General features: G+C 37.8%; 2 protein-coding genes across 2 annotated transcripts; one reads left to right on the top strand and one right to left on the bottom strand.

Annotated features, from left to right (window-relative positions):
* The first annotated feature begins 4303 nt into the window (after positions 1-4303).
* Positions 4304-28821, top strand: GLIPR1 (GLI pathogenesis related 1). Its single transcript, XM_003259563.3, has 6 exons — positions 4304-4678; positions 5449-5694; positions 13760-13872; positions 25399-25484; positions 28501-28527; positions 28631-28821. The coding sequence occupies exons 1-6, from the start codon at positions 4505-4507 to the stop codon at positions 28783-28785; spliced, it is 801 nt and encodes a 266-aa protein (XP_003259611.1). The 5' UTR covers positions 4304-4504; the 3' UTR covers positions 28786-28821.
* Positions 28822-28823: 2 nt separating this feature from the next.
* KRR1 (KRR1 small subunit processome component homolog) lies at positions 28824-41481 on the bottom strand. Its single transcript, XM_003259562.4, has 10 exons — positions 41355-41481; positions 37933-38105; positions 36440-36574; positions 36135-36260; positions 35968-36051; positions 34831-34887; positions 33545-33715; positions 31571-31648; positions 31368-31461; positions 28824-29751 (listed from the first exon to the last, which is right to left on the bottom strand). The coding sequence occupies exons 1-10, from the start codon at positions 41437-41439 to the stop codon at positions 29609-29611; spliced, it is 1146 nt and encodes a 381-aa protein (XP_003259610.1). The 5' UTR covers positions 41440-41481; the 3' UTR covers positions 28824-29608.
* Between the last annotated feature and the right edge of the window lie 19467 nt (positions 41482-60948).

The following is a 60948-nucleotide window of genomic DNA, read 5'->3' as shown; positions in this document are numbered from 1 at the left end:
ACTAAAGGACAGAAAGACAAAATGCCCATTCATACACCTAGTACAGAGTATTTGATTTGAACCCAGACAGTCTACTGAACTTGTGCTCTTAACAACTACAGACAAGATTTGTAATGAGACCTTAAGTTAACATCTTACTAGTGTCATTCCTCTGGTCCAGTTATTTATCCTCTTTATGTCCCAATATTTTCATCTGTAAATAGGAATAATTATGTGTATACATACATATATATATACACACATATATATGTCACAAGATTATTATGACAGCATAGTGAGATAATGAATTTAAAAAGGCTTGGTGCTTGTCATCACTGCTGCCAACTGACCTAAGCTAACATGGCCTCAAATGTCAGGTTCTTTTGATAAATATTGAAGCCTCTTGCGGTTAGAGCTGAGTTATGCAAAGGCTGTGTTCCCCTCCCTTACAAACCCAATACCTGATAGTATGCTATTATGAAAGTAAGTCTTGGACAAATTTTGCTAAATGTCTTAACATTCATTAGCAAACAATTACAAAAACATTCCTGCTGTCCTTTTTTTTTTTTTTTTTTTTTTTTTTGAGACAGCGTCTCGCTCTGCCACCCAGGCTGGAGTGCAGTGGCGCGATCTCGTCTCACTGCAAGCTCCGCCTCCCGGGTTCACGCCATTCTCCTGCCTCAGCCTCCCGAGTAGCTGGGACTACAGGCGCCCGCCACCACGCCCAGCTAATTTTTTGTGTTTTTAGTAGAGACGGGGTTTCACCGTGGTCTCGATCTCCTGACCTCGTGATCCGCCCACCTCGGCCTCCCAAAGTGCTGGGATTACAAGCGTGAGCCACCGCGCCCGGCTACATTCCTGCTCTCTACTCTTAGATGCTCCAATGGTAAGCTCACTAAACAGACATTCTAAAGTTAAGACTAGCAGCCTTGAAGTCAAGGCAGAAAATGGGGACCTCTTGTGAGGTGGCAATTCCCTTGAACACTACACCAGCAGTAATAGAGATCTGAGGATGTCTGCTTCTTTATACTGCATTCATGCAATAGCAGGAGGCTGTGTTCAATCTCCCTACAAGCCATTCACCATGAAAATTACTCATTTTGCCAGAGAACATGATTCTCTAACATGCCCTGTTCTAATTAACAAACTCTCAGGTATCAATTTCCATAACCATATCTGAAGTGTTACCATCACCTTTGGAGTGTGGATACCTGGTTAGAGTACTTCAGCACTAATTAACTGCTTCTAGAATATGGACTATAGTTAACTTGTACATTGTCACATATGTAAAACTAATTTATACCAAATTAAAGTATCATCACACAACAATATAACAGTGATGTGTTTGCTTGATAAATATAGCTCCTCCCTCTTTCTGAATCCTTTCTCTTTGTCCATCCCCACACCCAACACATAGGCCCAGTAGAATAGGTGGCTAGAGGTTTTGGAGCCTAAATGTTTATGGAATCTAATCAGAAAGTGTGGGATTATAGAAAATTCTGTATCATTTCTCCCCAAGAAATAAAAAAGCTCATCATGTATATAAATGGATATATTCAGAACAGTATAGCAAGGTTGAGAATGATTATCTCTAGCTACACAAACTGTTGCTTTTTATAAGACACTTGAGTAAAACTTGCTGGGATAGAGAGACATAGTCCATTATGCAGTATTACCCACAATACTGAAATTGTGGATATTCCTTTAGTCTTTTATCTATGCATGGGTTTATCAGGCAATGTATATGTGTGAATTTGTGCATGATTTTAAAGATCCCATGACTCTCCAAAATAATTGCGGTTTATTTTATTACTGTGAAAGACAGCATGTTCTTGCTGTAAAAAATTAAATGATACAGAGAAGAATTAAAAAGAAAGTTAAAAATCTTTTAAAATGCTACCACGAGTGATGAGCACTGAAAACCAATCTCTCTGTCTTAACACACATGCATAATTATCAAAGAGATCATGGTGAAGACTTGGGTTAAGAAGTAGAAAAAGTCATAGCAAAGTTCAAAGCCTTCTAAGAAGTGCAGGCTTACATTTGCTTCCACGTAAATGTTCCTGTTCTGTGGCAAACCACTTCTCTGGACTTTTGGTGCAAACATGTAGTGTGAATTGAAAAGTTTTAGAGTTGTAGCTCTAAGGAGCTAACCTGGTCTGCACAGTAACACAAAAATTATCTCTGTGACAGCAGACTTTCCCTTTTGCTGATTATTTTCAGGAAATTAGAGAAAAAATATTAAATCGTTTCAAGACCAAGATAACATTGCTCATTCTTGGGAGTTGTATGTGTATAACAGGGATTACGCAAGCAACCACAAAACACCACTGATTTTGCTTGAGAAGCAGGCCTTAGACATGGTTACCACTTCAAACTGGAGAAAGGTCTCTTTGTTTATTGTCACTACATTGATCAAAAAGTTGCCTATGAGACCTGGATAAGACACTGCTTATCTCAGATTCCTATAATGTAAAGACATGCTAGTAGAAATTAGGCAGCCTGGACAAAATTTGAATTTATATATGAGTATTTTTAAGGTTATTTGTGTGTGTGTGTGGCAACAGTAATTCTGCCCTATGGTTCTGTAATGGTTTTTGTTTGTTTGATTGGTCGGTTGGGCTTTTTTGAGATGGAGTTTCACTCTTGTTGCCTAGGCTGGAGCGCAATGACACAATCTCAGCTCACTGCAACCTCTGCCTCCCAGGTTCAAGCAATTCTCCTGCCTCAGCCTCGCAAGTAACTGGGATTACAGGCATGCACCACCATGCCTGGCTAATTTTGGTATTTCTAGTAGAGACAGGGTTTCACCATGTTGGTCAGGCTGGCCTTGCACTCCTGACCTCAGGTGATCCGCCCTCCTGGACCTCCCAAAGTGCTGGGATTACAGGCATGAGCCACAGTGCCTGGCCTGTATGTTTGTTTTTAATGATGGGGTCCCACTCTGTCACCCAGGCTGGATTGCAGTGACCTGACTATAGCCCTTCACAGCCTCAAATTGTGGGGATCAAGCTATCCTCCCACCTCAACTTTCTGAGTAGCTGGGGCTACAGGTATGCCTAAATGTTTCTTTACTTTTTGTTTGCATTAGAAATATTTCCCCACCTCATTCCATTTTCCATATCTCTTAATTTTCTAAAATACAGGTGTTTTCTAAAACCAGGTCTAAACCCCACCTACAGCTAAAATCCTCCAATAACTTCCCATCACTTTGGTGATAAAATAAAAAATCGTTAGCAGAATTGAGAAATCCTTCCTGATCTGACTCTTAACTTCTCTCCCCCAAGTGGCATGAAAGCATTATTTGGATTCTGAATTCCATGACACCAGGTATCAAGTTTCCTACCAGTCAGAATCAGTACTTATTTACGGACCACATTTACAGAGGAAGACAACATGGAGAGGTTCTTGCTCTATTCTTGCCATAACACTGTGTCTTCAACTTCACAACTAGATATATAGTTCCTATCCCTCTAATTCCCTTCTCCTCTCTAGCCCTTTTTCACTTGATCAACACCTAGCTGATTCTAGCCTCAGCAAAGGCCTCACCTGCTGTATGTAGGAGGCCAGCTCTGCCCTTTCCAGAATGGGTTAAGTATACTGTCTTGTGTGTCCATATCTTTCTGTGCTTTCCTATATCCAGATCTCCAACAGCCCCTGTTGTAACCATCCTTGTCGTCACCATCTCACAGCTCTTACCACTGTGAGCTCCTTGGGGCCAGTGACTGTGTTTTTATTTCTGTATTACTAAGGTGAATATACAAGGCAGGAATTTAATATTAGCTAGTTCATTTGATCCTGCCAAACCTCTACAATTAAGGAAGCAGAAAAGGTCCCATAGCCATTCAATAGGTGGCTGAGGTTTAGAGAGTTTGGTATCCTGTCCAAGGTCTTACAGCTAGTTAGAAACAGAAACTAAATTCTCAACTTGAGTCCTGTATTCTTTCTACTATTCTCTCTCTCAATCGCTCTCTCTTTCTCTCTCACACACACACAGACACACCCTTACATGTTTCTACCATCGTGAATGAATTCTAGGTCACGTTTATGATGTTAACCAGATATTCCAACCACTATGTATTGATATGACTCTAAAACGAAAAAGATTTCTGAAAGCATTTTGCAAGGCGTTTATAGAAGTAAGAGATGTGTTTTCATTTTATCACCACAACCTCCATTAAAAATTGGAGACTATTATTCCTGGAGACTTCAGAATTTTCTTTGGAAATATCCCCCAATTCAAAAGGAAGTCTGACACAGCCTCATAAAAATCTATGTCGTAATAGGTGCTGTGTCACTGAAAACCACTGAAAAGACAGGGTTAAGAACACAAAGTGAGCTGCACACCATATATGGAGAAACCCGTTTCTTAAAACTAGTGATGAACTCATGCTCTGTTCTGTTTTCTCAAAGCTGAAGTCGGCTAGGTTTGCAAAGCTGCGGGCTGAGCACTCAGGCAATCACACTCTCAGAAACTGCGGCGGCTCTGGACTGCAGCCTCCCAAGGCTCCATGCCAGACAAAGCATGCGTGTCACACTTGCTACAATAGCCTGGATGGTTTCTTTTGTCTCCAGTTATTCACACACAGCAAATCTTTTGCCAGATATCGAAAATGAAGATTTCATCAAAGACTGCGTTAGAATCCATAACAAGTTCCGATCAGAGGTGAAACCAACAGCCAGTGATATGCTATACATGGTAAGGAAAATATCATTAATTGTGGCGTAAGTCAGTCAGAAACAACTAATGTGTTTAACTTTGGTGTTAATACCTTCATAATCCTGAATGATTTTTTTCATTGTGATTAATGTATGCAGTAAATTCACAGTCTGTGATCAAAACACATCCAGTTTAGCTCTGTCTACTCAACTGTTGTTATAAGCAACTGCCACAGCACATTTTACTTCTCTTTTTGGACACTTCCTGTTTTCTGGTTTTCAGTGGATTTTATTTCTCTTTTTGTTATTTTCTTCCCTGTTTATGTTTGTGATTTGGTTTTCTTTTGGTTTTTGCCTCTAAATTTACTTTTTTTGTTGCTGACAAAGTACTGAGTTGCTCAGGTAGGCAGAATGGCATCTGGGGAAAGGATGGGATTTTGATTCAGTAAGGCTTGGGATTGAATTTCAGATCCGTGGCTTTAAGCTGGTTTTTAACCTTTCTGAACTTCTTAGGATATGGGCTGTTGCGGTTATGGAATAATGTTGTGAAACACGGCACACACTATTTTGCCCATAATTAGCCTTCAGTGAAATGTCAGTTTTCCTCACTTAGATTCTAAATTCCATGAAACTAAATAATCACGTTTCCTACCAGCCCTACTCAGTGCTTGAAGACCATATTTATAGAGGACTCATATGCAGTGGTATCTTCTCTCCTTATCTCACCTCGTTTTCCATTCAAATTCCCACTGTACTCGCCCCAGTTACATTTTAGATGAACCCCCTATTGTTTAATACTTATTTTTGCAGACTTGGGACCCAGCACTAGCCCAAATTGCAAAAGCATGGGCCAGCAATTGCCGGTTTTCACATAATACACGGCTGAAGCCACCCCACAAACTGCACCCAAACTTCACTTCCCTGGGAGAGAACATCTGGACTGGGTCTGTGCCCATCTTTTCTGTGTCTTCCGCCATCACAAACTGGTATGACGAAATCCAGGACTATGACTTCGAGACTCGGATATGCAAAAAAGTCTGTGGCCACTACACTCAGGTAAGGATCTGCCCTATATTTTCTTGAAACTGTCTTTTCAAGTGTGAGGAGAAAATTGTACTATGAGGTTAAGAAAATGTATAGTATGCTAGTATACCTGTAAATATAAGGGAGTTACAGACTTACTTTAAAAATAATAAATAGAACAGACTCCAATAACAGAGAAAATAGTGCTTGAAAAGTTTAGTTGTGTGAACTAAGCACATAATAGGTAATATGTGAGGCCCACCAACATGGACAGGCTTTGAACAATTTCCGTAACAGCTATTCTCCCATAGGACTTTATTTCATTTGTGAGAAATCAAAGAACCTTATGAGTGAAAGGATTTTCAGGCTCCAGCTGGCATAAGTTTTAAATGAAATTTGAGGCAATTGTTTTGGGACTATAAAATTGGAAGAAACAAGCCTCTCAGACAGAAACATCGATAAGAACTGATGCTTCCACAACCTCTCATTCTCTCAGATATCGACTGAAAACCTACTATGTGCCATGCACTATGCACCACGCACGGTGCTACACAAGGAGGGAGAAAAAGTCAGTCCCAGGCCAGCAGAGAGGCCAATGTGTAAACTTATATGAACCATTCTGAGGGTATTCTGCCCCCAGAATCCATATTATTAGTCCCAGTAGCCACATTCAGAGCCACCCATTGAGTTTTTTTTTAAATTTTTACTCAAGCTGATTCTGGCTCCCTAACCCTACCTCACATTTGCAGCGTGACAGAAACAACTCCCTAGGAAGCATCTGTCATAATCGCTGTCTTCCTCTCCTGGTCACATTTTGTTTATTTACTGTCACTTCCTGGCCATCCTTGTCAAACCAATAACTTACGGTACTTAACCTATAATTGACTGTTTGGGGGCACAAAAAATCAGTTGAAATGGGGTATGAAGGCAAAAACGTTTCTACCAAGGCAGTTACATTGAAATATTAGGTGGTTTTAAGGAGCAACATGATGTTAGAAAAACTCCCTCACTCCAGCTCAGCCTTTACAAAGCCTGTGATCTCATTCGTGGTGTTACAGATGAACCAAGTTTAGTGCAGTTACAAAAAATTAGTATTATAAGAGTAAAATGAATTTCTCCTAAATTTACCTCATAAACTAACAATTTTGGTTTACATTTACAAATAAATTTAACCAGGAAATAAGTTTCCTTGGATTCCAGCAAGACCTAGGGGAGAAGACAGCTAAATCTAGATAGCCTACAAGTGGTACTTGTACTATTATGCACTGCAGTATTTAAATACTCAGAAATAATTGTCAGTTGGAGGGCGCCTACTTTCATTTATTTATTAGTGTTTAAGCTTTTACCCTATAACAGGCACTAGTGATATGTTTTAGTCCAGATTCTTGGAAAACAGAGCCTGAGACAATAGTTTATGAGCTAACATTTTATTGGGATACAATTTTGGAGAAGTGGAAGTGAGGAGAAATAGGGAATGAGCCAGGGAAGGAGGAGAAATACAGCTGGGAATGGTCCCTGACTCTCAGGAACTGACCTTTTGGGAGAGACTTATGTGTAAATGGATTATGACAGTGTTTGGCTAGTACAATTTAGAGAAGCTGACAAAGTGCCATGTGAGCAAGGAGGACAGAGTGAGCAACTTATCCAGCCAAAAGGAAGTGTAAAGCTTCACACTGCAGGAGACATGTGAATTGGTACTTGAAAACTGAGTGGGAGTTTTTCAGATGAAAAGGAAAGGGAAGAGAATTCTCAGCAAGGTGTGGAAAGTATACAATGTGTATGAATGGGCCTGGTACTTTAGATCAATGGCAGAAGCTCAGCATGCCAAATATATAGAGGTCAAAAGACTGTAAAATTGACAACAGACTCCTAAACCATGGTCAATACACAAGACACTCCATGTTCACCATTCCAGGAAATCGAAAGAAGAGAAAATTTGAATTTATGTCATAAATGCCTGAGATTTCACAGATGGCCCTCCCAAAATTAACTGAGCTTACTTGTAAAATTTCCCCTTACATCTAAGGGAAAAAAGGAGGGCTAATATTTTGGTCACGAGAAAATTCATTTTCTCAAACCCAGTCCCATACATACAGATATTAAAACCCAAGCTCAGTGATCCTAACATGAGTGGTCCTCTTTAAGAGACCACTACATTCTACCCCCACTTCAGAAGAGGGACACTCATCATGGGGAGAATGTCCAAGAACCCCCTGGGCTGAGAAGATAGAGCAGCAGCAATCACGTTTTAAATGGGCATAGTGTTTAGCTCTCTACACTGAAGACCTCATTCAATTATTACCACAGATCTATTAAGGAGATGTTAATGGTATTACCCACAGGTGAATAAACAGAGAGGTTAATAAGTTGCTCCCCTGATGTCATTTGGCTGGTAAGATGAAGAGTTGAGGTTCAGATATTAGATATGTTGGAAGGCTTAAATAATAATTTCACTCACGTCTGTGTGAAGAGACCACCAAACAGTCTTTGTGTGAGCAATAAAGATTTTAATCACTCGGGTGCAGGCGGGCGGAGTCCGAAAAGAGAGTCAACGAAGGGAGATGGGGTGGGGCCGTTTTATAGGATTTGGGTAATGGAAAATTACAGTCAAAGGGGGTTGTTCTCCGGCTGGCAGGGGCGGGGGTCACAAGGTGCTCAGTGGGGGAGCTTTTGAGCCAGGAGAAGGAATTTCACAAGGTAATGTCATCAGTTAAGGCAGGAACAGGCCATTTTCACTTCTTTTGTGATTCTTCAGTTACTTCAGGCCATCTGGATGTATATGTGCAGGTCACAGGAGATATGATGGCTTAGCTTGGGCTCAGAGGCCTGACAAATATGTATAAATTATCTAATAAAATACTAGTATTTAGTGGGCACTGAACAAAGGGTAGATCCCTTACATGAGCTGGTTTTCCAACAATTATAATGGAAGAAGGATCTGACAGCTAGGTGAAAAACTCTCTGTTTTCATCATGACAAGAAATCTTCCTGGGGGACTCAAAACTACTCAATTGCTGTGTTAAATTCATGCTGGACAGTTACTTTAAGTGGATATTACGGCCTCCTACTTATCCTCTTCTTCTCTTCAACAATCAAGCTATTTGCAGATTTTGGCTGATGATGGGAGGTTGTACAGAATAAAGAAAATAGATTCAGACCCATTATCTCCTCACAAAATGTATGATATTTCTTGATGTATTCATTCAACACTTTAGCTTTGTCTTCACTGGAAATAGACTGGCATTGAGGAAAAATGTTGGTGTATAAAATGTACGATGATTCAAATTTGACATTCTGTTGCTGACAGTTCAGCTTTATAAAGTTTAGAAATAGTTTGATTAAAGTATCTGGGCAGGGTAGCAGATTACTTGGGTTTGATAGTCCTAGGATTTCCCACTAGATGGCGCTACTGATCTTATTTTAGTTTTACTCTTCCTGCCTCCTCCCACCCTCTTGATATCTTTATTTTTATACTCTCGTAGAACCATGGAAATGTGACGTTTCACAATTTCTGTAGTAGGTTTCATATATGTTACAATGTTACCATACTCCTGATAATGAACCAGAAGAGCTCATACAGAGAATTGAAAGGGAAAGATGGTGGGAAGCGGTTGTGGGCCTATAAGCGAGACATCTTCCTCCCCTCTGGGTTCCCCAGGTGCAGTGCTTTTGTAAGAAAGGTATAAAGAGTGGTTCCTGGTTCTGAAGAGCTTGCTAAAAGAGAAAACACTAAAACATCTTGCTGAGGGCATGGACTGTCCTCACAGTACTTCATGGCCAGGCAGAATTAGGTTCCAATCTTTTACCTACAAAAGTAAGAGCAATAACACTTATTTATTGAGTTGTTATAAGGATTAAACATGATGTCACATGTAAAATGCTTAATGGTACACCTAAGTTCTCAAAAATGAGTAGTTCTTATAATTATGGTTTTTTGTTTACTATAGTAAGTAAACATACAACAGAAACCTGCCTGATAAAAAAAAATTAAAGTGTTAAGAATTTTTAAGCATAAGAAACTTAGTGGTAAGGGAATGAAACAAGAATATTTGCTGAGTGCTGGCTATGTTCCAGAAGCTCGTTTAAAACTTCAAAATAGGCCTATGGACTTGGTATTGTTATTATCCTCATTTAATAGATAAGGAACCTAAGACCAAGGTCACACTGTAAGTGGCAAAGCTTGAATATGAATTCAAGCCTTGTGGCTCCAAAGCCCACAAGTTTAACCAAAAACCAGAGTGACCATGAAGCTTTTAAAAAGAGACTGACTTGGAAAGATAGATAAACTGTGCTACATCCATGTAATAAATATTACTCAGCAATAAAAAGCGGTGACTACAAATGAATACAACAAATGCTTATACTAAGTGAAAGAAGCCAGAGTCAAAAAGCTATATTTAGACTGATTCCATTAGTATAATATTCTGGAAAAGGCAAAACTACAGAAACAGATTAATGACTGCTGGGGTCTAGGGGTGGGGGTTCACCACAAAGGGGCTCAAGGGAACTTCCTGGGGCGATAAAAATATTCTATATCTTGAATGTGGTAGTGGCTACACAACTGTATTCTTTTGTCAAAATTCGTAGAAATGTACACCTAAGAATCATAAATGTTATTGTATCTTTATTATACCCTAATAAACCTGACTTCTAAAAAAAGAGGCCAACTAAAACACACAAAATGGTAACTAACATTTGCACACTTCTGAGGAAAAAGTATTAAAATGCGGAAGGGATCTAAAGATTAAGAATACTTTGATATAACAATGCTACAGAAGAAAGTGCTCGAAGACCAAAGGATAAAAATGTAAAATGAGCCAAGGTGACAATAAAGGAATAAAGACAGCACTGAACACAGCATGCATAGGAATTACCTGAGGAACTTGTTAAAATGCAGACTCCAAAAGCAACTCCAGTGACTGGCATTCAGTAGGTTTGAGACAGGCTCAAGATCATTTTAAACAAAAGACCCCATGTAAAATCACTTTGAGATATATGAATAAAACTAAGAAATTTTAAAAATAAAACTGATCAGAAAGTAGAAGTTTAACGATCAAACCTGAGGATTAACAACCCTTATAAAGCTGGGCTTTCGCAGTGAGACAGAGGCCTAAGCTGATTCATTGCCTGTTCAGGCTGGAGTTCCCTGCAGGGGGTTCCTGGGGATAAAGAAATGTTTCTAGGGAGCACTCCTTTTAGATCATGGAGTAGGGAAGTACACTCTCCCTTGCCAAAGGAGGGTACCCTCTCCAGTTGCCAAACCAAGGAGAAGGCAGCCCACATTCTGCCCACCATCTCCCTAGTCACGTCCCCACCTCTAGCACACCTTTAAATCTTGGAGAAGCTGAGATCCAACCTCAGCTCCCCTCTTGCCTCACTTCCTATTCTCCCTCCAGGTGTTACAGGAAAGGGGTCAGGATCCAAACCCCAAGAGAGGGTTCTTGAATCTCGCATGAGAAAATTCAGGGTGAGTCCGTAAAATGAAGGCAAGTTTATTAAGAAAGAAAAGGAATAAAAGAATGGCTACTCTATAGACAGAGCAGCCCTAAGGGCTGCTGGTTGCCCATTTTTATGGTTATTTCTTGATGATATGCTAAACAAGGGGTGGATTATTCATGCCCTCCCTTTTTAGACGATATAGGGTAATTTCCTGATGTTGCCACAGCATTTGTAAACTGTCATGATGGGAGTGTAGCAGTGAGGACACCAGAGTCACACTCATCGCCATCTTGGTTTTGGTGGCTTTCAGCTGGCTTCCTTACTGCAACCTGTTTTATCAACAAGGTCTTTGACCTGTATCTTGTGCCGACCTCCTATCTCCCCTGTGACTTAGAATGCCTAACCGTCTGGGAATGCAGCCCAGTAGGTCTCATCCTCAGCCCCTATTCAAGATGGAGTTGTTAGGGCCGGGCATGGTGGCTCACGCCTGTAATCCTAGCACTTTGGGAGGCCGAGGCAGGCAGATCACCTGAGGTCAGGAGTTTGAGACCAGCCTGACCAACATAGTAAAACCCCACCTCTACTAAAAATACAAAATGAGCTGGGCATGGTGGCACATGCCTGTAATTCCAGCTACTTGGGAGCCTAAGGCAGGAGAATCGCTTGAACCTGGGAGGCGGAGGTTGCAATAAGCAGAGATCGCACCATTGCACTCCAGCCTGGTCAACAAGAGCAAAACTCCGTCTCAAAAACAAACAAAACAACAAAATGACAAAAAAAACACACCACCAAGATGGAGTTCCTCTAGTTCAAACACCTGATACAGGGAGCGAACTTCATTTATTTTTAAAGTAACTTCTTTGTTTTCTGCAGCCACACTGGCTTTTCTTTCAGTTCTGTGAATGGGTGAATCCCACCCTGGGATCACACAGGATGTTGCCCTCTGCTGGAAGACTCCAGACCAGCTCATCCCAGCTCCAGCTCCACCTCATTTCTTCAGAGAAAGGCACCATCCCATACATGCCCTTAGCATCTTCCACTTCCTATTCACAGTGGTCAAACTCTCACCTGATGAGTTTCATGACTGCTTTTTTTCTAAGTTTTGTGAATGTACCCACTGGTTCTAGCTCATTCATTTTTGTGTCCCCTGTATTTAGCACAGTTCTTATGACAAAATTGCTCAAAAACTTATGAGTAAAAAATAATTTAAATTGTAATTTGGTACTGCTGTAAAAAGGAGTACATTTAATTGCTGGCTGTATCCACCTTTAAATACTTTCTTCTTTAGGCTTTTGTGACATCAAACACTCTTGGTCAAGATGGGCTATATAATTGAATTTGTGGAGCCCATTGCAAAATGAAAATGTGGAATCTTTTGTTCAGAAAGCAAGAGAAAAGCACCACTAAAGGTGCTAAAATATGTGACAGCACTGATCTAAACCAAGCATGGGGCTCTTTTGAGTGCTGGATCCCATGTAACAGCGCAGGTCTCTCTGTTCTTGGCTTCCCTCCTACATCACTGACCCCTCCTTCAGTCTGTTTTGCAGGCTGGTTTTGTGTTTGTTTTCATTATCCCAGACTCTCATTTACTTGATCTATTATATTTGCCTGTGTGATCTAATCTTGCCCCCATGTCTTCCAGATTTACATCTCTAGCCTTACCCTGTCCTCTGGACTGCAGCCACCAAGTCAAACTTCACTTGATGTCTAATAGGCATCTCAAAATCAACATGTTCTGAACAAAACCCCTGCCCATGCTCCCACCTACCCTCCTCCTTCCCTAGTTTTCTCCATCTCAGTAAATGTTTCTCAAGCCCCAAACCAAAACTTTTATCTCTTCCCCTCTTATCCTACACTCAAAACAAATTTCCTTTAGCTTTACCTCTAAGCTGAGCCATGAACCTGATTCATTCTTGGGAGCTCCACTGGCATCACCCACCTGTGAGTCACTATCTTTTCATTCTTGTACCATTGAAACAGCCTCCAAAATTACCTGCTTCCTGTTTCCCTTGCTGTTCTCAGTCCGTTCACTTCATAACCACCAACGTGATCTAAGACATGAAAAAGAACATAGCACTCACAAGAATCTCCGTGATCGGTTTCTCTGCCTTTGACCTCATTGCTTATAACTCTCCCCAACTCATCAGATCTTGGCTTCACTTGCTTTCTTCCTGCCATTCTATAATGTCAAGCAAATTCCATCTCAGGGCCTTTCTCCCTGGTGTTCCCTCTGCTTGGAATGCTCTTCCTCCATTGTTTGTTTCCTGAATGTTTGTCCTGAGTGTTGCATCCTCGTTGTCCAAGTCTCGGTTCAAATGCTTCCTCTTCAGAGATGTCTTCCCTGAACACCCAAGTTAAATCAGCATCACCTCGCCAGCAATCACTCACTATTGCATTACCCTGTTTTATTTCTTCATTGTACTGTCAAAAATTATCTTATCGTTTATTTCATACACACACACACACACACACACACACACACACACCCCACAATAATGGTAACTACAGGTCTATCCAGCTGATTTCTGAGCATCTAAACCTTCCTGGGTTTTAAGCACTCTAACTAGAGTGGTATACTTCATCATGTTTATGAAGACCTAATCATACCCAATGTTTATCTTATGGTTTCTCTCTGTTAAAAATCCTTATTTCCTTTCAGGTTGTTTGGGCAGATAGTTACAAAGTTGGCTGCGCAGTTCAATTTTGCCCTAAAGTTTCTGGCTTTGATGCTCTTTCCAATGGAGCACATTTCATATGCAACTACGGACCAGGGTAAGTGCCTGAATCAACCGGTTTATAGGAAACATCCCCAAATAACAACAACAAAAAATCATTTTAGCAGTATTCCTCTCCATTATAGAAAATCTGGATAGTAAAGTATAAATAAAAAATTAACATAACCTTTAATTCTTCTGCCCAGAGATATACTTCATTAACATTCTGGTACATTTTTCTTGGAGAGAGAGAGAGGGTGTGTGTGTGTTTGTGTACATCCTTTATATATACTACCTAAATACATACGCACATATTTTTAAGAGTGGTAAGACTAAAATGTTCGTCAGGGACATAAATTGTATACGGTAATAATACCACAAAGTGGAAGAACTGATGTTATATTTATTGGTTTATTAAAAACTTGGCAATTTTACACAATTTTCAAAGCAAAACAAATTCCTCAACTTATATAACCTATTTCATTTACTTTTGACAGTTGTTTTTAAAACAGATATAGTTCCCACTTTGGGAAACAGGGAACACACCTTCCTCCTACTTTCTTTAAACTTACATATGTGTGCTTGTGTCATACACATATTTAGAAAACTGATCATACTGAAAATACACATTTTCTATTTTTCATTTAAAATTATGCTGTGAAAAATTTTCCCCTTATCAAAATTGTAAGTGATTTTAATCATAAAAATGATAGATTGTTTATATAATGCTTACAATGCTCTCAGCACTGTTAAAGTGCTTCACATATATTAACTTAATCTTCACTAAAAGTTTATGAGATGGCTATTACTACCCCTGTTTGGCAAATAAGAACAGCAAGGCACACACGGGGTCAGCAACCTGCCCAAAGTCCTACAGTTAGTGACTATCACTGATGGAATTTGATTTGGCTGTCTAGCTCCAGAGTCCATGCTCTTGATGGTACCACCATCCTGTTGAAGAATTTAGATTGTTCACTATATTTTCATTTAATATATGATGAACAACCTCGTATATATATCTTCAGTCACTTCCATTCCCCTATAATTCCTTCAGATACTAGCACATAAAGACTGTGACCATTTTTGTTTTAAGTACATATTGCCAAATTACATTCCACCATTATATCAATTTGTATTTCACCATCAGTACTAGGTATTATAATTTCTTAGTATTTTCTAATTTGATGGAAATGGCATTTGTTTTTTGTTTTTTTTTTTTTTTTGCTTTTTTTTTTTTAATTATACTTTAGGTTTTAGGGTACATGTGCACAATGTGCAGGTTTGTTACATATGTATCCATGTGCCATGTTGATTTCCTGCACCCATTAACTCGTCATTTAGCATTAGGTATATCTCCTAATGCTGTCCCTCCCCCCTCCCCCCACCCCACAACAGTCCCTGGAATGTGATGTTCCCCTTCCTGTGTCCATGAGTTCTCATTGCTCAATTCCCACCTATGAGTGAGAACATGCGGTGTTTGGTTTTTTGTCCTTGTGATAGTTTACTGAGAATGATGTTTTCCAGTTTCATCCATGTCCCTACAAAGGACACGAACTCATCATTTTTTATGGCTGCATAGTATTCCATGGTGTATATGTGCCACATTTTCTTAATCCAGTCTATCATTGTTGGACATTTGGGTTGGTTCCAACTCTTTGCTATTGTGAATAGTGCCGCAATAAACATACATGTGCATGTGTCTTTATAGCAGCATGATTTATAGTCCTTTGGGTATATACCCAGTAATGGGATGGCTGGGTCAAATGGTATTTCTAGTTCTAGATCCCTGAGGAATCACCACACTGACTTCCACAATGGTTGAACTAGTTTACAGTCCCACCAACAGAGTAAAAATGTTCCTATTTCTCCACATCCTCTCCAGCACCTGTTGTTTCCTGTTTTTTTAATGATGGCCATTCTAACTGGTGTGAGATGGTATCTCACTGTGGTTTTGATATGCATTTCTCTGATGGCCAGTGATGATGAGCATTTCTTCATGTGTTTTTTGGCTGCATAAATGTCTTCTTTTGAGAAGGGTCTGTTTATGTCCTTTGCCCACCTTTTGATGGGGTTGTTTGTTTTTTTCTTGTAAATTTGTTTGAGTTCATTGTAGATTCTGGATATTAGCCCTTTGTCAGATGAGTAGGTTGCAAAAATTTTCTCCCATTCTGTAGGTTGCCTGTTCACTCTGATGGTAGTTTCTTTTGCTGTGCAGAAGCTCTTTAGTTTAATTAGATCCCATTTGTCAATTTTGGCTTTTGTTACCATTGCTTTTGGTGTTTTAGACATGAAGTCCTTGCCCATGCCTATGTCCTGAATGGTATTGCCTAGGTTTTCTTCTAGGGTTTTTATGGTTTTAGGTCTAACATGTAAGTCTTTAATCCATCTTGAATTAATTTTTGTATAAGGTGTAAGGAAGGGATCCAGTTTCAGCTTTCTACATATGGCTAGCCAGTTTTCCCAGCACCATTTATTAAATAGGGAATCCTTTCCCCATTTCTTGTTTTTGTCAGGTTTGTCAAAGATCAGATAGTTGTAGATATGTGGCATCATTTCTGAGGGCTCTGTTCTGTTCCATTGATCTATATCTCTGTTGTGGTACCAGTACCATGCTGTTTTGGTTACTGTAGCCTTGTAGTATAGTTTGAAGTCAGGTAGCGTGATGCCTCCAGCTTTGTTCTTTTGGCTTAGGATTGACTTGGCGATGCGGGCTCTTTTTTGGTTCCATATGAACTTTAAAGTAGTTTTTTCCAATTCTGTGAAGAAAGTCATTGGTAGCTTGATGGGGATGGCATTGAATCTATAAATTACTTTGGGCAGTATGGCCATTTTCACGATATTGATTCTTCCAACCCATGAGCATGGAATGTTCTTCCATTTGTTTGTATCCTCTTTTATTTCATTGAGCAGTGGTTTGTAGTTCTCCTTGAAGAGGTCCTTCACATCCCTTGTAAGTTGGATTCCTAGGTATTTTATTCTCTTTGAAGCAATTGTGAATGGGAGTTCACTCATGATTTGGCTCTCTGTCTGTGATTGGTGTACAAGAATGCTTGTGATTTTTGTACATTGATTTTGTATCCTGAGACTTTGCTGAAGTTGCTAATCAGCTTAAGGAGATTTTGGGCTGAGACAATGGGATTTTCTAGATATACAATCATGTCATCTGCAAACAGGGACAGTTTGACTTCCTCTTTTCCTAATTGAATACCCTTTATTTCCTTCTCCTGCCTGATTGCTCTGGCCAGAACTTCCAGCACTATGTTGAATAGGAGCGGTGAGAGAGGGCATCCCTGTCTTGTGCCAGTTTTCAGAGGGAATGCTTCCAGTTTTTGCCCATTCAGTATGATATTGGCTGTGGGTTTGTCGTATATAGCTCTTATTATTTTGAGATACGTCCCATCAATACCTAATTTATTGAGAGTTTTTAGCATGAAGGGTTGTTGAATTTTATCAAAGGCCTTTTCTGCATCTATTGAGATAATCATGTGGTTTTTGTCTTTGGTTCTGTTTATATGCTGGATTACATTTATTGATTTGCGTATGTTGAACCAGCCTTGCATCCCAGGGATGAAGCCCACTTGATCATGGTGTATAAGCTTTTTGACGTGCTGCTGGATTCGGTTTGCCAGTATTTTATTGAGGATTTTTGCATCAATGTTCATCAAGGATATTGGTCTAAAATTCTTTTTTTTGGTTGTGTCTCTGCCTGGCTTTGGTATCAGGATGATGCTGGCTTCATAAAATGTGTTAGGGAGGATTCCCTCTTTTTCTATCAATTGGAATAGTTTCAGAAGGAATGGTACTAGTTCCTCCTTGTACCTCTGGTAGAATTCAGCTGTGAATCCATCAGGTCCTGGACTCTTTATGGTTGGTAAGCTATTGATTATTGCCACAATTTCAGAACCTGTTATTGGTCTATTCAGAGATTCGACTTCTTCTGATTTAGTCTTGGGAGGGTGTATTTGTCAAGGAATTTATCCATTTCTTCTAGATTTTCTAGTTTATTTGCATAGAGGTATTTGTAGTATTCTCTGATGGTAGATTGTATTTCTGTGGGATCGGTGGTGATATCCCCTTTTTCATTTTTTATTGCATCTATTTGATTCTTCTCTCTTTTCTTCTTTATTAGTCTTGCTAGCGGTCTATCAATTTTGTTGATCTTCTCAAAAAACCAGCTCCTGGATTCATTAATTTTTGAAGGGTTTTTTGTGTCTCTATTTCCTTCAGTTCTGCTCTGATTTTAGTTATTTCTAGCCTTCTGCTAGCTTTTGAATGTGTTTGCTCTTGCTTTTCTAGTTCTTTTAATTGTGATGTTAGGGTGTCAGTTTTGGATCTTTCCTGCTTTCTCTTGTGGGCATTTAGTGCTATAAATTTCCCTCTACACACTGCTTTGAATGTGTCCCAGAGATTCTGGTATGTTTTGTCTTTGTTCTCGTTGGTTTCAAAGAACATCTTTATTTCTGCCTTCATTTCATTGTGTACCCAATAGTCATTCAGGAGCAGGTTGTTCAGTTCCATGTAGTTGAGCGGTTTTGAGTGAGTTTTTTAATCCTGAGTTCTAGTTTGATTGCACTGTGGTCTGAGAGACAGTTTGTTATAATTTCTGTTCTTTTACATTTGCTGAGGAGAGCTTTACTTCCAACTATGTGGTCAATTTTGGAATAGGTGTGGTGTGGTGCTGAAAAAAATGTATATTCTGTTGATTTGGGGTGGAGAGTTCTGTAGATGTCTATTAGGTCCACTTTGTTTAGAGCTGAGTTCAATTCCTGGCTATCCTTGTTAACTTTCTGTCTCGTTGATCTGTCTAATGTTGACAGTGGGGTGTTAAAATCTCCCATTATTGTGTGGGAGTTTAAGTCCCTTTGTAGGTCACTCAGGACTTGCTTTATGAATCTGGGTGCTCCTGTGTTGGGTGCATATATATTTAGGATAGTTAGCTCTTCTTGTTGAATTGATCCCTTTACCATTATGTAATGGCCTTCTTTGTCTCTTTTGATCTTTGTTGGTTTAAAGTCTATTTTATCAGAGACTAGGATTGCAACCCCTGCCTTTTTTTATTTTCCATTTGCTTGATAGATCTTCCTCCATCCCTTTATTTTGAGTCTATGTGTGTCTCTGCACGTGAGATGGGTTTCCTGAATACAGCACACTGATGGGTCCTGACTCCTTATCCAGTTTGCCAGTCTGTGTCTTTTAATTGGAGCATTTAGCCCATTTACATTTAACGTTAATATTGTTATGTGTGAATCTGATCCTGTCATTATGATGTTAGTTGGTTATTTTGCTCATTAGTTGATGCAGTTTCCTCCTAGCCTTGGTGGTCTTTACAATTTGGCATGTTTTTGCAGTGGCTGGTACCGGTTGTTCCTTTCCATGTTTAGTGCTTCCTTCAGGAGCTCTTTTAGGGCAGGCCTGGTGGTGACAAAATCACTCAGCGTTTGCTTGTCTGTAAAGTATTTTATTTCTCCTTCACTTATGAAGCTTAGTTTGGCTGGATATGAAATTCTGGGTTGAAAATTCTTTTCTTTAAGAATGTTGAATATCGGCCCCCACTCTCTTCTGGCTTGTAGAGTTTCTGCCGAGAGATCAGCTGTTACTCTGATGGGCTTCCCTTTGTGGGTAACCCGACCTTTCTCTCTGGCTGCCCTTAACATTTTTTCCTTCATTTCAACTTTGGTGAATCTGACAATTATGTGTCTTGGAGTTGCTCTTCTCGAGGAGTATCTTTGTGGCGTTCTCTGTATTTCCTGAATCTGAATGTTGGCCTGCCTTGCTAGATTGGGGAAGTTCTCCTGGATAATATCTTGCAGAGTGTTTTCCAACTTGGTTCCATTCTCCCCGTCATTTTCAGGTACACCAATCAGACGTAGGTTTGGTCATTTCACGTAGTCCCAAATTTCTTGGAGGCTTTGTTCATTTCTTTTCATTCTTTTTTCTCTAGACTTCCCTTCTTGCTTCATTTCATTCATTTCATCTTCCATCAGTGATACTCTTTCTTCCAGTTGATCGCATCTGCTACTGAGGCTTCTGCAATCTTCACGTAGTTCTCAAAACTTGGCTTTCAGCTCCATCATCTCCTTTAAGCCCTTCTCTCCATTGGTTATTCTAGTTATCCATTCTTCTAATTTTTTTTCAAAGTTTTTAACTTCTTTCCTATTGTTTTGAATTTCCTCCCGTAGCTCAGAGTAGTTTGATCGTCTGACGCCTTCTTCTCTCAACTCGTCAAAGTCATCCTCCATCCAGCTTTGTTCCATTGCTGGTGAGGAACTGCATTCCTTTGGAGGAGGAGAGGTGCTCTGCTTTTTAGAGTTTCCAGTTTTTCTGCTCTGATTTTTCCCCATCTTTGTGGTTTTATCTACTTTTGGTCTTTGATGATGGTGATGTACAGATGGGTTTTTGGTGTGGATGTCCTTTCTGTTTTTTAGTTTTCCTTCTACCAGACAGGACCCTCAGCTGCAAGTCTGTTGGAGTTTACTAGAGGTCCACTCCAGACCCTGTTTGGCTGGGTGTCAGCAGCGGTGGCTGCAGAACAGTGGATTTTCGTGAGACCACAAATTCAGCTGTCTGATAGTTCCTCTGGAAGTTTTGTCTCAGAGGAGTACCCGGCCGAGTGAGGTGTCAGTCTGTCCCTACTGGGGGGTGCCTCCCAGTTAGGCTGCTCAGGGGTGAGGGACCCACTTTAGGAGGCAGTCTGTCCGTTGTCAGATCTCCAGCTGTGTGCTGGGAGAACCACTACTTGCTTCAAAGCTGTCAGTCTGACAGGGACATTTAAGTCTCTGGAATTTCCTGCTGACTTTTTGTTTGTCTGTGCCCTGCCCCCAGAGGTGGAGCCTACAGAGGCAGACAGGCCTCCTTGAGCTGTGGTGGGCTCCACCCAGTTCGAGCTTCCTGGCTGCTTTGTTTACCTAAGCAAGCCTGGGCAATGGCGGGCGCCCCTCCCCCAGCCTCCCTGCCGCCTTGCAGCTTGATCTCAGACTGCTGTGCTAGCAATCAGCGAGACTCCGTGGGCATAGGACCCTCCGAGCCAGGTGCGGGACACAATCTCCTAGTGTGCCGTTTTCCAGGCCCATTGGGAAAGCGCAGTATGAGGGTGGGACTGACCCGATTATCCAGGTGCTGTCTGTTACCCCTTTCTTTGACTAGGAAAGGGAACTCCCTGACCCCTTGTGCTTCCCGAGTGAGGCAGTGCCTTGCCCTGCTTCGGCTCGCGCACGGTGCGCTTCACCGACTGTCCTGCACCCACTGTTTGGCACTCCCTAGTGAGATGAAACCGGTACCTCAAGCAGAAATGCAGAAATCACCAGTCTTCTGTGTCGCTCGGGCTGGGAGCTGGAGACTGGAGCTGTTCCTATTCGGCCATCTTGGCTCCACCCCTGGCATTTGTTTTCTTTTGCATCTCTGTGATTACTAGTAATTATAAATTTCTTCACATAATTGTCTATTTATATTCCTTTTTCTGTGAATCATGTGGGCTGACCATTTTTTCTACTAGATTTTCTTATTTATAGAAATTGTTTAAAGTTTTTTAACCATTTGCAATATATATAGCGATCTTTAATTTGTTGCCTTTGAATTTTTGGATTCCTGGAGATTGGCTGAAAGAAAGCCATTTCTCTGATGTAATGTGCAGAAGACATGCTCGATATTCTGATTGAGTGCTGTAGGTATGAAGGAGGAGACAAAGCAAGTGTCATTCAGAAGATGACAGCTTTGACTTAATATCTTAGAGTCGGAAAATAAAGAAAACCCAGAAAAAACTAGACAAAGCCATAATTTAGTTACTGGTAACTTTTCATATGACTTTTTTTGTTTTTGTTTTTTTTTTTGAGACAGGGTCTCTCACTCTGTCACCCAGGCTGGAGTACAATGGCTTGCTTATGGTTCACTGCAGCCTTAACCTCCCAGGCTCAAGCAATCCTCCCAACTCAGCCTTCCTAGTATCTGAGACTACAGGCACATGCCACTATGCCCAGCTAATTTTTTGTTGAGACAGTGTTGCCGTATTGCCCAGGCTGGTCTCCAACTCCTGGGCTCAAGTGATCCACCTGCCTCAGCCTCCCAGAGTGCTGGGATTATAGGCATGAGCCACTACACCTGGCCTCATATGACATTTTTAATGGTTAAGATACAGCTAATTTACTGTGTGACCCTGGGCAAGTTAACTCTGAATCTCAGTTTAACCTCCAATAGATCAGGATAACAGCACCCCCCACTTAAGAGTAGCCATGAAAAGTGACAAGAGAAAGCTTTGTAAAATACTAGGTATATATGATGTTTGGCAATGGTGAATGTTTTATAAGTATTCGTGATTTTCATTAAAGTACAAATGTAAATTTTCCTGGTTTAGACTCATTTATCTTCAGTTTTTTTTTTTTTTTTTTTTTTTGAGACGGAGTCTCGCTCTGTCACCCAGGCTGGAGTGCAGTGGCGCAATCTCGGCTCACTATAAGCTCCGCCTCCTGGGTTCACGCCATTCTCCTGCCTCAGCCTCTCCGAGTAGCTGGGACTACAGGCGCCCGCCACCACGCCCGGCTAATTTTTTGTATTTTTTAGTAGAGACGGGGTTTCACCGTGGTCTCGATCTCCTGACCTCGTGATTCGCCCGCCTCCGCCTCCCAAAGTGCTGGGATTACAAGCGTGAGCCACCGCGCCCGGCTATCTTCAGTTATAAACAATATTAAATTGTAAAGCTTATAACCAAAGTTATAATGCTTCCATAAAGACTAACTTCAAATATTCATTTATTCAACAAATATTTGTTTACTGAGCTCCAAAGGAGAACAGGGCAGTCTCTGTCTTTATGAGAGTAATATTTATGGGGCAAACAGATAATACAAATAAAATAACTGCATCATTATAGGGGCAATTAAGGAAATATAAATAATACTGTAATAGAAACTATCAATAGGCAAGGCCCCTATTTAAAATAATCAGGGAAGGGCTTCCTGTGATATATTTAAGCTTAGGCATGAAGAATGAGAAGGAATCAGACGTAAGAACTTCTGGAACAGCTGTCTAGTGGAGAAAAGAACAGCAAAACTTCCGTGAAGAAAAGTTTGGCAAGTTTAAACCACAGAGACCGGTGCCCTCGGTCCGCTAAACAGATGAAACCTGGGGAGGAAGGCAGTTGCAGATCTAGCGGGAACTTTTAGATCATGACAAAGGTTACATAAGAAGTCATTCAAGTATATTAAGCAGGGGAGCGATGAGACCTTTAAATTTGGAAATCAGTCTGGATGGAAAATGGATTAGAGGAGCATAAAAGGTAAAACACAGAGACCAGTTAGGAATGTCTTCATTTCCCTTTGCCCTCTGCCCTCTGAGGTATTATTTTCCTATATACAAAGAAAAAGTTGTAGGCCCCCATTCCACATAATCTTAGGAAGTCCAGTATCCTCCTCAATATTTCTGAGGATACCTCAGAATGGGGTCTGGAATGCTTAATCTTCCAGTTGCCTGTAACACTCTCTTCTTCATTTCCCCGGGGCACCATGAACAAGGGTATGGTGTGTAACAGATCTTTACTCAGAGTGGATTAGTGGAGGAAAGGATTATAGCACAGAAGAGGAAATAACTTTGACCACAAGATAGTCAAGATAGTACCAGTGTGCTTAGGCCATCACTGCCTTAGGGACCCTTACCCATATTTATCTTTTTCTTTAAAGATCTGTCTTCGGTCTTTCCCTGGGTCCCAGAACCCCAACCCTCTTCTCTCTCAGGCTACCAGGGAAAACACTGAAATGTCCTGTTGCTTTACTGTGCTGAATACTTTAGGTCCCACAGTCTTAATGACTCCCATCTAGACAAATCCAGGCCTTTCCAGTAGCATGTTTCTCCCAAGATGAATACTACCATTTCCATAGACCTCACCAACTATCTTGGTTTTTAGCTTATTTTTAAGTAGCATTTTTTACCTTTTCCTTTACAGTTTGGAATGCACAACTAAGTATCATAAATGATTTTATTAAAATCATTCTAGAACTTAAACCACTTAATACTGTGCTTATTAACAATGAAAGACATTCCAATGACTAATGTCTATTTTGGAAATCTTTTGAAATTGCTATCAGAATTTCTACTATATTATCTTTTTTCCATGGTGCAGAGTAAGCACAGGGTAAATTTAATTTCTGAAGCAACTTAAAATTTGGAGCAAAATGAGATAAGTACATAGATTTGGGGTTGGAAATAAGGTGTCGTTATAAAGTTGTGTGTCTAAGGGGAGAGTTCTCAACTTTGGAGGTAATCGTAGAGTGTTGGGGAAAGGAGGACCATAAACTGTGATTAGAAAAAAAGTTTTATTTTTATTTTCACTAACCTCTATTAAAAATATTTCCTTTCATTATGAATGAAGACAACACTCCACCATCATATTAGCAATAAACGTGACTTTGACTTAGCAGTATCATCTTTGTAAATATCAGATATTTTCATACCACATTCCAGTTGCTGTAGAGATCTCAAAATATAGTTTATGTTCATCACTACTTTGAAACTAATAGCCCCCTAGTAGATCTTTAGAGAAGCACATATTACTTTATCACAAATCTTGTTTTAAACATTTTGATATTTTCAATTTAATTGGTTTCCTTTATAATCCTATGTATTTTATGCATTTAACAACAAACTATGTTGAGAAAGAGCCCATAGGCCTCACCAGACTGCCAAAGGGTACAATTACATAAAAAAGTTTAGAACTTTTTCCAAAAGCAGAGTTCCAAAAAAAATTAGTGCGATGGCAGGTCATTGAGAGAAATGTGCAGCCTCTCCCCATTACTACTATGAGGATATTTATGGGGATATAAAATGCTTGGATATTATTTCCCTTTCTAGTCTGTGACCTTGGTCAATTACTTATACTCTGTGACTCAGCCTCTAGCTTTATAATGGGGATAAATAGACAACTGTAACTTCCTCATAGGGTTTTTGGGAAGATTATTTCATTCAAGGTTGTTTAGAACAAAGACAAGCACATGGGGAGTGCTCACTAATTAGTAGCTATTATTCATATCACATCTTGCATGTGAAAACAATTTGCACTTTAGAAATTCCTCCATGCCATTATTTATTATTTTTTTGGAAGGCACCAGCCAAATGGCTCCTATCCAGTGAAAATTACAGAGGGCTGACCAACTGAGAAGATTGAATGTGGGTCACCATAGCTTTTCTAAGATGGACAGTTTTTTTGAATGGCAGTAATCATATAGGCCAGAGGGTAGGTAAAGAGAGGGAGCACAGCCCTGGAGTCAAATCCAGGTTTCCTCTGACTCTGAAATGTATAAATTGTGATTAAAGGCATCTCTTACATCTTTTGTCTCATCTGTAAAACAAGAATAACTTCCTCTCAGAGCTGTCACAATTAAATGGGATGCAGATTAAAACAGGTTCATAGACATAGGTACATAGAATGAACTCTGCAAATATTAGCAGCCTTCTATTTCTGCCGTCCTGTCTTCACTTCTATTACCAACTCTCTGAACCTTTGTACTTCACTATTCTTCTGGATTTAGTTAAGGATTCATAGTAAATTGCAATTTTAAAAAATCAAAAAACTCCTAATGGACATCCTTCTTCTACTTTACAGAGGCAATTACCCAACTTGGCCATATAAGAGAGGAGCCACCTGCAGTGCCTGCCCCAATAATGACAAGTGTTTGGACAATCTCTGTGGTGAGTAAAGGAAGGATCTACCAATAGAATCGTTTAACAGTAAGATATAACTTTCTACAGAATTAACAATGAAACCATGTTTTATCCTAATGGCTATCTTCAAGGAAAGTGGCATCAAGTAGCAATTAAACCAATGGCTTTCTGTTCTAGGAATACGTTTAAGATAAATTTAAATGTGAAAATCACATTCTTTTTATTTAGTTCTAATTGGTCAAACAACAACAACAAAAAACCGTCAGAAACTGCAGACTAAGACTCCTAAGATTTGCTTATTTCAGTAAGATCAAAAATAAGTATAACAAGTCATCCAAACAAACAATTCTGCTTTTTTTTTTTTTTTTTTTTTTTTTTGAGACAGAGTCTTGCTCTGTTGCCCAGGCTAGAGTGCAATGGTGCAATCTCGGCTCACTGCAACCTCCATCTCACGGATTCAGGTGATCCTCCTGCCTCAGCCTCCCAAGTAGCTGGGATTACCATGCCACCATGCCCAGCCTGGCCAACATGGTAAAACCCCCCTCTACTAAAAATACAAAAACTAGCTGGGTGTGGTGGTGGGCGCCCGTAATCCCAGCTACTCAGGAGGCTGAGGCAGGAGAATCACTTGAGCCCGGGAGGTGGAGGTCGCAGTGAGCAGAGATTGTGCCACTGCACTCCAGCCTGGGTGACACAGTGAGGGTCTATCACCAAAAAATGAAAATAAAATAAAGCTGCAACATAGCACTTTTTATTAGCCAGACAGCATTTAATGAAGAAATGTAGAAGCTGCAAGCAGGTAAATTTCCAAAGATGTTTTATGAAACATCCAAGCAAAATTCTGCTTTGTGATTTTGAAATATTAGTAATTGGCCAAGAGTTTATTTCTGGTTCTTGTTCTAGACACAAGCCCTTCCATTCCAGTATGTTTTTATTTTTACCATGGTGTGAAGGGGAAACTTCAATTAAGCTGTGCAAATCCTGTGGTACTTTTGTGTCCATATTTGTAACAAACTGAACTCAGAGCAGCCGGGCTAGAGTAGGGTGCTCAGAATAGGGGAAGGACAGAGTGGGCCAAGTTTCACTGCATGAAATTTAGTTTGGAAAAAAGTGTTCCATCGCTCATTTGTTTTCTAAAGTCCCTTCCAGGCCTAAAATTATAAAATTCTATCTATTAAATTGTTTGTTCTCCTCCTTCCCATTGAATACTTATCTTTACATATAATAGTACTTTTGCAAAGTTTTCTGAGCCATTTTTCTCCCAGTCCAATCATTCTTTATTTCACTCATATCACTCTTGTGAAGTAACATGTAGCCACAATGCAGCTAATATCAAGTTTATCAACATATTCACTAAATTCTTCCTTTCACATTGCTGTAGCACTTCAAAACATATATATTTGTTCCTTCCAAATTAACCAGTATACATAAAGGCTAAAACTATGGATTTTATAAACAGTATGTCAAGTTTCGGTGCAATTTCCAGTTCGACCACTGTGACTTTGGTCAAGTTTCTGATTCTATTTTTTTCAGAGAAACAATCCAATGAAAAAATGTTTCCCTTTAAAAATCCAGGCAATTAGTAACACTACCACCACCACAATGACAAAAATACTTCTGGTTTTAGCTTTTGATCTGTGGTGATCTAACTTCAGATGATCTTCAATCTTGGGGAATAACATTTAGAAGATTAAAGCTGTAGTCCAATAATTAAAACCCTTGGACTCTTGAGAAAACACACGCTAACTTGTTTTTATAAGATGTGAAACTCATTACCCATTTACTTCAGATAAGTGCTTGACATCTTGCAGATTGATCTTGTCACTAATTTCCTATTCTCAAAGCTAGATTTATGTTATTTGTTTTCATGTGTAAGTTTAGGCTTACTTGAAAGTATTCTACTCTTCGCACTAATACTGAGTAACTAAGATTTGTGACTAAAAAACTTAAGAATCACCATTTGACCTTTTATAAGGTCTGATGAAGGTAAAGGTTAGAGGATAAAAGCTTTTATTTAACAGATTCCATCTCAGACAAATTATGGCAAGCAATGGAGCATAAACTCCTTCGTGGTCTCCTAGATACTGCTGGTAGTTCAATAAATACCCTTGGAGGCCAAATCAGGACTGTTTTACAAAATGTGCTGGACATACTAGTGGTACATGAGATGATTTTAGCTAGTTCACAGATGTACATTTGTTTCAATAGTTGAATATTGAACATTTAAAAATATATATAAGAAAAAATAACTAGAACATCACACTCTTGATTTCATGGATATAACTGCCAAGAAAAGTGAGGGTAGCATCTTTACAGTAATTCACCACAGACAAAGCCCACTCACAGGTATGAAGACCAGGGATGCTCATAAGTGCCCAGAGGACCAGATGATTGATGGGTTCTACCACAAACATCTAATAAATAGCGACTGCTGCAGAACTGGTGTGGAAAAGGTTTCTATTTCATAAAAGAAAGTATCCAGAAGGCTAAAGGCAGTTGTGGAATTTATTTCTTCCCAGTGCTCTGAATGTCAAAATTTGAATAAAGCTCAGTGAAAGGTGGCGAGTAATTAACGACTTGATAGTCAAATATCGTAATGATGATTTAGTGACATACTAGACTGGATGAAAGAGAGGTCACTGTCTTTTCACTAGGGACTCATCATAAACAGTATCATTCTTCTCAGGAAGAAACTTATTTTTAGAAATATATTTTAATAAATTTGTCACATTCTAATATTTTTTATTTTTTAAATTTTATTACCTGCTAGTTATGATGTGTAAAATGATTTTCCATTTATAGTAATGGTATAGTTTCCTTTTTATAAAAGGTTTATGAAGTTTATATAAAAAGTCAACTTAAAAATACCAAATTAATTCAGTCAGTTCAAAAAATTTTGAATAATTAAACTTGGAAAGTCACTGCAATAAAGCCAAAGCAAGTTAATGGTTATAATTAAAGACTTGACTTAACTTTTTGAAATAAAACCCTCACCTGTACCTACCCTTTTAATTTTTTTTCTTTCTTCTCCTTAACTTTACAGTTAACCGACAGCGAGACCAAGTCAAACGTACGTACATCAATCTTAAATTGTTTCATTAAGAGCTATGTGAATTCTGTCAATGCATTATGAGGAACAATGTCTAAGAGGATATTCTATGTTTGTTTCACAGGTTACTACTCTGTTGTGTATCCAGGCTGGCCCATATATCCACGTAACAGATACACTTCTCTCTTTCTCATTGTTAATTCAGTAATTCTAATACTGTCTGTTATAATTACCATTTTGGTACAGCACAAGTACCCTAATTTAGTTCTTTTGGACTAATACAATCCAGGAAAGAAAAAACCCAAAAACCAACCTTATTCACATATGGCTTTTTTTTAACCAATAACAATTAGTTGTATTTCTATTTTAAAACATTTCAGAAAAAAATTTATGTTACAGCAATACTCTTACTCAGAAGAAGAAACTTCCTAACTCTATCAATCAGATAAACTCATCTTTACTATAAATAAGCATTGTTTGCAGGTTGCCACAGGTGGACTCTAACCCATGTTTCAGCTTCCAAATCTGCAAAATGAGCAAGGTACAGTAGCACTTTTTTAGGTGATTCTTAGCTCCAGTAGCCTTCATTAGTTAAAAACATTATTATCTTTTGCATGCTGCTTTGACTCTAAATATCTGGTTTTCTCTGTCTTTTTGGTTTACCACTTCCCCAGATTCAGAACAGAGGAGTAACTAGGGGATCTGATTTTAGAGGCCTTAATTTTCTGTTCATGGACTGCTAAAAGTAAAACCAAATTTTCAAAAGCAATAAACCTAAATATTTACTTGTTATCATTAGAGAGGGAGCATCAAATGCTGGGACATCATTATATTTGAAGACTAACCAATAGCATCAGACACTGGATTTAATGGATAATCACAATGGTCGTCGTGTATACAGACATATATACCACTTTCTAGTATAAATTTTTCAAAAAATACAATAATAATTTATAAATAACACTCTTCTATGAACCACCACCACCACCAAAAAAAAAAAAAAAACCCCTCAGAAAATTTCTCACAAATAAGGCAACTAATGCCTGGTATCTCGAAATCCTTTACAAAAGGAGATAGTTCTAGTCAAGGAGTTTTGGGTATGTTACTTTTTTTTCTTCTTTTTCTTTTCATCTGCCTCCATCTTAAGCGCAATTTCTTCAGCTGTAAGAGCTCCTAGTTTCTTATTCTTTGCTTTCTTAACCTTTTCCTTGATGCTGGCCACATCAATTTTAGTTTCAGTAGAAGCTAGACAAATTAAAAGCACAATACATGTAATACTTTAGATTTTACCAAGTAAAACAAATATGTTTAACTTCAGAGTACTCTTATAATCGAAAGATCACATATAAGATATAAAAACACCTGCCTAAAGCAGAAATTTCTTCAGACCAACATAAAACAAATCATAAAATACTTTAAATATATATTAGTACAAGTATACATAAAAATGGCATAAATGGCATAATTGAACCAATTACTGGATTCAACTATATTAAGACTATTTCCTTAAGTCCTACTTCAGACTCAATTATTTTACCTACATTCTTTTCCATATTTTGGAACTTCTGAGTCCTCATTATTTTCCATCTTGCACATTAAAATAATTTAAAATTACATGTATCCCTTCTCAATAAGTTTTATCAGCTAACCATGAGCTAGAGGTCAAAATCTACTTCCTCTAGTATCAAAACCCAAATTTTCCGAATATTAATTCAATGAATGACTAATAGTATTTTAACAAGATTTTGGTATACTAACAACATTTTGGTAATAAAGACAATAATTTGGGAGTATTTGGAAGTCCCCCTAACAGAACCCAACTATCTAATCAATGCCAAAAGTGTGAACAAAATAGAGAAAGGAAGCAGTGAAAAAGAATGCAACTTTTTCTTACCATTCAAAGTACAGTATCACAGCATAAAATAATGTACAAACTACCCAGCAACCTGAGAAGCACAGAGCGTTAAAGCCTCTGCCGTGTGGAGAAACTACATTAGGGTAACTAGCTATTAAGGACCTTCAAAGCACTCAACTGACAGGTTGTACAAACTGGAAATTATGACATTTCTACCTTTTATATAACCAATAATCTACCATAGAATATAGTATTTTTAAAGCTATTAACAAGCAATATATTAAAATGATAATGTATTAATCTGTTTCTGACCAAGTCTATGTACAATATTGCTGGTGAGCCCTCTCCCCTCAGTGTGTCACTGTTCACTCTGGAGGGTTACTTTAGGAAGAGGACAAGTGTTACCACAGGGGGAAAAAATGCAGAGGATGCATCAGAAGAAATGAAGAAATGGCATGAGAATGTTTTCTCTTAGTGTCTTTTAAATACTAGGTTAGTACAAAAGTGATTTCTGCCATTTAAAAACCACAATCAATCACTTTGCACTAATAGCTCCTGAATAAGACCTGTCAGCGTCCTTTAGTCTAAGGTGATGAGAAATCCATGTTACCAATATAGAAGCCAAACTCTAAGCCAAGATTACATAAAGAGAAGAAAAAGTACAACTTCTGATAATTTCTCTTTGAGAGGCATGACAGCAGAGCTCAGGGATCTTCTTGCATTTCTACAGAAGATGCACTGGCTGCCCTGGGTTTGTATCTTTCACAACAAAGAGTCTTTCCCAAGCACAGACCAGAGGTCAGGAGAGGTTTGCACTGAAATAGGCATTAGCTGCCTCTAAATTATAAATTATCTCAATCATCCCTTGTCCTTAGGATTAGTAATTAATGAAATGCTAAGAGAACTGATGAAAAGATACAACTGTTTCTTAAAGAGATTCAGACAAATTTACTATGGGTTTACTTTTCCTAATTAATAAAGACTTTTACATCATAGAAAGCATTACCTTCCTTAGGTTTCACAATTGGTTTTTCTTTAGGTGGAATAAATGCTTTGTTTCTTTCCTCTTGTCTCTTACTGATGGCTTCTGCTTGTTTAGCCTACGTTAATAAATAAAAAATACATTAGTTAAATGTATTTATAGTTAAATAATTCAAGTATCTATGAACTTTGCTATTAATGTTGTGAGCCAGACATAAAATGCCTTACCTTTATTGCTTCCATTTTCTGCCGCTTCTTCTGATTTGCCTTCAAAAAGTATTCACCACTAGCCAATTCTTTATCAATCTGTTGAAAATGGTATTTACATCAGAAATAATGTAGAGGAGACGTCATGTCCTAAGCAAGTCACAATATCCTTAGGGTAAAAACAATGAGGTCAAACTCTGATTTATTAATAAAAATGGTAGTAACATAAAGGAAAGAGTCTAAGCTGAGGGGAATACATGCACAAAAGTGTGGAGGTAGGAAAGCACCTCCATGGAATACAACCCAGAGTAGTTCAGGGATACGGCATGGAAGGTCACTGATTCAGAAAAGTGTAAGAAGAAACTGGAGAGAGAGTTTTGGGGAAAATTTGAAGAAGCTTCAATGGCAGACAAAGCAGGAGGGATAAGATTTAGAAATGACTGTAGGTTTCTGAGAAGCCTGAAAAGACCAAAGCATAATTTTAATGGAGAGGAATGAAGAATAGATGAGAGCCTGGAATAAAGGTAGTGGCATGCAGAATAAAAGCCAGAACTATCAGGAATTGGTGACTCATTAAGCAAAGGCAACTGCTTGCTCATTCAGTATACAGCCAACACGTAAAATGTGTATAACCGACCTGTCTCCCACTTATATAGCATTATTATATCTAAGGCACTGTTCTAAGCTCTTTATAATTACTCATTTAATCCTCATTAACAATTCTTTAAGATAGGTATTATCATTACTCCCACTTTAGGTACGGGGAAACTTAAGTACGGATGGAATAAATAACTTGCCCTGTCACATAATGAATAAGTGTAAGAACAAGTCAATCAAGACATCACTGTTTCAAGAAGCTTACACAGCTCCGCAAGAAAGATAAGTCAATTACTACAAGAAAGGGCCATAAGAAATAAGGCAGGTGTTATGGAAGCATGGTTTAATGACTGCATCACTCCACTTTCTCCCCAACTACTATCAATTTCCTCCACGATCCAACAATTCCATTGTTTTTTCACTATGATCATCATTTCCCCCATCAATCAATCATCAAATCTTCCCTGAAAGACTCCCAACATGGTTGTGGAAAAAAGAGATATAGAAAGCAATCGAGTTCACATGCTGAGCAGAAGTAGAAAGGGAAGGCTTTAGGATATAGCCAAGGAAGGGAATAATGAAGCAAGAACCCCCAGGAGATAGGTGAAGATGGAATTTAAAGAACACATAGAAAAAGCTGATGCAGGTGGAAGAAAACCCATACGCGAGAGAAGAGGAAACAGAAAGGGGTTCTTATCTGGTGGTCTCAAATATTTCAATAAAATGCAATGTCATATCCTAAACGTGGGAGGGCACTGAGGGAATTAAGAGGAAACATGAATTTTGAAGAAATTAATCCAAAGATAAAACTTTCTCTAACTTAATTTGGTAGCCACGTTGCAAGGAAGAAGTCAAGTTTTTAGACTGATCTGTTTTAGAGTTTTGCTGAGAAGGTGGGACAGAAGTAAAAAGGGGCATGAATCAAAACAATGATGTGCAAGAACAAAATGGAAACTGGTCATGCTGGGAGAGTAAATGAAGCAGAAGACAGGTGACAAAAGGAATCATAACTTAGAAAAACGGTGGGTGTTACAATTTACAATTTAAGATTTCAGAACTAGAACAATCATAGATCACACAGTCACAAGAATGTTGCCAAAGCAGAGAAAAGAGTAATTGCAGACTAAATTGTTCAACTTTTATCTGTGGAACATTTACAGTGGCTACAGGGACACAAACCTCCTGGATGCCGTTTATAATCAATGTGAAGGCCCCACTGCACACCGCCATGCACTCAGCTAAAAATATGCCTTTTTACTCTCAGTTTCTTATAGCTCTGCACATACACACTATATATATATATACACATATCTCACCTGAAATACCTTCAATAAAGTTTCTGACCAAATACATTAAAATAGATTCTCCTTCATATAAAGTTCAACATTTAGTACTAACCTGACTTTCTGGTTGTGGTGGTGGGAATGGCGTATATTCCTTCTTAACAGTTTTTTTCTTCGGTTCCTTGCGTTTATTCACATTTTTATGTTTGAACTGTGGCAAAAATCTCTCCCAACTTTGTGATCGTAATTCAGAATCTTTTGCCAACTCTCTCTTAATCATTAAGCTCTTCAGTCATGCAACAAAGTAAAAATTTTTACTTTCCAAAGTCACACATTTGTCAGACTCAGACATTATAAATATTGCTTCTACAAATAATAAAAGAAACTGTTCCTAGTTTCTTTGGTGAAATTAAACCAATTACATAAGCAAAAAGATAAGTTATCACAAACATGTGTAATTATTAGAAAACCACTAGAAACTTAATTACAAAATGCAGAATTGTTAAAATGAGACAAAAATAAAACTGACTTTTCAACCATTATTTCATTAAAACATTTAAAATGCAACTTATAAAAGCAGGGAGGGCTCTTAATTAGGGATGTTCCCTGCAAGCAGGAAGTTTTCAGTAGCAACTGAAATACCATAAAAAAAGACAAAAGTAAACTTTCTCATGATTACAGAAAACCAATATTTTCACATTTCCCTATTCCATTTAAATTTTAGACCTTGTAATATCAGAGGATGCAAACCAGGGATCAGACACATAGCTTTGTTTTTATCTGCAATATCCCAATGTAACTCAAAATCACTTTCCCCCTAATCTAACAGTGACTTTATAACTTAAGTTCATCAAATTTAAGTGGATTGCTCAACAAACCCATCATAAAATAGTTCTATATACCACCGTTACATTTCTAAGAATAATCAAACTTTGTGCACACAGAGATACACCAGATCTCTATCAGAGGGGCTACATTTTGAGTGTTAAATTCAAAAAAAGGTTTTAATGCAACATGAGATGTTCCAGATTTTAATAGAAAAAGGTAGAATTCTGAAAGATCATATCTTTAAATACATGGGTTCATAATCTAAGAAAACTAGATTGATATGATCTGTAACAGATTCTGTGAAGCTTATTTTCATTGATTAGAACTACATAACATATTACAGTATCCCCTTCAGTAGTTTTCACACTGTGCTCCATAGGGAGCTTCCAAGAAGTACCTACAAAACTGGGGTAGAATTAAGTAGGTTGAATTCTACCCCTAATTTACCGAAAATAGCTCTGCTTTATCTGTTCATGCATTAGAATTTCATAAAACATTTAATTTCAAGAAAGGTTTCTGTAGCTAAAAGAAGTATGATCATCACTGGTACAGTTATATATAATTACCACTCACTTTAATGTTATAAATTGGATGAATATTCTTCATAGTATCTAGGACTACTTTTCTAACCTGAAATTTGCAAAGAAAAATAAATTAGTCACAAGGATTTTAATGAGCTATGGAGAAGAGGATTAATACTGCAAAATATCTAATCAGGTAATGAGTACCAAATTAAATAAGTAGTTCCTTCAACTGCTCTGAGTGGCTTCTAGATCTGTCATAAAGGCAGTCAATCTCCCTTGAATACAATACAGTTTCTCAATTACTGCTAAAATGTAGCACAGAGAACTAATACAACACTCTAGAGCAATGTGATTTAGGAGGAAGAGGGCTGGAATACAAGCACTGCCACTGCATACAGGAAAATCACTTTCCTGTTCCAGCTTTCTCATTTGTAATATAAAGATAAAACCATATACTTCTAGACTCTCTTATAAGAATTAAATAATATATTTTAAAGACTTAGTAAAACTAAAGTATTCAATATACTTAATTATTGCTCCAAGAGAAAAGAGCAGACAATTTATGACGAAAAGGGCCAACAGGATTACTATTAAATGCCCTGGAAAGGAAGCACAACCTACAAGCCAGATCCAGACAGTAATAGTACCAAAAGGAGTTAACAGAAATAACATTTGCTCCACAGATTTTCTCACCACATTTAATTTGAAAAGTTAAAGAAAATATTCATGAAAAGTTATTAAACATTATACTAAAATTCAAACAAAAGAAAATACACCTTGAAGAAAAGTTTTCAGAGTGTGACCTCTACTGGCTGTATACACTACTGCAAATAACTGGATTTTTGCTCAATTTTCCTGTCATTGGGTATATGCAACTATACCATGTTGTTCATATGTGCTACAGACTGAAGATCTTAATGTTCATTTAAATTTTATACTGGGAGGAGTAATAGTGTGCAGACCTAATTCAGAAATGGATGTCTCCACAGTTGCCAAGGTTGGCCAAAACATGTTAGGGTCCAGAAATGATTCCCTTGAATTATATGACATACAAAGTATTTACTAATGGGAAATCAAAACACATTCTAAAAAAATAAAATCATAAAGCATTATCCAATAAACTATATTATAACCAAATTATTTGTTCTCTGCTGAAAATGAACCGAAGATAATACATAGTTCTCACCTCTTTTAAGCCACTAAAAGGTCCAATGGCTGAAACTGTGTTTCCCTGAACCATAATGTAACAATTAGTTAAGAGTTCCAATGCCTGTATCAAGAGATCAAGTTAAAATTAATTACTCTGAAAAATTATTAAGGAAGAGACTCAAGTTTTCCACTAATAAAAAATACCTTCAATGTAGATCCTTTGGGACCAATAAGCCGTTGTCTTCGTTTTACAAATCTCTCTTTATTCCTTACTAAAGAACCTATTTTAATGATGTCACATGCAACATCATCCTGAAGAATTCGTACTGCCTTTTGCAAAAAAAAAAAAAGACATTATCAACATTTTTTACAATTACATTTATTTTCCAAGCCCACGCTATTGTTATCTAAGCACAAATATGAAAACTTGATGGTGGAAGGAGGAAAAGATGGGATGTTATAGGTTAACACTGATGCAAACAAAGCAGTCTCTGTAATTCTAGATTTACCTGTTCAAATGAAACACTCCTTGCTAACAGTTTTATCAGATCTCTGGCCCTAATGATGATATATGGATCAAAAGTCTTCTTTGTAGTACAAACAGTCATGCTGCCTTCGATCAGGTCCAGGGTTGCATTAACATGCTACAAAAGGAAAGAGCACACAAGCAGTTGTCTAAAAATGAGTTTATTTTTAGATAATTATAAAGCCTATCCTAACCAACCTATTAATTTCTGTCACCTCTCAATTCCTATGAATTACTTCCCTGAAGAAGCTAGGTAGTTAAGTATAAATAATGAATACTCAATTACTTTCACACTTTACAGACTATAAGAAACTGGAGCAATTGAAACCATTTACACTTGATTTTAGAATACCTTGTACCCATTGGAATATAGATTGCCTCTAATTTTAAAATTATAAATCAAACAAATGGGGGTCATACTTAAAATCTGACTAAGGTAAAAATGTAAAGCTGTACGGGCTTCCCTATTCTGGACCCAGCTCCAGTCTACCATCTGCTCCATTGGGTATGAATTGACTTATGCTTTCAAACTTTTTTCTAGCTAATTACGGGACTAAATACAAAGTAAAAGCAAATTATCATAGTTTCAGAAAAAAAGCAATGATTAGAAAACTTAAGCATTAACTTTCAACAGGAAAAAACAGATTTCAACAAAGCGAATTAAAATGCTATTTTCTCACTTGTGAGCATGATCTCAAGAATATTTCAACATAGTTAAGTGAACAATTCAACATATGGTTGAGTCTCTAAGTTTACAAAAAAAAAAATGAGCTCAATTCCAGATGCAGCTATAAAACACAACCTGCAGCTTGCTGAGCCACCTTCACCCACAATGGCACAACCAACTCCAGAGCAGTCCCACAGTGAGAAACACGTTATATCACAACCTAATACACACACACACACACACACACACACACACAAAGCCAATATCAAAAAAAGATACTTTTACCATGTGATATGTCATTTTCTAAAGGCTCAGTATAGCCATTAAATTGACTTCTCAATACACTAATGGGTTTCAATTCCCAGTTTGAAAAAAAAATGCAGTTATCTAGGGGAATAGCATCAGCAATAAACAAGGAAAAGTTGGACACATCCACATCTTCCGTTTCAGATGAAAGGTAATCAATTAGAAACATGACTCAGCTCAAACTGGGACAAATACATGACAACTGTCATGGCCTGGAGCAGGCATTCTGAAATTGGGACTTCACAGGTGAATTTCAGACAGTTGTGAAGCTCCTAAAATATTAAAGGTATGCAAATTTTTCAAAGTAATTTATTACTCATAAAATTAAAAACAAATGAACATTAGGTAAGAAGAAAACTTACCTAGTTTAAAATACCAAAGCAACCAAACTAACCAGCTATGTTAGCACCATTAAAAAAAAAAAAAGCATTAGCATACATACACTTAAAGGCATAAGCAAGAGCAAAGTCTCAAATAAATGTATTGATAGAAGATACACATACATGTTCATTTAAGGCTTTCTGCACCAATGGCCAACACTCTTTCAAGTAAGCTTCTCTGTATTTTGGGAACAAAGTTGCAAAACTGCTCTCCTCCAAAAGTCCTCTGGGATTGTCCTCTTTGGAAAAGGCTGGTTCCTTCCAACCATCAGGAACCGTAAGGAGTTCTGATTCATCTACAGAAAGGAAAAAATTTACACATCACATTTTAACTGTCTTTTGGACATACACATCACATTTTAACTGTCTTTTGGACACTTTATGAACATCCTATGCACATATTCACAAGCCTTCCAATACCCCTTGCATTTCCTTTTCCCCTGCTTTTTATATTATTCAAGAGTAAAAGAACATTCCTCTGTCATTATCATCAATTCTCTGTATTAAAATTATCTGTACACATTTCAGTTGCCTCATATGACAAAGTTCCTTAAGAGCAGAAACCCTCTTCACACTAGCTGGCATATGCCAGGCAGATAGTGAGTACTCCAGAAACATGTACTGCACTACACTATCATAAAATTGAAGATCTGAATGCCATTTTGGTAGGTATTTTAAATACAATTAACCTTTCTGACTTTCCTGGAGTGTATGGAACCTGGATGTGTGTGTTTGTGTACAACTTCTGAAAGAGGATTCCAGTTTATCTTTCAGATAATAATCACTGGTAATTCTAGATTTTCCTAAGCATTTTGAGTGCCTTATTTCCATATGCCTTTCATCGTAACTATAAAAAGTAGAATCTGTATTATTATTCTCATTTTATAAAAATAGTCTAAAAAGGCTAAGTGACTTGCCTAAGGGAACACAAAGCTCACTCAGCCTGGGACTCCTTTCACTACAAGAAAATACCTCCTAAGGGCCGTAAATTATCTTCTCAATCATTTATTTAAAAAACTCTTGGTCTTGAATTTGAAGAACTCCTTAAATTCAATAGCTATACTCTAATTCAGTTATACTCATAGGTATGATCCACAGACTTGCAGTATCAGCACAAACTATAAGTCTGTCAGAAATGCAATTATTGGGCCCCACTACAGACCTACTGAATCAGAATCTCTTCGACGAGGGACAGGAGTCTGTGTTTTACCATGCTCAACAGGAGACTCTTAAGCACGGTAAAGTTTGAAAAACAGGTCGTTACCCTATATTATCAGCCTCAGACAGGTAAACTTTCTGCTTATACTCACATCCACTTTGCTATTTCTGGTTCAAATCACAGACAACTGGCTAATCTTCATATAAAGGATTCTCCAATGTCCTTTAAAGAACATAAATTCCACAAAAGTGATTACTTATATATTATACACTTTTTTTTTTCTTTTTTTTTTTTTTAAAGACAGGGCCTTGCTCTGTCACCTAGGCTGGAGTGCAATGGCTCCATCCCAGCTCACTGCAGCCTGGACCTCCTGGACTCAAGCGATCTATTCTCTTGCCTCAGCCTCACAAGTAGCTGGTACTACAGGCATGTGCCATCATGTCCGGCTAATTTTTGTATTTTTTTTTTTTTTTTTGTAGGGAAAGGGTTTTGCCATGTTGACCAGGCTGGTCTCCTGGGCTCAAGCAATCCCCCTTCCTCAGCTTGCCAAAGTGCTGGGATTACAGGAGTGAGTCACTGCAACTGGTTACTTAACAATGCTTACCTGACAAAGTCCCTATCCAATTTAAACACTTCAAAGGCTATGGATCACTTTTTTAAAAATCCGCACTACAACCTCAGGAAAAAAACTGACAAAAGAAATACACAGGAGTTTCACAATTAAGGAAGCCTCAAAACATGTGAAAAGATATGCAACCTCATAGGTGATCAGAAAATGCAAATTAAAACTGCAACCAAATACCATTTCATACCTACCAAAATGACAGAAATTTAAAATTCAGATAACATATATTCATACGAATGTAAGGCAATGACAACTTTCGTCCACTGCTAGTGGAAACAAAACTGACACCAGCACTTTGGAAAAAAGTTAGCATTACTTACACACACCCTGTACTTCAGTGATTCCAATCCTATGTTCACAACCTAGAGAAACCCTTGAACATGTTAACCAGAAGACATGTACAAAGATGTTTTAGCAGTATTGTTTATAATTGCAAGCAAGTGGGAACAATCCAAATGTCCACCGATGGTAAAATGAAAAAACAAATTGGAGTATATTCATACAAGGAAATACCACATAACAGTGAAAAGACCAAAACTACACCTGCAAGTATCACCCTGTTTGAAAAACAAAAAGCTAAATCTAAGAAGCAAGACACAGAAAAATGCATGTATAGATACACTTTCATAAAGTTCACACATATACATAAAATATATATATGTATGTACATCATATACATGTACAATATATATGTACATCATATACATATATAATATATATACATATATAATATACATCATATATACATATATACACATAAAATTCACATATATATTTCATATATATACACTTTCATGTATATAAAATTAAAAAACAGTCTAAATTAAGCCACTTCATGACTACAAGAAGAGGAACAGAATGCAACACAATTCAGAGTGGTTACGTCTGATACAGGAAAAGAGAATATGATCTGAGAGGTGCACGTAAGGGTTTGAGGGGTATGGTAATGCTCTATTTTACTTAGTCTGAATGCTAGTTTCTCGCATGGTTTTATTAAACTCTATGTAAGTTGTATCCTCTATGTACGTTACATAATCATTTAATGAGCAACAACAAAGAAACCTTGAATACTTTCCCAATACATTTAAATTGAGAGTTCAATGTTTTTAACACTTCCTATAAGCCTGGTTGAACAGATCCCCAAGCTATTTCTGATTTCTCTATCATTCACACTGAAGAAAACGGGTAAAACCAGACTACAACGCAGGAGTTAACAATTAAAAGGTAACACAACCTAAAGAGTAAGGGCTGTGTCGTCTAATATTTTAGCAATCTGACAAACAGGAATTGATAATCTTTCAAAATGTCTTTACTGACAAACTAGAGCTAAGGACATGTCGGACAGCTCCTTTCCCCATACCTCACCCCATTATCAGGGTCCACTCCTGTACATCATGACTTAGCTATTCCCACCTCACCCTATTCCTCATTCCGTCAGTGACTTTCAGCCACCCGCAGGCTACAAAGTTTCGCAGCGCTCTCGGCATTTTCTGAATACTCAGCCTTTTACAGAAGACGTAATCCGCAACAGCTTCGCTTTGGGGACCCTTTAGCAAAAGCAATGAATTAGGAACACGTGGGTGGCACCATATCGGCCAGTCGTTTCTGTGGGCCCAGCCAAAATCTTATCAGTGATTATTTACGTACTCAACTACACAGTACAGGCTCCAGGTGGTTTTATAAGTCCACAAGCAACGAAAGAAAAAAACATTGCAACTCAACGTACACAAACCCCAGGCTTCGGTTCCCACATAACATCACCTTGGTTCTCCGGCTTCGGCTTCTGGTTACGAAATTCACTTTTTCCAACCCCTTTTTCTGGCCGCACCAGCGAGGGAGACGCCATTTTCAAGCTGCTTCCGGTGACTCCGGAAATGAAACTGTTCTTAAACCCTACCGGCTAAAACGCCTACGCTCAAAATGAGTTCCGCCGAACTCAGACGAGGAGATCTGCGCAGTCTCCGTGCGTACGTGCGTTAAAGCCCGCGCTTTTACACAAACCATAGCTTCTCCTACGTGGCCAATGAAGGGCCGGAGACTTTCTCCCAGTATGCACTGCAACCATGGAGTTTGCATACTGGGATTTGTAGTTTAGCAGGCGGTATAGGCAAATTGGATACTGTCTTATCCGTAGTTTCCTCGTGGCCTCACGGTCTAACCTGGACCATCGGAGAGCGGAGTGCTACCAACCTGTCATTGATGTCATTCATTCTTTCGATATCGATAAATATTTATATGTTGGCCAAATATGCGCTAGATGTTGGGAGGAGGTACAAATATGAGAATACAATGTATATTGGGCCTCCACTGCAAGAAGTGACAGGAATAGCTACTATTTATTGAGACTGCTTTGTTTCAGTACTTTATTTACATTATTTCTAATTTTAAAAACAATGATAAAATTAAACTTTTCAGTTGTTTCTGATGGTAATCTTCCCGAGTGTTGGTATTTCTCTAAGTTAGAGGGATGGTAATTCAACATCCTGACATTTCTGAAGTGTTTCAACTAGCCTAAGATTTCTCAAAATCTCTTAACTCCTTTTCTACCCCCAACATTACATAGGGCTAAGATGTGTAGAGAGGTTCATCACTAACTACAAATAACTACACTTTTAGAAGTATCAAAGTTCTTCAACATGCCAAATACAAGATTTTTTTTATTTTGATTTTATTGCTTGCATTTCTAAAATTTTCTGCAGCAAATAGGGAAGGTCTTTGATAGGTTGAATTCCTTGCATTAGTGAAATACACGTTTGTCTGATAAATCCACTCTCGTGTATCTTATACAAAAATTTAGGTTTTCATATATGAGATCCAGGTATGAAACAGATTGTTACATATGGACAGAAGAGCCCACGACAGAGGGTTTTTTTGCTTTTATCCTGTGCGTTTTATAAAAGACAGGGATTTTATCTCTGTTCTTTTAATTTCCTCAAAAAATGATAAATCCCTAAAATAGAACAAATAGCAGCAGGTGAAAGTTATAAAGTGAGGAGTACACCTCATGAAGCAGGTTTTTATCATCTTTATTTTAAGTAACTCAATCACTAATAAGTGGAAGGTCCGCCTTCAAGTCCAGGCAGTTTGACCTAGCAGCTTCAGGGGGCTACTATTCATTAGGAGCGTCAAATGTGTTAGAAAGAAGGCTGATAGGGATTAAGGGGAGGGAATAGTCTAGAAATAATACTTGTGTTAAAGCCCTTTATTTTATAGCAAAATTTTCTACATAGGCTTTTCTTCCCATTTACGTGTATATTTTTAATCTTAGTATTGCTATTATTTGAGGAATATTGAGAATATGATGGAGATGGGAAAATGAAAACCCACCCATCCTTTTCTTGGCACTATTGAGTCTGTTTGTAAAACCCAACCTTTTAATTACCATACTATGTAGAGCCCACAGTTCATCTGTCCCTTTTTGAAATTTTTAAATTTTTTTCCAAATCATTACTGAAAAGGGTATAAAAACATGGATAATAATTGAGTTCTAAGATTCTCTAAGGTCCTCTAGACCTCCAATTATAGATGACACCACACTAAAACTGTCCTGTCTTCTTTCCAAAGGAAAAGATTGATCAGGCTCCTACAATAAGTTATTTCAATATTAAATGATTCTTTCCCTTCCCTAACTCAAAAGCCCTCACATTGTCGACCAACTGAATATACAATATAAAAACAATATATGATTGGAAGTTAAGTGAATTTTTTTGTCTGTTACTTGCCTTCCAGAAGCCAATAATCTAACACAAGTTATGTCACAGGAATAGGGAGTTATGTTACATATAGGATATAAAAGCTTTTACTAAAAAATAAATCCTGCAACAAAAATCACAAATTAATTTAAAAATATTAATTATAATGACTATTAATCATATACTGAAGGGTATATATAATTATACAGTACTTTTTCCTCTGTGATAATATGAGATAAAAATATAGCAAGATACTAATTTGATGCTAGTAGTTATAAGAAGTAATATATAAAAATTAAATGAATAGAAAATTGCGTAAGACTGAGAGGCTGAAGCTTTTCCTTAGTACACATACTTTTTTTTTCCAGTTTTAAAACAGACTCTGATGCTTAAATACTGTTACTCATTAACTGAATTTTCACATTTTGGCTTGACAAGCAGGAATAGCACATATATATACTTACTAAAGATTAAAATTGACAGTCAAATTGAATGAGAACAATGTTTCAACAATTTGCTTAGAGTATATTTTAAGCAATTTTGAAGAAAAATTTTAAAATAAACGTGGTATGGAATAAATAAATTCCGAAATTAATTCGACTAGTTCTTCTAAGAATTAAACATTGTAACCAATATTACATATGAATAGTTTAAACTTTTAAAACCTCTAAACAATAGTTTCCACATATGGGAACTATTTGCTCTAGATTCTTTACTTTGGAAAAGAGCAGATCTAATTTCAACATCTTCCAAAAATTCATTAGAATTGAAAGAACAATTTGATTTTAAATAAATATTGAATAATAACTAAAAATTATAAATATTTATTGAATACATATTGAAAATAAATATTGAAAAATCTCCTAAAATCACCGTAGAAGACTATAAACTCAAAAGTGATTATCAAAATGACAGTGTCCAAATTTTCATCTCAATTTCAATGATTCACTGATTATAAAGTATTCAAAATAATAATTTAAAATTTAAAATGATGAGAAATAGGATAAAAAAATAAAGGATATAAAAGAGGGCAAAATATTCGCCAAACATTTAATGGGTTGATTACAATAATATTCAAGGTGATAAAAAGATGTAAGCAATTCAATCGAAAAATGAGGAAAGGCTGAGCACAGTGGCTCACGCCTGTAATCCCAGCACTTTGGGAGGCCGAGGCGGGCGGATCATGAGTTCAGGAGATTGAGGCCATTCTGGCTAACATGGTGAAACCCCGTCTCTACTAAAAATTCAAAAAATTAGCAGGGCATGGTGGCACACACCTGTAGTCCCAGCTACTAGGGAGGCTGAGGCAGGAGAATCGCTTGAATCCAAGAGGCAGAGGTTGCAGTGAGCTGAGATCATGCCACTGCACTCCAGCCTGGGTGACAGAGCAAGACTCTGTCTCAAAAAAAAAAAAAAGAAAAAAAAAGAAAAGAAAAACGGAAAATATATTAGTAGATATTTGTGATGGTTAATTTTAAGTGTTAACTTGACTGGGTAATAGTGTCCCGATATTTGGGCCTACATTATTATGGATGTTTCTGTGAGAGTACTTTTAGATGAGATTAACATTTAAATCAGTGAACTTCGAGTAAGGTAGATTGTCCTCTATACTGTGGGTGGTCCTCATCCAATCAGTTGAAGACCTGAATAGAACAAAAACATTGACCTCCCCGGAGAGAGAAGAATTGTGCAGCAGAAGTCCCTTGGACTTGAATTGTAGCATTGTCTTGTCTTTGTCTCCAGCCTGCCAGCCTACCCTGCAGATTTTGGACTCACCAGCCTCCATAATCATGTGAGCCAATTTTTTAAAATAAATAAAAATAAATTACACACACACACACACACACACACACATTGGTTTTGTTTCTCTGGAGAGCCCTAATAAAACAATTTATAGTAGAGCTAATCCAAATGACTGACGAACATATGATGTTCAACCTCACTACTGTCAACAAAGTATACAGACTTAACAATGAAATACCGCTTCTCACCCACCAGATTGAAAAAAAAGAAAAGAAATAATAAACATACATGTAAAAAAACAATACTGCTAAAGGAAAGAATAGTCTCATACATGGCTAGTGCAAATGTAAATTGTTACTGCCTTTTTGCAGAGCAATTTAGCAATATAAAATATACACATATGGTTCTGCAGCAATTTCACACCAGATAAACTATTGAATAGAAATAAAGGACCATTCAATTAGAATGTTCCTACAATAGTGTTGATTACTACCTTCTATAGAAGTAGTTTAGTGAAATATACGTTGGAGCCATACTCACTAGTTTGCCACCTATCGGCTATATAGCCTGGGGCAAGTTTCTTACCTACTCTCCTGCTCAGTTTTCTAAAATGGGTAGAATAACCTAACCCCTCAGCAGCTTAATACATGTAAAGTGCAAAAAAAAAAAAAAATACTTAGCATATTGTAAACACTTAATAGGCGTTAGCTATTATTGTTTATACTGGCAAAAAGTAAAAGCATTTAAACTATCAAATAGGGATCTAGTTAAATAAATTGATGTTACTTTCATAACCATGGGCTATTATACAACCATTTATGAGAATTAAATCTATATGAAAAAATACATAGAATATTGAGCAATAAAAGCCAGATGTGTAATATAAACATACATATACACACACATATATATAATATGATCTCATTTTTCTAAGGCAAACCATTCATTTATTCAACAAATACTTACTGAGCACCTATGACGTTCAAGACACTGTTCTAAATACTTGGTTATATTCTATGTGCTGAATATAATATATGAATACATGAGTTTGTATGTGATTGTACAACAAAAAAATTGGGACGGATACACATTAAGCTTTTAAGACTGGCTAACTTAGAGATGAAGATGATTAGAAAAGAAGATGAAACTAGGCAAAAAGACAAAAGAAGATGTCCATGATAAAATAGCATGTATAATATGATCCTATTTACATACAACTGTCTCTGTGTGTGTGTGTATGTGTTTCTGCATGAAAAGATGGTCATCTAAACGTTGACTGTGTTACCTCTCAGTATAGAGACATTTCAAAGTATGACAATTAAATAGCAATACAGTTGTAAATCAATCACAATATACATCATTTTTCTTTAACATCCTTGGAAATCTGAACATAAATATGAAAATAAATAAACAAATAGAATATGTACTTAAATGACACTAAAAGGGGAAAGAAAAATGGACATCTCTGGAGGGTTTCTTGGCACAAATCTAGAATCTAGATTGGAAAGCCCTTGGGTCACAGCCACAGGCAGGCCTTTTTCTTTCGGAGACAGAGTCTCACTCTGTTGCCAACGCTGGAGGGCAGTGGTGCCATCTCAGCTCACTGCAAACTCTGCCTCCTGGGTTCAAGCAATTCTCCTGCCTCACCCTCCCAAGTAGCTGGACTACAGGCGCCTGCCACCATGCCTGGCTAATTTTTGCATTTTTAGTAGAGATGGGGTTTTGCCATGTTGGCCAGGCTGGTCTTGAACTCCTGAACTGAGATGATCCACCCACCTCGGCTTTCCAAAGTGCTGGGATTATAGGCAGGCCCCTTTTGATTGTGACTTCTCTCCTGTTTGGCCTCTTAAGCAATCTAGACCCACATGTAGCCACCATCATCTTCCTGTGAGAAATGTGCTCCACCTGTTCTTACCCTGCTTATTCATTTTCCCAGGGAAAGCACAAATTGCCCTCACAACAACTCTCCTTTGGAATTAAAGACCTTAATTCTCACGGTAACCAGAGGGTAGAGGGGAAAGAAAGAGTAAGGATGAGATTTAACAGTGTCTTTGGAGAGTGTATTATCTCTTATTAAAGCAAACAGGAAAATGGCAAATAAACGTGGTTTATTTTTATTTAACATTTCTACACTGATTTATCAGAGATAAAAATTAAATTTACACAGTAATCTACTTTGTTGCTAACTTTATTGTCTTTTTAAAATAATCTAGATAGGATTTCTCAAATACATAACGTTGACACATTTTTATTTTCTTTTTTTTAATTATACTTTAAGTTTTAGGGTACATGTGTACCATGTGTAGGTTTGTTACATATGTATACATGTGCCATGTTGGTTTGCTGCACCCATTAACTCGTCATTTAAACATTAGATATATCTCCTAATGCTATCCCTCCCCCCTTCCCCCACCCCACCACAGGCCCTGGTGTGTGATGTTCCCCTTCCTGTGTCCATGTGTTCTCATTGTTCAATTACCACCCATGAGTGAGGACATGTGGTGTTTGGTTTTCTGTCCTTGCGATAGTTTGCTGAGAATGATGGTTTCCAGCTTCATCCATGTCCCTACAAAGGACATGAACTCATCATTTTCTATGGCTGCGTAATATTCCATGGTGTATATGTGCCACATTTTCTTAATCCAGTCTATCATTGGTGGACATTTGGGTTGGTTCCAAGTCTTTGCTATTGTGAAAAGTGCCGCAATAAACATACGTGTGTGTGTGTCTTTATAGCAGCATGATTTATAATCCTTTGGGTATATACCCAGGAATGGGATGGCTGGGTCAAATGGTATTTCTAGTTCTAGGTCCCTGAGGAATCACCACACTGACTTTCACAATGGTTGAACTAGTTTACAGTCCCACCAACAGAGTAAAAATGTTCCTATTTCTCCACATCCTCTCCAGCACCTGTCATTTCCTGACTTTTTAATGATGGCCATTCTAACTGGTGTGAGATGGTATCTCACTGTGGTTTTGATTTGCATTTCTCTGATGGCCAGTGATGATGAGCATTTTTGCATGTGTCTTTTGGCTGCATAAATGTCTTCTTTTGAGAAGGGTCTGTTCATATCATTTGCCCACTTTTTGATGGGGTTGTTTTTTTTCTTGTAAATTTGTTTGAGTTCATTGTAGATTCTGGATATTAGCCCTTTGTCATATGGGTAGATTGTAAAAATTTTCTCCCATTCTGTAGGTTGCCTGTTCACTCTGATGGTAGTTTCTTTTGCTGTGCAGAAGCTCTTTAGTTTATTTAGATCCCATTTGTCAATTTTGGCTTTTGTTGCCATTGCTTTCAGCGTTTTAGACATGAAGTCCTTGCCCATGCCTATGTCCTGAATGCTATTGCCTAGGTTTTCTTCTAGGTCTTTTATGGTTTTAGGTCTAACATTTAAGTCTTTAATCCATCTTGAAATAATTTTTGTATAAGGTGTAAGGAAGGGATCCAGTTTCAGCTTTCTACATATGGCTAGCCAGTTTTCCCAGCACCATTTATTAAATAGGGAATCCTTTCCCCATTTCTTGTTTTTGTCAGGTTTGTCAAAGATCAGATAGTTGTAGATACGTGGCATTATTTCTGAGGGCTCTGTTCTGTTCCATTGGTCTATATCTCTGTTTTGGTACCAGTACCATGCTGTTTTGCTTACCGTAGCCTTGTAGTATAGTTTGAAGTCAGGTAGCATGATGCCTCCAGCTTTGTTCTTTTGGCTTAGGATTAACTTGGTGATGTGAGCTCTTTTTTGGTTCCATATGAACTTTAAAGTAGTTTTTTCCAATTCTGTGAAGAAAGTCATTGGTAGCTTGATGGGGATGGCATTGAATCTATAAATTACCTTGGGCAGTATGGCCATTTTCACGATATTGATTCTTCCTACCCATGAGCATGGAATGTTCTTCCATTTGTTTGTATCCTCTTTTATTTCATTGAGCAGTGGTTTGTAGTTCTCCTCGAAGAGGTCCTTCACATCCCTTGTAAGTTGGATTCCTAGGTGTTTTATTCTCTTTGAAGCAATTGTGAATGGGAGTTCACTCACGATTTGGCTCTCTGTCTCTTATTGGTGTATAAGAATGCTTGTGATTTTTGCACGTTGATTTTGTATCCTGAGACCTTGCTGAAGTTTATTTCTGCCTTCATTTCGTTATGTACCCAGTAGTCATTCAGGAGCAGATTGTTCAGTCTGTCCGTTCTTAGATCTCAAACTCTGAGCTGGGAGAACCACTACTCTCTTCAAAGCTGTCAGACAGGGACGTTTAGGTCTGCAGAAGTTTCTGCTGCCTTTTGTTTGGCTATGCCCTGCCCCCAGAGGTGGAGTCTACAGAGGCAGGCAGGCCTCCTTGAGCTGCGGTGGGCTCCACCCAGTTGGAGCTTCCTGGCTGCTTTGTTTACCTACTCGAGCCTCAGCAATGGTGGGCACCCCTCCCCCAGCCTTGCTGCCACCTTGCAGTTTGATCCCAGACTGCTGTGCTAGCAATAAGTGACGCTCTGTGGGCGTAGGACCCTCCAAGCCAGGCACGGGATCTAATCTCCCGGGGTGCCATCTGCTAAGACTGTCGGAAAAGCACAGTATTAGGGTGGGAGTGACCCGATTTTCCAGGTGCCATCTGTCACCCCTTTCTTTGGCTAGGAAAGGGAATTCCCCGACCCCTTGCGCTTCCTGGGTGAGGCGATGCCTCGCCCTGCTTCGGCTCACGCTCGGTGTGCTGCACCCACTGTCCGACAATCCCCCATGAGATGAACTCGGTACCTCAGTTGGAAATGCAGAAATCATTCATCTTCTGCATCGCTCATGCTGGGAGCTGTAGACTGGAGCTGTTCCTAATTGGCCATCTTGGCTATACTCCCTATTTTCTTTTTTTTAAATCTTATTTTAGGTTCAGGGATACATATGCTGGCTTGTTATATAGATAAACTCCTGTCACGGAGGTTTGTTGTACAGATTATTTCATCACCCAGATACTAAACCTAGTACCAATATAGTTATTTTTTCTGCTTCTCTCCTCCCACTCTCCACCCTCAAATAGGCCCCAGTGTCTGTTGTTCCCTTCTTTATATGAGTTTTCATTATTTAGCTCCCACTAACAAGTGAGAACATGCAGTATTTGGTTTTCTGTTGCTGTGTTAGTTTGCTAATGCAGGAACAGAAAATGGAAGGAGCTGGAGAATGGAGCCTCCAGCTCCATCCATGTTCCCTCAAAAGTCGTGATCTCATTCTTTTTTATGGTTGCATAGCCACATTTTTATTTTCTGACATACATTAGCTGCTTTTCATTCCAGTCAACTTCATGGAAAAGTTTAAAATTCTAAATCAATACATCTAACAACATCAATAATAGTAACGATACCTGTGGCTGTAAAAGTAAGCCCTCTTCTAACTCCAAGTGATTCCATGATGAAATAGGTATCTAGTCAAGCACACACAAAAAAAGTACTCTAGCTGTAAACTAATTATACATAATCAGTCATAAAATTATTATATTATTAACCTATCTTTAGAAAAATAAAGTGTTGATAAAAGTGAATTGTTCTGCATGTAACCCAAGAACCCTGGGAATCTAAGACAGAGACCAGATTTACAAAACATATTCAGTAAGTCTTGAAGTGCTTTCTGCTGTGCAGCAGGATGTTTCATGTAGTTGGTGCCTGGGTGAAATATCTTTGCAGGATACCCACCTCTTTCTCCAAGGCCACACTTAGCAAATTCTGTGGAGAATAAGGTATAATGTACTGTTTTGACTCTAACCAGATATTTAATCTTAGATAAGACTTAACCAACTGGTTTCTTCTATTGTAAAATGAGAGAGTTGGGTTAGATTACCGTTTTTCAAACTTTAACCAGCCTCAGAGTCACATGGAGGGGTGGCCCCACTCTCACTTTATAGTAGTATAGTAGGCCCTGAGAATTTCCAGACCCCCAACAAGAAAGAATTATTGAACCCAAAATATCAGTAGTGCCAAGGATAAGACACTCTTGCCTAAAGGTATTCCGTGTTGCTGTCATTCTACTTTAAAGGGCCAGTAAGTGCCTAACCAAGCATGCCATGAAAGCAGAGTTATTTTCCACTTTTTTTTTTTTTAATTTAACCTACCTAGGGCAGTATTAGTTTGATACCAAAGCCAAAGATTCCAGATGGCTGTTCATTATGATGCTGCGTTCCTCTGTGGACAGGTCTCCATTTTCTTCAACCATATCATTGTGGAATTTTGTTGCCTCATGACCTGAAAAAACATTGGGATTTGTACATACAGTGGACCCTTTGGGTTGAAAGACACTCATTACTGCTTGAATATTAGTCTCTTCAGGCCCCAAGCCAATAAAACATTCATATTTTCATTGGGAATCTAGCCTCTCCTATAATTTACAGGCAATCTTCCCTCTTTCTCTTTGTGATTGTTCTCATTGATAAGGACCAGCTTTGATATAATTTTCAGTTAGAACGTTCTTCCCCCTAAAGGAAGCTGGAATACATTCCATGGTATTAGGTTCCACCATAGCAACAGAAGGCTTTTTAATGCATGCATGAATATTCAGGATTTAATCAGTGGCATGTGAAATGTATTGATACTACTGAGAATTATTTTATGCTAATAGAAAAAGCAAACGACAGTCTTTTATTTGTAAACATAACACTGAAAGAACATTTGAACTTTTCTGGAAAGCAAATCTTTAGTCATTTGTTGAAGCTATATGCCTTTCCCATCCTTTAGATGGCAGTAACTGCAGATGGCCCATAATAAAATGAACTTTTTAAGTGAAATATTTTAAACATTTAATAGATTTATATTTTTAAAAATGATTTCATGATGTTAATAAGATGGTGGCATTGCTTCTTCATAATTTCAAATTCTGTAATTAAAAAGTCTAGCTACCTGACACTAGGAGGTGTGTAAATGCAGGCTTTAACATAATACTTTTTATCATCCAACAGTGATTTTAACCTCTTTTTGTTTACCATTCCCTTTACTATGTGATGGAATACAGACTCTTTCCCCAAGAGCACATGTTTGCATAGACTTAATAGCACTCTTCCATAGAATCCCTAGAGGACCAGGCTACCAGTTTAGGGGGACTTGCCTTAAAGCAACATGAGAGGAATGTCTCAGAAGCCTGAATTTGATCTTATAAGCACTAGAGTGTCCTGCTCTTAGAGTTGCCCAGGGGAGGCAGAGGGGATGGAAGCACTCTTTACCTTTAATAAATAAGCATATGCCTTCCTCTGTAATTATGCTTTCAGTATGATTAAATAGTTGCATAGAACTATACTTCTCAAGACTCCTTTGACGGCAAGTCATGGAAACTCAAAGTAACTTAAGTCAAAAAGAGGATTGATAGTCCCATAACCTGGATACTGCATCTAGGAACTCAACAGTGTCATCAAGACAGTAATGCCCTCTCTCAATCACTGGCATGTTCTCTCTGTTTTTCTCTCTGTCCCCCTTCTGTGTCTATCAGCAGGTCTAGGATGTACATTCTCAACATAAGAAGAGCTTCTTTTTCTGAAGAGTTATATCAAAAGTCCGAGGTAACCACTTATGTTTAGTTTGGTATTTATCAGTTCCATGCATATTTTTGTTTTTATGGCTACTACACACACACACACACACACACATACAATCTTTAAACAAGATAAAGTAGGCTTTACATATTTTATATGACATATTGTACATCATATTTAAACATGTATATAATTATTATATAGCTATTTTATATTAGTTACATTCATATAATGTATATGCATATTATATATACAAAATTATATATATAATGTGCATGTACTTATGAAACTTGCTTTTTATGTGGAATATATTGTTTTTAGATATATTCATCTTGAATCCATGTAATGCTAGTTCATTCATCCACAGTATATAACTTTTGAAATTAGTTTATAAAAGACATTGTGGCTTCCATCTTTGTTGCATTCTCTCTCTAGCTCTTTCTCTCTCTCTGTCTCTCTGGGATCACTCATTCTGGGGAAAGCCAGCTGTCGTGTTGTGAGCAGCCCTGTGGAGAGGTCCCTGTGGTAAGGAACTGAAACCTGTCAACAGCCACGTGAGAGAACTTGGAGGCAGCTCATGTAGTTTAGTCAAGCTGTCTGATGACTGCAGCCCTACCTAATTGCAGCCTCCTGGGAGACCTTGAGCTGCAAGCTCCCAGCTGAGCTGCTCACAAATTCCTGACCCTCAGAAACTGTATAAATGTTTAAGTTGCTAATTTGGGGGATAATTTTTACACAGACAAACATAACTAACACAATATTGAAGCAAATCTAAGCATTTGTCAATGTATCAGGTTTTGGTGGGCATACAGACATGAAATTTTTTCTCAGTAGGAAAAAACTGGTTCTTGCCACTAGAGGGCAAATGGTCACAAATAATGGCCTTTTTCTGTTTCCATACAACTCAGATGTCCGATGCAAACGTTCTTAGAGACTATCTGCTCTGTTGCCTTACAGATGAGTATACAAATGCCCACAGCCATTAACTTACTTGTTCAAGTTCACACAGGCTAGATCTTAATGTAAAAACTCAGCTGCAGTTAATAACATACAAACCAGCTATTTTTAAATTTTTTTTTAAATTTTTATGATATACACCTGTACACCATACATCTATGTATATATATACACTTATGTGTATACATCTATACATAGCCTTATATATTTATGGGGTACATGAGATGTTTTGATACAGGCATGCAATATGAAATAAGCACATCATGGAGAATGGGGTATCCATTCCCTCAGGCATTTATCCTTTGAGTTCCAAACAATCCAATTACACTATTTAAGTTGTTTTAAAATGTACAATTAAGTTATTATTGACTATAGTCACCCTATTGTGCCAATCAGTTAACTATTAATTAATGCTGCTATTTCTGAAAGTCACTAGGTACAAATAAAGAAGGCTTTATCTTTTTTATTTCAACTAGCATGTTAAAATTCCTAAGATCACAAAATTTATGATAACGACCATTGCTATTTATTGGGTACCTATTATGAACAACTTATACACATGTGCTACATGTCTTTTCATTTAATCTATATAATGAAGCTTTGAAACTTATGCCTATCAATGCATGAGGGTCAGGGTCTTGTCCAAGGACACATAGCTAGAAAGAAGGAAAACAAATTTGATTCTGATAGAGGTTAAATCTCTTTGCAATATTTTTCTTAGGGGACAGCTCATAGCCTCTGATTATACCAGAAGTTTGTTACTTCTGGAAACTTTTAGTATGTTGAGACATTTAAATGATTGCCATATAACATTGGAACAGAAAAGAAAAAAAATTGATGACTCTCCTTCCTTTTTTCCCAGAAAAATTCTCTCTCTCTCTCTCACACACACACACGCACACACACACACACACACACATCACACTCTCTCTCACACACACACACATATTGCCTCTTTCCTTCATTCTAGCGGACCAGCTTTGTGATATTGGTTAACCTTCCTAGAGCTTCATTTTGTTGTACCTTCTTCATTTCTAAAATAAGAATACACCTACCTCTTTTAAGCTCTCAGCAGGGATGCTGTGATAATTAATGAAAAAGTCTTCATGAATCTCATTTGATTTTGCAGAAGACAGAAGTTTAATAAGCTGAAGAATCATTATAATGATAATTAGTCATATTTTAGGACAGATGGGCAAGTGTCTGGCAGTGGTGGCTTAGCTGGAGCTGTTGCCACATCAAAGCAATAAAGTAATGTCAATATGTCAGCCACATCAAGTTAGGCACAAGGAGGGTGCAATAGCAGCCTACTTCACACACTGCTTTGTTCATCGTCTCTGCCTGGCACAGACTGGGACAGAGTTACAGCATTTCTAAGACACACAGGCAGTTCGAGAAGAACCACCTCATTATTGTGGCATATAATCTCCAAAGATAGCCACCACTGATAGCTTCCTTCCTTGTTGATATGCATGTTACTCCTCACACTAAGAGAGTGAGTCTACCCCCTTGAATCTGGCCTGGCCTTGTGACTTGTTTAGATCAATAGAATACTGTGGCTACGACTCTGCTAATTCTAGGTCAAGCCTTTAGAAAGACTGGCAGCTTCTGCTTCCTCTATCTTCCTCTATCTTGGAAGAATGACACAGGATAAGAGGTTCAAATACCCTGAGCCCATCTCACTATGAGAAAGCCCAAGCTAGCCATGTGGAAAGAGGGACAGAAACAGGCCTGGACCAGCTCTCGGATATTCCAGTCATCCCAACTGAGGTTCTGAACGTGAGTGAAGAAGCAATCTTAGACATTTCAGCTTCAGCAGATACTATGTGGAACAAAAGAACTATTCAGTCCAGATCGTTTTTAGGCCATGGTGTTCTGGCGTGTTTCTTATATAGCAATAGATATTTGAAACACCTATCAGCATTTAAAATAGGGTCACATATCTCTTGATCTTCTCTCTTTGCTAAATGAAGTAGAGGATTCCTTCAGAGAAATGAAATAAGGGAAAAACAGTAAGAGTTTGATACTATTGAGAAGGCAGTTGCTTTTTAGAGGATACAAATTTTAGTTTTATGAAAGTCCGATTAAGATAGAGCAGTTATCCTTTCTTTGTTCACTCATGCATTCATGATCAAATATTTGTTGAATAAATTTATTGCTTACTATACATCAGACATATGGATTATACACAGGCAGTCTCCAACTTATGATGGTTGGACTTACAATTTGTTGACTTTCTGATGGTACTCGGAAAGTCGAAAAATTGCAAGTCTAACCTTCATAAATTGGAGAGCCATCCTGTTTTCACTTTCAGTACATTATTCAATAAATTGCATGAGATAGCAAACACTTTATTATAACATAGGCTTTGTGTTAGATGATTTTTCCCAGCTGCAGGCTAACATAAGTGTCTGAGCACATTTAAGATAGGCTAGGCTAAGTTCTGATGTTCTATAGGTTAGGTATATTAAGTACATTTTCAATTCAGATTATATTTTCTAACTTATGATGGGTTTATCAGGATGCAATCCCATCATAAGTTAAGGAACATATGTAGAGCTAAGTGAGATAGATAAGGTCCCTGATCTCATAGTGCTTATATCCTAATTGGGGAAGACAAATAACAACAACCAAAGCAAAAAGACAATTTCAGTTGGTGATAATGCAATTAATCTGGGGAAGGGTAATGTGATAGCATTATGAGAGTCTTTCTAAGGGTTCCCCACAGTGCATCAGCAATAAACTAACAAACAGAAAAAAAGAAAGAAACTGTTCACCCCAAGACTGTAATACAGTTTAATTATCTGTAACCTAATTAGCAGTTTCCGGGTATGAGTAAACACAATTCATGGTGTGGGCAGTGTTTTCCCATTTTGTACTTTGAGTCTTAGCTTTCCTGACACTGAAACTGATCTGGTGGGGTAGATTTTTTTTCTCCTACCTTATTAGCTTTTTAGGGAAGTAAAAATGGAATGTGCTAGCACTGGAGGTACAGGTACTTTGCTGGTCCACATGTTGTCTATTAACACCGTCCCTAAGACAGAGCCATTGATGTACTCAAAGAAAATGAGTTTGATGGGCACCTTGGTTGATTCCATGCCTTCACTATTGTGAATAGCGCTCTGATGAACATATGAGTGCATATGTCTTTTTGCACTCATTTTATGAACTTCTTATCCTGTGTCATTCTTCCAAGATAGAGGAAGCAGAATCAAAGAACAATTTATTTTCCTTTGAGTAATGGCATTGCTGGGTCAAATGGCAGTTCTGTTTTAAGTTCTTTGAGAAATCTCTGAACTGCTTTCCACAGTGACTGAACTAATTCACATTGCCACCAGCAGTGTATAAGTGTCCCCTTTTCTCCATAGCCTCACCAACATCATTTGTTTTTTGACTTTTTAATAATAGCCAGTCTGAGGCCAGGTGCGATGGTTCACGCTTGTAATCCCAGGACTTTGGGAGGCCGAGGCAGGTGGATCACTTGAGGCCAGGAGTTCAAGACCAGCCTGGCAAACATGTATTTTTTCTACCGAAAAAATACAAAAAAAATTAGCCAGGTGTGGTGGTGGGCACCTGTAATCCCAGCTACTCGGGAGGCTGAGGCAGGAGAGTCGCTTGGACCTGGGAGGGAGAGGTTGCAGTGAGTGGAGATCGCACCATTGCACTCCTGCCTGGGTGACAAGAGTGAAACTCTGTCTCAAAAGAATAATAATAATAATAATAATAGCCAGTCTGACTGGTATGAGATAGTATCTCATTGTGGCCTTGATTTGCATTTCTCTGATGATTAGTGATGTTGAGCATTTTTTCATATGTTTGTTGGCCACTTGTATATCTTCTTTTGAGAAGTGTCTGTTCATGTCTTTTGCCCACTTTTGAATGGGGTTATTTGTTTTTGCTTGTTGAATTGTTTAAGTTCCTCATAGATTCTGGATATTAGACCTTTGTGAATATTTTATCCCATTCTGTAGGTTGTGTGTTTACTCTGTTCATAGTTTCTTTTGCTGTACAGAAGCTCTTTAGTTTAATTAGGTCTCACTTGTCAATTTTTGTTTTAGTTGCAGGGGTAGATTGGTTAATGAAATGTGGTACATACATGCCATGGAATACTATGCGGTCATAAAACAGAACAAAATTATGTCCTTGGCAGCAACACAGATGCAGCTGGGGGCCATTACCCCAAGCCAATTAATGAAGGAAAAGAAAACCAAATACCACATGTTCTTACTTACCAGTAGGAGCTAAACAGTGGGTACTAATGGACATAAAGATGGCAACAATGGACACTCGAGACTACTAGAAGGGGCAGGGCAAAAGGGTTGAAAAACTAACTACTGGGTACTATTTTCAGTACTTAGGTGATGGGATCAATAATATCCCAAACCTTTGCATCACAAAATACACCCAGCTAACAAACCTGTAGACGTAGCTTCTGAATCTAAAATAGAAGTTGAAATTGTTTCTTCAAATGAAAATAAATTTGAGTTAAGAGAATCAAGGAACTAGATATTTTACAGTCCTACATTTCTGGAAGGCTTCAGTTAATTAATTTCTTCTGAAGAAAGGGCATTTTTCATAAGAGAATTATAAAAACCACTCTTCTTTCGCATACATAGCATGGTTCTCTGTGATATCCCATGAATGTTCTGTTGAGACCCTTCCACATTCTTTTGAAATTAGCAATGATTTCCTTGAAAGAGGAAATTCTGTCTTAATTTCCTTGCTTATTTATCCTCTCACACAATATCCTGCCCATAGTACATGCTTAATAGATATTTGTTAAATAAATGAATGTCGGATTAAGAGACCAGTGTCTACATTTGAAACCCAGCTCTGCAACCTATTAGCAGTGTGATCTTGGTCAAGTTACTTAATTACTCTCAACCACTACATTGTTACTTTAAAATTAATATTAAGTTTCCAAAATGGTGACTCTTGATAAATCAGAATAGACACTTAGACATTGACAGCTAATGCTGGCAACACTCTGTGTGTGTGTGTGTGTGTGAATGTGTGTATATTCATCTATACATGTATATGTATATATTTGTATATATATTAGTTATATTTGTATTATGTATTTTAATTAATTTCAATCATGTGTAGGCATACATATGTGTACATATGTACATATACACATATCTATATATGTATATGTACACATATGTATGTATATGTATACACATGTGTATATATGTTTACAGATGTGTAATATACACATATATATACACAAGTATATATACACACACACATATATATATGTACACACACACACATATATATATATATGTGCTTGCAAATGTAATTCATCCCTCCTAGAGGTTATTTGCCTTTGGGTAAAATCTGGGAAAAGTGAAGATCATTACTGTTAGAATTCAATTGGAATATATTTTTACTTAAATACTGACTTTTAAACTTTGCTTTCTTCTAAGACAAATTCCTTAGTTGGGCAACAATAACTGGCAATGTCTAAGCATCTATGATAATTTATCAAGAGTCACCACTTTGAAAACTTAATAATATTAGTTTTAAAATAATTATATGATGGTTGAAGTTTATTAGTGGAAATGAGGCAGGAGGAGAGAGGAAAGAAACGGCAAACTTGATGTATTTTACGATCTAAAGGTCTAATGCCAGAAGAGCTAATCTTACAATGCTTGTTCATGAAAAACTCATTGAAAAGTCCCATGATATTAATGAGATAAGTTAAATGTCCTTATCTACAATGAATCCCAGTAGAAATTTTACAATAAATTTGTCTTCAATGAAAGGTAATAGGGTAGAGAAAGGAAAAAATCACATAAATTAAGAGTTTTGCCATTTTTTATGTTTGTCACATATTTGTGGACTAAGTAGATGAGGAATTATTGATATAGAATTCAACAAAATTCAATGAGATATAATTATAATTATAATTATAATTTTAGAGCATAGGATTTATTTGGCAAAATGGGAACACATAGTGGTTGGGATGCACCAGTGTTTAAAAATGAATAATAATAAGATAATATTTTGGTTAGGACAATCAGCTTAACATTAAAAGCCATTTGTATAGACCGTAATTTAACAGAAAATATAATGCTAATATTCAGTTTATATAATAATCCCTTTAAGTGGTAGAAATTATAGCCTTTAAGGTTCGAACCTCTTCTTTTTTAACTTCTAGGGAGAGCCTTATCTGCTCTCAAAAGGTCTTAAAATAACCATCTGATCTTTCAAAATCTATATCAGTCCTAATTCTAGGGTGTCTCATCCTTCAGCGAACATAAGGGTTTATAAATAAATTTAGAAATAGCAACAACAAGTGATTCCTCCTTCTAAAATGCATTTTTACCTTGGATAACAAATAACTGAGAGATTTCCAACTACTTGCATTCCTTTCTGAGCAGGCAATCTGAGGGCACGCTCTAGCCCCCAGCCATCCAAATAGCAACTCTATTTGGAATAAAATTAGATAGAACATTATCACTGCAACCTTACAAACACTGAGACTACCCCCACAGAAGTAAGCTAGTAAAAACATAAGATAAACAGCAGATCCTAAAGATATATCAAAAATTTAAAAAAGTGTTTTTATCGTTGAACCCCAGCTGGATATAGGGTACAAGGTGGAGAATATGAAAACTGGTTACACATTCCATACCACTCTAAACAGCTCAATGAAGATTCCTTGGGACTTATTATGACAGATACTGTTACACTTTCTTTAGCTCTCAACTTAAAAGCATATGTTTGGTTCAATCCCCACCCAGAATTACTGGGTTTATATCACTGTCAGGTAACCAATGTCTTCCCAGATAGTGGAATATGTTACTGAAAATATCTTTATTTGCCTTCACTCACAGATTCACACACAGCGGGGGCTTAAATGATCCTTAGTCCTGGGAAAGTGGGTGATGAGGGGGTCAGGAATGGCGCAGGTAGAAAAATGTTCTCTTAGTGGAATGTAGTATTGCCTCTTCACCCAATTTCTGCAGATGACCTAAATAACAATTGCCTTAGAGATGCTGGTAATTTGAAATAAAAATTACAACCTCTATCCGATGTTGGCTAGCATCTCTTGAACCATCTAGTCTTTTATTTATTCCATAAAAATATATCAAGTGCCTTCTCTGTTCCCCAAAGTGTACTGGGCTCTACAAATACTGGATTTAATGAGACAGACGTTGTTCCTAACCTGCATATGAACTTGCAGTGTAGAGGTGAAGGGAGACACTAAACTATAGTAAACTAAAAAGCAGCACTAAACACGTTCGCGGTCAAGTGTTACATACGGGAAGCACGTAGTGCTATGGAAACCTGTTGTAGGAATGTCCTTACTTCTTCCAACTGGTAGAAAAGGACACCAAAGTGATCCTCATCTGAGTATCCCAGTGCAAATGACTTAATTTCCTGGGCTTTGATTTCCTTGGATAAAAGTAAGAGGAATTGGAATAAATGATTTCTAAAGTCCCTTTCAGTGATAA

Source organism: Nomascus leucogenys, chromosome 10, assembly GCF_006542625.1.
Source record: "Nomascus leucogenys isolate Asia chromosome 10, Asia_NLE_v1, whole genome shotgun sequence".
Classification (NCBI taxonomy): domain Eukaryota; kingdom Metazoa; phylum Chordata; class Mammalia; order Primates; family Hylobatidae; genus Nomascus; species Nomascus leucogenys.
Note: the sequence above shows the minus strand (reverse complement) of the source record. Positions and strands in the feature narration are given on the sequence as shown.

Coding starts and splice junctions, on each gene's coding strand:
- GLIPR1 (XM_003259563.3), top strand. CDS start 4,505: ATGCGTGTCACACTTGCTACAATAGCCTGGATGGTTTCTTTTGTCTCC. Junction 4,679..5,448: donor CCAGTGATATGCTATACATG/GTAAGGAAAATA, acceptor TTATTTTTGCAG/ACTTGGGACCCAGCACTAGC. Junction 5,695..13,759: donor TCTGTGGCCACTACACTCAG/GTAAGGATCTGC, acceptor ATTTCCTTTCAG/GTTGTTTGGGCAGATAGTTA.
- KRR1 (XM_003259562.4), bottom strand. CDS start 41,439: ATGGCGTCTCCCTCGCTGGTGCGGCCAGAAAAAGGGGTTGGAAAAAGT. Junction 36,261..36,439: donor GGAGTGTTTCATTTGAACAG/GTAAATCTAGAA, acceptor TTTTTGCAAAAG/GCAGTACGAATTCTTCAGGA. Junction 34,888..35,967: donor CTTTTAGTGGCTTAAAAGAG/GTGAGAACTATG, acceptor TGCAAATTTCAG/GTTAGAAAAGTAGTCCTAGA.